Source organism: Misgurnus anguillicaudatus, unplaced genomic scaffold (assembly GCF_027580225.2).
Source record: "Misgurnus anguillicaudatus unplaced genomic scaffold, ASM2758022v2 HiC_scaffold_26, whole genome shotgun sequence".
NCBI lineage: Eukaryota > Metazoa > Chordata > Actinopteri > Cypriniformes > Cobitidae > Misgurnus > Misgurnus anguillicaudatus.
The window spans coordinates 5,520,001-5,575,000 of NW_027395276.1; the positions used below are offsets into that span (position 1 = coordinate 5,520,001).

General features: G+C 35.8%; 1 protein-coding gene and 5 long non-coding RNA genes across 9 annotated transcripts in view; 3 read left to right on the forward strand and 3 right to left on the reverse strand.

The window, feature by feature from the left end:
* The window catches only part of LOC129443275 (neurocan core protein), a 56,188-nt gene extending 51,396 nt beyond the window's left edge, over window positions 1-4,792 (reverse strand). Inside the window, exons 1-2 of the mRNA XM_073864357.1 lie at window positions 4,662-4,792; window positions 756-1,014 (exon numbers count right to left, since the gene is read on the reverse strand). The gene's annotated coding sequence lies outside the window, so the exon portion shown is untranslated. The remainder of the gene's footprint in view (window positions 1-755; window positions 1,015-4,661) is intronic.
* Window positions 4,793-17,061: 12,269 nt separating this feature from the next.
* On the forward strand, window positions 17,062-20,147 carry LOC129444496 (uncharacterized). The gene is made up of 3 exons (XR_012368220.1): window positions 17,062-17,698; window positions 18,657-18,764; window positions 19,197-20,147. It is a non-coding gene; the product is annotated as an uncharacterized lncRNA (long non-coding RNA).
* Window positions 19,197-21,173, reverse strand: LOC141362390 (uncharacterized). The gene is made up of 2 exons (XR_012368221.1): window positions 20,545-21,173; window positions 19,197-20,266 (listed from the first exon to the last, which is right to left on the reverse strand). It is a non-coding gene; the product is annotated as an uncharacterized lncRNA (long non-coding RNA).
* A 5,140-nt stretch (window positions 21,174-26,313) lies between these two features.
* On the forward strand, window positions 26,314-49,840 carry LOC129443277 (uncharacterized). 3 transcript variants are annotated; one of them, XR_012368215.1, is made up of 4 exons: window positions 26,314-27,209; window positions 32,017-32,086; window positions 41,242-41,485; window positions 41,671-42,294. It is a non-coding gene; the product is annotated as an uncharacterized lncRNA (long non-coding RNA). The 3 variants fall into 3 exon arrangements; XR_012368214.1 differs by lacking the exon at window positions 41,671-42,294 and adding an exon at window positions 49,706-49,840 and having other exon boundaries at window positions 26,319-27,209; XR_008644137.2 differs by lacking the exon at window positions 41,671-42,294 and adding an exon at window positions 49,701-49,838 and having other exon boundaries at window positions 26,322-27,209.
* On the forward strand, window positions 35,113-39,247 carry LOC129412701 (uncharacterized). 2 transcript variants are annotated; one of them, XR_008633807.2, is made up of 4 exons: window positions 35,113-35,476; window positions 36,208-36,240; window positions 36,367-36,512; window positions 38,177-39,247. It is a non-coding gene; the product is annotated as an uncharacterized lncRNA (long non-coding RNA). The 2 variants fall into 2 exon arrangements; XR_008633806.2 differs by having other exon boundaries at window positions 35,113-36,240; window positions 38,177-39,246.
* A 4,739-nt stretch (window positions 49,841-54,579) lies between the features above and the next one.
* The window catches only part of LOC141362383 (uncharacterized), a 1,056-nt gene continuing 635 nt past the window's right edge, over window positions 54,580-55,000 (reverse strand). The window contains exon 2 of the long non-coding RNA XR_012368216.1: window positions 54,580-55,000. This exon is cut by the window's right edge and continues 16 nt beyond it. This is a non-coding gene — a long non-coding RNA (uncharacterized lncRNA).

The following is a 55,000-nucleotide window of genomic DNA, read 5'->3' on the forward strand; positions in this document are numbered from 1 at the left end:
TCTCCTGGGTCACCCTGACCTCTTCACCCTTAAAACACTATTTCATCATCACCAGACCACTAGCCAATGAGATTACTCCTATGTATTTCACCCCAAACCAATTTAGTTCAATTTCTTTTGGGCCTTCAGCTTGTGTTTAAATGCAAATTGGAAAAATCCCAATTCACAAACTGTCCCAGAGGAAATAATGTTTGAGTATCCTGACAGATGTTTAGATGATTATGATGTCATATCACTGCGGTCAGTGTATTAGAGTCCACACGGCACGTGAAGAGGTGTTGAGATGAATAATAAATGTCTGGAGCTGATCAACTTCAGGAGATCTCGTGTCTGACTTACTCTCATCAGAGATCTCTACAAAAACACCTGAACAAAATCAGCATCTTTTCTTATTATCTTACTGAACAAAGAAAACATGATTACATTTTGAGCCTTTGAATTCTTGGTTAAGTGTAATTCAATGTGCTTCTCTGTATGTTTATTATAAAATAAAACACATAATATAGTGTTGGATAAAGTGGATATGATCAGAGATTTATAACAGAATCAAAGTCATTCATACATGCCGAAATGAAAACATGATCTCTAAATCCAGTTTTATGATGTAGGTGAGATTACAGACATCTAGACTACTAGGGGTTCATTCGGGTTTAGCCACAAAGGATTTAATGCAAATCATCACCAAACCCAAACAGATCATGCGATGATATATGTCAGATGAAACAGGTATCATGCGCTAGAAGATTTCCTCTTACCTTGAGTTCAGTTGTCAGATGAATGAATCATAAAGATCTGAAGAGATGACACTGCGATTCAATCTCAATCTCTACTGGAACTTCAGTCAGATCAGATCATTTAGCTCCACATTAAATCTGTATAATCTTCATGAACTCCCTCTGACCGTGAAGCAATGAAATCCAAGCTGCACAACGAGTTAAAGCCGTCACGAGCAGCACCGACGCGAGAGAGACGCTCAGATTGACGCGCAGCGGCGCCTCCGACCACTGAAGAGATCTGAGACAAAAGATACAGATGATGAGAGGAGCACCAGACCACCTCCCTCCCTCCCTCCCTTCAGAGAGAGAGAGAGAGACTGAGAGAGACTAAGAGAGAGAGAGAGAGAGAGAGAGAGAGAGAGAGAGAGAGAGAGACAGACTGAGAGAGAGAGAACACTGAACACTTGCATGTAAAGGGTCTTAAAGGGTTAAACCACAAAATGATTATATACAGAGCTTTTGCTGCATTAATGACAAACTCACAGAAATATCTGCTAGTTTAATAAATATCTGTCATATCTGTACAGTTTTACCCATGGACAAAAAAAGTATTAAAGGGGACATTTCACAAAACTTTAAGATTTTAAATAAATATTTGGTTCCACCTGACCCAAAGTACATATGGAAAGTTTTAGCTCAAAATACCCCACAGATAATTTATTATAACATGTTAAAATGTCTCGTTTTTTGGGTGTGTCCTTTAAAATGCAAATGAGCTGATCTTTGCACTAAATGGCAGTGCCGTGATTGGATAGCACAGATTAAGAGGTGGTATTATTATAATAAGACCCCCTTCTGACATCACAAGGGGAGCCAAAATTCAAGGAGCTATTTTTTCACATGTTTGCAGAGAATGGTTTACCAAAACTAAGGAGACATAATTATAGCACTTAAAGATGGAAAAATCAGATTTTTATGATATGTCCCCTTTAAGCACTGCAATCATTTATTGAGCAATATACCACAGGTCTTTTGAAAGCTTTATTCTGATTGGTTGAAAAAATGCTTTACTATTTTTCTAAAAACGCACACCTGATCTGTCAAATGTCTAAAATAACCACCAGAGCAATATCTGTGGTAACCGTGGAATAACAGGAATAATTGATTCCGGTCCTTTGATATATTTAAACATAATGCACCCCTGTGTTGTAACTTTGCGTCAAATAATTCAACAGCCTGTCATCAATTATTCCTTACATGATCACCCCACCAGACACACACACACACACACACACACACACACACACACACACACACACACACACACACACGTCAATGGAAACACAATACATAAACCAAATGAAGTATAAATGAAGGTAATAAATCTCTATATAAAGAACATCTGTTGTTGTTGTTGTTGTTGTTGTTGTTGTTGTTGTTGTGCTAAACACACTGTCAATGTTTAGGCTTCAGTCTGAGAAACTTATTTATATCTGAGTCTCTGTGCTGTAGAGAGAAATAATGCTGACTCAAGTACTGCAACCAATCAACTCTGAGACTGATATATAAACACAGAGAGAGACAGAGAAATAAGAAGAAATAAAATACCAAAATAAAACACATATTGACATCATGAGAGTACAGAGATAAATCTGTGATGATAGCACAGAAAAAAAGAAACGTCTGATATTCTCAAGTGAACTGAATCAAACATGAAAGATCACTGACTGCTATAACTGATGATGTTGAATTGAACAGACAGATATAAGAAGAGTGATTCTGACTCTTATCAACTAACAATAATATAATATAATCAATAATATAGCTTAGTGAAGCAGATATCACAGACTAAGAATATAAACATGATTAATAGAGTCTGTGCCATTTCTAAATTAAAGTACGACATAAGTAAGTAAAAAAATCACATGCAGTCTTTGAAGTGCTTAGTGTCTTTTAAAATGAATACTAGGAAATTTATCCAATTATCAAAATCAAATACAAAAAACAAGTTCATTATAAAGATGAAAACAGATTCTTTAGAGAAATAATTCAATATAATCTCACAATTTTGTAACATGAACACCATGGGCCCTATCATAGGCCCGGCGCAAGTGCTGTTGCTAGTTTCAGCCTGACGCAGTTATCATTATCACATTCAGCTTCACGTTGTTTAAATAGCAAAGACATTTTCAAAAACTATTCTTTGCAGTATAAAAGCTTTAGAAACCAAATGTTGCTTTACGTGTTTTTTCAGTTCCTGGGTTCTCTGAAGGACTGTCAATGCTTTTCTAAAGGATAAAAAAACGTTTCTGTAAAAGGCTGTAAAAGCTTTTTTGGAGCGGTTATTTTTAAGAAAGCGAAATTCTTCTTTCTCTGGGCAAACAGACAAACTCTTACAAAGGCCTTTGGTACTCAGTTTGCTAATTGGCACATCAGAGAGAAGACGGTAATAAAGCTCAGAGCTCAAGAGCTTCAGTCTGTAAGGCTTCTGACAGAAGACCCAACATTCTCACTGATACAGACAGACGGTTACCATGACAACAGTCCTCAACCGGACCTCACACCGGACCTCAGCATCTGTCAACTAGAATTAAGCAGCTGCATTAGAGAGAGAGAGAGAGAGATGACAGGTGCATGTGTGCATTATAACAAAACACCTGTGAGGATCTGAATCTTTTTAGAAGTTAAGCAAATAGCAAAGATCTTTGTCTCATACTGCATAATATATATATACATTATATACAACACTTCAATTAGATTTCTGTACTTCCGTTCTGAATGTTTTCTATTTCAAGGCAGCTTTACTTTTTTCTTTTTGTACAAGAAAATGATGGGGGAAAGTGTGGCATGTTGTCACAGTAGCATTACATGCCAACTTTAGTACTATCAGCAAATATTCAGTTAAACAACTACACAAACAATTCATTTTACAGCAATAATAGAAAAAGCAACCACAACATCATTGTTTTACCCGATAGAATAATGAGATGATTTACAAAAAAAGAATTATTACTATTAAATGTAAAGTGTAAATAGTAACTACAGGGTTGTTTAACTGATGCAGCAATGCAAGACAAACTTTTAACTTAATCCTATAAAAATAAACAAATAACGTGCTTTTATTGTAAAGCTAAAATACACGACAGAATAACCGTAACTCTTCATTCACTTCTAAACCATTTGTATTTTTAGAAGGGTTTGCAATAAAGTACTTTGTGTCAGATTTAACTTGAGCTATTTTAAACTGAATTCTTTTATTACGGCTCATGGAAGGAAAGATTTCTAATATCTGTGATTTAGTTTTGACTGATTTCTGTTTAACTAAACTAATGATGATGATGGTAATGAGCACACAGATGAAGAGAGGTCATGTGACATAGACCAGCTGTCGTTGAGGGGGCTCTCATTATTACACACACACACACACACACACACACACACACACACACACACACACACACACACACACACACACACACACACACACGCACACACACACACACACACACACACACACACACACACACACACACACACACAAAGAGAGAGAGACCCATCAGAACCCGCTCATGATCAGAATACTAAACAGTGCAACACTTCATGTGTTTAATTGAGCATGTGTGAGGTGTTTTCTTTACTCAGCTGGATGGATAACTGGACTTATCTTTTCCCAATTAACACACACACACACATACATACACACACACGCCCGTGCACACACACACACACACACACACACACACACACACACACACACACGCCCGTGCACGCACACACACACACACACACACACACACGCCCATGCACGCACACACACTAGCACTGTGAATGGTTGCCAGGATGTTGCTAGTCAGTTGTTGATGTGTTCTTGTTGGTTGTTAGGATGTTTCTAGGTATTTGTCAGGGTGATGTGGGTCAGTAAGTGTAACTAGGGAACATAAACACCTCTTCTTCTTTTATTTGGCACTCTGAGGCTATTGAGGGTTTTTTTCACCTCATCCTCTTTGTCCTCTCAAACAGACGTGTTTCCACGCTGAGCTTCACATTCAAAGACGTCAGATTTTCACCAGACCCATCACACTGCAAATGAGAGCCAAATTAAAATCTCATTAACATTTGCCATTTCTTTCAGCAGGAGCTCAACTTTATTATTTTTGCTGCAGACTTTCTTAGACACAGCAGTTCAACAGTCAGATGCATTAAACATTAATATATTAACATATTTTAATTTTCAGTAAATAAATGCAAATACAAACATGATTTTTATTAGGAACTTGGTAGAAATGTTGTCAGTAGATGACAGAATGAAACACAAATGATCATTTGACTTAAACACATAATAGTAAATCTAGAAAAACTGAAAGGGTCCACTGAAATGGGTGTATTTGATTGTTTATCTCACACTTTACCTTCTTAACATTCTAGAAGAGATCTCAATATGACAAAATACTACAAATGTCTGCAGTCAAACAATCTCAAACATTTCTCATTAAATTATTTTAAGACAATATCACTAACATAATTCAATTTGATTGTTTGTATTTCTCCTTAAAGATGTTAGAAATAACCCAATCTAATACTTAAATAAAACACAAACGTCTATGATGTCTCCTCAACTTTGAAAAAACACATTTTCTGGTTATTTGTCACAATTGAAGAGATTCATTTCTATATATGTATATTTTTTATTAACCCCTATTGTAATATTGTGTTTGTTTTCTTATTATTCTGTTCTTCTGCCATCGCGTCTATGGCAGCTCATAGAAGTCTACTCAGGAAAATGATGAAAGATAGACTGTCTGAAATGTCAAACCCTCTAGCGCCACCAAAATGTCACTTACGTGATTGCTTCTGATGCGTTAGTCAAAGAAAATATTTTTTCTTCTGAATCATTGGCTCATGCCGATTGAATGAATAAATAAATGACCCCATGAATTCCTTTTCTGTCATAAAAAATTTCACCATTTTGAATAAAAAAAAAAAACTTTTTCTAATTCCTGCTGGGGCTTTGGTCCGGTTTGCGTGAAAATCAGTATGTAGCATCTAGACACCCAGAGATTGATTCGTCAATCCTTTTTCGTATACCATGTCAACGAATTTTACATAGAGCATGAAAAAACAGATTTAAGGCTGTATCTTCAACAAACTTGCGCATATTTACACAACACCCTGCTGAAAAAACTAGCATATACCAGCAAGACCAGCATATGTTGTGTTTTGGTGCTGGTTTGCTAGTGACCACCAGCTAAACCAGCACCAAACCAGCACTAGCACCAGCATCCCATGCTGCTCATTCCAGCAAGACCAGCATATGTTGTGTTTTGGTGCTGGTATGCTGGTGAAAAAATAGCATCAAACCAGCATGGGAATTATGCTGGTTTGATGCTGTTTTTTCAGCAGGGCACTTGGTACTTGTGATGGCAGTCAGGGACTGACGGTGCATTGACAGTTTTGTAGCGCCACCTAGTGGTCAGACAAATGTTTTACATGCCTATAACTTCGGCTGCGTATTTTTATGGGACTTGTTTTCTTTGAGTCTTGAATTGTTGCAGAGTCCAACGATACCAAACATGCCAGGTTTTACCTAACGCTTAGTTCAGTGCAACAAAATAGCCCTCAAAACCACCATAGAAAAAACAACACAATCGCTTCTGAATAAACAACTCTATTGGTGTTAAGCAAGCCTTATGGTCATACAACTGTTTCTTCTCTAAACTAAAGGGTAAAGTCATGAAACTAGCTAGATGTAACACAGTCATGACCTAAGGTTGCATGCACGATTTTGTCTTAGCACCACCTAGTGGTCTTGAGATAGGAAAATGGTTATTTTTGCTTTCAAATACTGTAAACATACATCATGAGTCATCATGGATTATTCCTTTCATGGCTTGGAGTATAATCATCGGTGTATGCCAATTTACTCCCAGGCAAACAACGCGAATAACCTAGCAACAGTTTTGCAAGAGCTATATCTCTGCATCAGAACATTGAATGGACATGAGGACATGGAGACATTACTCAATAAACTTGTTGTGTCCCAAGATTTGCCACAGCAAACACCACTCACATTTTTCCTTCAGAGACCTACAGTACTGTAGTGTTCCATGATTCTCAATAAGAGATGAACAGATGCAGTGGACAAGAACATTTTTATTGATAATGTTTGCATTTATTCGTCTGAAATCATGAGGTTTTCCCTTACGAAAATTAACCATGTTTTTACTACAGTTAACACAAAAAACATGGTTACTGTAGTTAAACCATGGTAACCACAAAATAGCCATGGTTTTTAAAAAAAAAACATAGTTAAACCATGGTTAGTGTAGTAAAACCATGATTTTGCCGATAGTAATCAATACACCAAAAAACATGGTTACTACACTTTTACCACAATAAAACAATGATACATTTTCGTAAGGGCTCCTATAGGTTTTTTTAAACTGCTCATTCAAACTCAACTTTACTTCCTTGTTTGGCTTTACACCGGTGTATTAAAGATTGCAGCTATATTTAAGTTTGCATTTGTCAAATGTGTGTTACTTTGCTCTTAAACATTGTTTGCCAGACTATAGTGTAGATTCATATAGGTCTCATTTGCATTTGAAAAACATTCATCTTCAATCCTGTTCAGTTATGAACAAACATGTCCAGACGTTCGCCATCCAAGTGTTTGCATCAGTTCAGACTGAACACAAATCAGACATAAAAGTCACATCTGAATGAATTAAACTAAAGTCACTCTGAAAAAACATTTCACAACAAAAGATATTAACAATTTATCATCTAAAAAGCTTTTATAAAATTATAAAAACAAGTCTTATAATAGATCAGACAAATAAAGATTCAAGCGTATCTACACTATTAACTTTTTCTCACACGGTCACTTAAAATGACAAGACCAAACACAGACACCACACATACATCACAGACAGACAGACAACATTTCTAGAGCCTTTAAAATCTCTTAATGTCAAACCTGTAGAGATAAACTTCAGTAAATCCAGACCTCCAGTGTCTCCATGAGCTGGAAAGAAACTTTTACAATAATAACAAAATATGAAATCAAGTCTCATCACCTTCAAACAAATCATACTTGAGATCTTCCTCTGAAGTTCAAACACAGGTTAGTTAACTAACCTATATCAACATTTTATCATTTCATTACTCAGTTTTGAAATGATGACACGATTGTAATGATTGAATGAAAACTCAGATTTCTGATTAAAGCAGATATATCAAAAACTAAACCAATGCATCAATTCAAACAATTTATAAACTGAAAACAAACACTCATTTACACTCATAAAGTACTCAGTTATAATTTTTATCAATTTAATTTGTAAACATTCATCGTGTACTGACATACTTCACAAACTCACGCGACACATGTGTGTCCATCAGTTGAGTAACAGCGACACCTACAGGTTCACAGCAGCTGTTCACGTCACACATAATACTGACAAAACATCCTTTACAGTCCGAGCTTCCAAACCTCTCAATGTTCACTTATCTGCGTAGTTTAGCTCTTAACCCTGATAAAACACATCTGTACAAGTTAAGCAAGGTCTTCAGGAAAAGATGTGTTTGATTTGACCCATCACATTACCGCGAGAGTGACTGGAGCGCAAACTCCTCCGTATGCATTAAAATCGCTCTCGCGGTACTTTGATGTCATCTTATGAAAGGTCATGGTGTTGAAACCTTTATGAATAAAATATTAAGAAATTGACCAAATTGTTTTCTTAAGAGAAATTAATATTTTAATGAAGTTTCTTAAAGTTGTGAAAAAGGTAAAAAAAAAAGTACATATATTGTAAAATATCGTCGCTGCCTGATGAAACTCACGTATGTCCAAAACGGTTACTTTTCAGAAAGTGAAAAAAACACCGTATATCAAAAGCAGTTGAATGTAGCGTTGTCATACTTGGTACGGCATATTTACATGTAACGTTAACCATTCTTGCCAGTGTCATGATATAATCCACATTTGACCAAAATTGAGTTTAAATGTACATGCGTGCATATTTTACAGTAACTTTGATCGATACGCGTTCTTCCGATCATTAATTAGAATGGCCAAGTCGCGTTTCGTATTGACAGATGAATACGCTCAGTTTATTAAATAGCATACGTCTTGGTTAAATACGCTTACTTTATTTAATATTAATTATAAGTGTATTAAATGTCTCTTGCAAACCATTAAGGGACAATGAATCAATACACTGACATGGTAATGCAACACAACAGGGGCGTCAGTTTGTGTTGAAAAGTGGTGGGGACAAAAGATCTTATAAAAACATTACTGCAGGACAGGAAAAATATTGAATAACGCGCATCAAAAATGGGCATAGCGTAGGCTAGTCAACAACAAGAAAATACTCAGCATAAATGTATAAACCCTCTGTCATGTGATGGTGTAACACTGTTCCTTTAATGGAGAGTGACGGCAGCACGGAAGGGGTGTGTCCAGGGGAAACTTGAGTTGTCTATACAGAGAGAGATTGTGGAGTTGTTGTGGCGTGTTGTTAATAAACGAATGTTCATCTGAAGAAATCGCATATTAGTGGTCATTTTACATGGTGTCAGAAGTGACGGAATATGGCGAAGTTTAATCCACCATCGAGTTTTTCCTTCGACAAGCCGACGGAATGGATGGATTGGAGACAAAGATTTCAGCGCTTCCGAACAGCTACAAAGCTGGACAAAGAGGACGGAGAAGTGCAAGTGAGTTGTCTCATTTACGCCATGGGGAGCGAAGCAGAGAACATTTATAAATCGTTTGTGTTCGCGGAGGAGAGACAGAAAAATGACTTCGCGATCGTCTTGGAAAAGTTTAATGAGTACTTCTTTCCGAGGAGAAACGTCATACACGAACGAGCATGCTTTCACCAGCGCGTGCAACAACCCGGGGAAAGAGCAGAAGCGTTCATCAGAGCGCTATATGAGCTGTCCGAGCATTGTGAGTTCGGCGCTATGAGAGACGAAACAATTCGCGACCGCATCGTGGTCGGCATCTTGGATAAAGATCTCTCTCGGAAGCTGCAATTGATTACCGATCTCACGCTAGCACAAACAATCCAGACTGTTCGTCAATCGGAGGAGGTGGCCACACAAGTTAGCATGCAAGGTGAGACGGTGAGCATGGTCAGAGCAGTTGCCAGCACAAGTAAAAAACCTGTGAGGGGACAGCGCAAACATAAGGACAAAATTCGAGGCGACAGTCATGGAAAATGTGGACAGTGTGGAAATGCTGTGCATGCAGGCAATGAGCGCTGCCCCGCAAAGAAAGGTAAATGCCACAAATGCCACAAAATCGGACACTGGACTAGAGTATGCCACAGTAACAGGTCAGTCAGAGAGGTCACTGAATGTTTTGACCAACCCTCATACTTTCTGGGTTCAGTTTACAATGTAAACAAACTAGAAGAGCAGTGGATGGTGCAGCTGCTGATAGGGGAGACCCCTGTAAAATTTAAAATAGATACGGGTGCTGATGTAAATATTGTAGCGGAGGACACTTTCAGCACATTAGTCCCAACAAAAGCACTAGAGCCAGTCAATGTTACGCTGAATAGCCCAGGGGGAAAGCTAGCCTGCATAGGTCAGTTTCAAGCCACCGCAGTGTACAAAGGACGGTCGTACCCATTTTCTGCTTATGTGGTCCGTGGATACAATGTCAATAACCTGCTAAGCCGGACGCTATCAGCTGACATGAACCTTGTACGGAGAGTGGAGGAGGCAAACAGAGTGGCTTCCGAGCACTACGATGCATTTGGTGAGCATGGCACACTCAAGACCGACCCTGTCAAAATTCAGTTAAAAGACTCTGCATCACCATTTGCAGTACATGCTGCGAGACGTGTTCCAATACCAATGCTGGAAATGGTGAAAGAGGAGCTGCAGAGGATGGAGAAGAATGGCGTCATAGAGCGGGTGACACAACCAACGGAATGGTGTGCGCCAATGGTTCCTGTTCTGAAGAAAAATGGCAAAGCCCGCATTTGTGTGGATCTTAAAAGATTAAATGAAGCGTTAAAACGAGAACATTTTGTGCTACCTACAGCAGATGAGATTATTGCTAAACTGAGCGGCGCCAAAGTTTTCTCCTCCTTAGACGCAGCCAGCGGATTTTGGCAGATCCCTCTCCATCCAGATAGCTGCAGACTTACCACTTTTATCACGCCATTTGGTAGATATTGTTTCAGGAAGCTTCCTTTTGGGATTTCTAGCGCCCCAGAGATCTTCCAGAGGAAAATGCAGGAGACGCTCCAAGGGCTGGAGGGGGTAGAAGTCTTCATGGATGACATACTGGTCTACGGGTCTTCCCTGGAACAACACGACTCCCGCTTGGAACAAGTGCTGCAGAGAGTGGAGTCTACAGGGTTAAAACTGAATCCTGAGAAGTGCACATACAGACAAAGCCAACTTCGGTTCCTGGGACACATTATTAATGAGACGGGGGTACAGCCAGATCCAGAAAAGGTGGATGCTATCAGGCAGCTGCCACCACCCAAAAATGTGCAGGAACTGAAGAGGGTGCTTGGCATGGTAAATTACTTGGGAAGGTTCATTCCCAACCTCTCAACTGTCTGCCAGCCGCTGTATGAATTACTCAGACAGAAAAGTTTGTGGATGTGGACACACACGCAGCAGACAGCTTTTGAAAACATCAAAGAGCTGCTCATGAAGGCACCAGTTCTTGCATTTTATGATATCACTAAGACCACTGCCATCTCAGCTGATGCGAGCAGTTATGGACTTGGAGGGGTGCTCATGCAGCTTCACAATGAAGGATGGAAGCCGGTAGCATACTGCTCCAGATGTCTCACTGATGCAGAAACTCGATATGCTCAAATCGAGAAAGAATGTCTGGCTGGCGTGTGGGCGTGTGAGAAGTTTGAGAAATATCTGTGCGGCCTGGATGAGTTTAAGCTGATGACAGACCATAAGCCACTGGTTCCTCTCATTAACAATAGGAGCCTTGACAATGTTCCAGTACAATGCCAGAGACTTTTGATGCGTCTGATGCGATTTAAGCCCAAAGCAGAATATGTACCAGGCAAGACGCTTGTCGTTGCAGATACACTGTCGAGGAGCCCACAAACTGCTCACACTAAGGAAACAGAAACACATGCTGAGGTGGAGCGTTATGTGAACGTGGTAATACAGGGTATACCTGCGACGTCCCATAAAATCGACTGTATCAGAAATGCTACAACAGAGGATGGTGAGTTGCAAGCCGTAATCAAGCTGATCAGAGCTGGATGGCCACTACACAAGAGCCAAGTCCCAGTAGCAGCCAGAGAATACACAGTCGCAAAAGCGGAGCTCTCAGAGCATGATGGTTTAGTGATCAAAGGTAAGAGAATCGTTGTGCCAAAGGCGATGAGATCTGAGATTTTGGAGAAGATTCACGAAGGTCACCAGGGCCTTACAAAGTCTAGAGAGAGAGCACAGGAGTCAGTGTGGTGGCCAGGAATTTCAGCGGATATAAAGAATGCTGTGCTGTCATGTCAGATATGCCGTGAGCTGAGGAACGCACAGCAGAAGGAGCCCCTGATCTCCACACCACTCCCGGACAGACCCTGGAAAAAGATTGCAGCTGATCTTTGTGAACATCGTGGACAGAATTATCTAATTGTGTCTGATTACTATTCCAGATTTCTAGAGATACTACACTTACCTTCCACAACGACATCTCAGGTCACACAAAAGTTGAAGGCCGTCTTTGCCAGATTCGGGATTCCAAATGAGGTGGTGAGTGACAACGGTCCTCAGTTTTCCAGTGCTGAGTTCCAGGAACTGGCCAAGCAACTGGATTTCAAACACTGTACATCAAGCCCTCACCACCCCCAAGGTAATGGTCACATCGAAAGGGCTGTGCAAATAGCAAAACGAATCCTGAAGCAGACAGATCCTCTGGTAGCTCTCATGTGCTACCGATCAACCCCATGTGCCACTACAGGAGTCAGCCCGGCGGAACTTCTTATGGGTAGGAAGATCAGAACAACGCTTCCAACCCTAGAGAGAAATCTTCAACCTAGGTGGCCAAACAGGAAGTCTGTCATGTTAAAAGACAAAATGGAGAAAGACAGACAAGCTTTCTACTATAATCGTCGTAATGGAGCTAAAAATCTGTCTCTGCTGAGACCGGGTGACACTGTTCTTACTAAGCTGGACCATGAGAAGGTCTGGGCTTCGCCAGCAGTGATTAAGCAGGAAAGTGTAACACCCCGTTCCTATGTCATTGAGACAGAACAAGGTGCAGTACTGAGACGTAACCGACGTCATTTGCAAGCTGTACCAACACCAACCCTGATAACAAAACAGACTGTGGACGCAAATCCACCACAATCACAAGGGCATGTTGACCTTCAGCCTACTCCTACAGAGGCGACGGTGTCAGTACCAGCCCAAACATGCGGGAAACCATTGCCTGACCCAAAGTCTGGACTGATGCTAACTAGGTTTGGACGAGTCAGTAAGCCTGTTGTCAGGCTTGATCTGTGAGGACTTTGAATGCCTTATGCTCAGTTACTGGTTGCGCTACCTGGTTAAAGGGTGCACTTTTCTGATACTAAACCTGTTTGTTCTGTTCTTTGGACTGATGGGTGTTTCAGTACGTGACTTCTGGGTTTTGGGTTATGTTTATGTGCGATTTATATATATCTATATATATTTCTATATATATGCTGTTTTGTTTTGCAGGGCATTTTGCTGTCGCAGGGTTACTGTGGACTGACGTCTATATGTTTGTTTACCTTTATGTGGCTAAATACATAAAAAAAAAAAGGGGGGGGAGATGTCATGTGATGGTGTAACACTGTTCCTTTAATGGAGAGTGACGGCAGCACGGAAGGGGTGTGTCCAGGGGAAACTTGAGTTGTCTATACAGAGAGAGATTGTGGAGTTGTTGTGGCGTGTTGTTAATAAACGAATGTTCATCTGAAGAAATCGCATATTAGTGGTCATTTTACACCCTCAACAATGTCGAATGCACACATCACACATGTAACAGTCCCTGCAACACCAGCTCAACCGAACAGTGCCAAAGCACCATACCGTAGAAAACAGCAGCGCGTTTAATAAATGATTACAATGAATTTCATTACATATGTACAAGAAAACACACCATAAGCATACAACACAACATATGTGACACTAGACCACAAAACCAGTCTTAAACATCGCTTGATTTTTCAGAACATTTTAACCAAATGCTTTCAAAAAGTGGTGGGGAAATCCCCAGCGTAAATAACACCAATGCTAGACAGATACTTTGTTTGCACAGTCCTACCGTAATTAAGTAACTCCTAGATGTTAGTCTGGCGTCCGGGGGAAACCTTTACCTCGAAGGAAAGTCATTGTCATGTTTATTCGGCTATTCAGTGCATAGGTTCGATGAACCTTTACGAGACCGGCGAGATGCTTCACAGGCGGAAGATATGCGGCGTGATTGACAGCTTTGACACCAAACGGGTACGTGAAAATCAGATGACATGATTTCACAAGTTTTCATTGGCTATTTAGGTATGTGACGCATACGCACAACCGGCGCAACGTCATAGGCTGCGTCCGAAAACTCTAAATTGCTGCCTTCTGAGGCAGCTTTCCAAGGCAGCAAGGCATCAAGGCATGTCCGAATTCAATGTTTGGTTTACTTCCTGTCTCCTGAGATACCTATGCGCGGACGTACATTAAGAATGTGATTGGTCGAGTCCGGTCGAGTTCGAAAAAATAAAATGGCCGCCAAGGACGCGACTGGACCACCAATTTAGTGTAAATAAAGGTATATTTTCACTTTTTACACCTTTCAATTGCATTTCTAGCGAGAAACTAGTATTGTAGTTTTCAAATATGTGATTAGTTATCACAAAGGCGCTCTCTGTTTAAATTTCAAACACGCTGCCTTAGAAGTGTGTCCGAAAGTCTTTCTCTGAGCTACCTTCATGCCTCCGAAGTCATTTCCTCATGAGGCAGCGAGGCAACGAGTCACTGCCTTGAGTTTTCGGACGCAGCAATAGAATGTCTCTGAAGAGGTTCACGCCCACTTTTGGGGGAAATCACACTAGACGTTCCATTGGCTTCCATTCAAAATAGCGGAACAAAGCAACCTTCGTACACAGCCGGCAGGCGTAAATAACTTATGAAATCACTCAGATTAAACATGTTGAGTAATTATCTGTCCACCCTGCCTGCCATAGAGCGCGAAAGATACATTAACATATTTAATTTGGTCAATATAAAAACATGTCCCTTTCATTCTCCCAGCATCAAATTTGTGTAACAACGCTCCCTATTGGCCAGAGGTGTCTTACCCGGACATTTACTCGTACCTCGTCGAGTCAACAGGGAAGCAATGATTTTACTTGGTAGCCTATTTGAAAATTATTTCGTATTTATTTATTATGTCTTTATATTTAGAGTAATGAGTGCACTTTTCCGTCCAGCCATACAACTAACTGGCTTAGCGATATTTCCAGCAATCACTGGATGGCGTTGTTACACAAAATTTGACGCTGTGAGAATGAAAGGGACATGTTTTTATATTGACCAAATTAAATGTGTTAATGTATCTTTCGCGCTCTATGGCAGGCAGGATGGACAGATAAATACTCGACATGTTTAATCTGGGTGATTTCATAAGTTATTTACGCCTGCCGGCTGTGTAAAAACGTTGCTTTGTTCCGCTATTTTGAATGGAAGCCAATGGAAGCGCTGCTTTTCTATCACCCAAAAAGGGGCGGTGACGAAATTTACAGTCAAGTTCCCGGATGTGCCGGTAGTCCGTATACTGTATATGGAAATGAACCTGGACATTCAATCTGTCGAAAAATCTCAAAATCGGCAAAATGAACATACGTGAGTTTCATCGGACAGCGACGATATGTTCTAGAGTCTGTATTTGCATCTTGTGAATGTCTTCTGTTTTATTTTTTTTATTTTTTTTAGTTGTTCTTCAATTTTTGGAGTTTCTGTCTTTGATGCCTGTTTGTTTCCTGTAACGATGTTTATATGTTCTCTAATAATAAACAAAGAAATAAAAATGAGCCAAAACAGACCAGAAGAAACCTACAGAAGGATGAGTTTGACTACAGCTAAACTCTGTAGAAAAATAGACCTCGAGGGCCAAAGTTAAAGATTTCACATTTACAGTATAGAAGATTTTTCGGCTGTAAAAAACTAACACGTGTGTAATTCAAACAGTTTAAATACTCAGAACACTGATGATGTATTTGATTGTGAATATAGATGAATATTATTAAAGCATTGATTATTGTAGCGCTGGGAGATCAATTCACTGTTACACCACATGAGGGCGCAAGAGACTCACAACATGAGAGCAAAGAAACCATCACAACCTACCTGATGTTGTCATTTCCCTTATATGGTTTGGGCTAGAGATCGGGTTTTTGGGGTTATTCTACTACAGAAATGCTGTTCCAGGGTCAACAAACTATATTGACCTAGGAACCGCTCTAAACCACTACTGCATCATTCATTTTAATATTTAATTGTTTCAATGTTTGTAATTAGAGACTGAATGCTGTGAAAGTTGACACAAGAATCCACTACACCATCAGCTGCCTTAATCATTCTTATCCAGATAAAGGAAATGTGGGATTCAGGGGTGGTCTGTCTGGACACCCCCTCCCCAAAAAGGGACCCAATGTCGGCTGTCTAAAGCATATTTATACACACACAAGTGCACACACACCCTCACAGACACCCATCTGCCCAATGATACACACACATACATACACTGAAGAGAGAGAGAGACTTGATCTGTCAGTCTATCAACAGGCTTGACCTCTGACCCTGTGGATCAATAAGGTTAACTGACCTGTGATGTTCTTCAGTGGGTCATTTGTCCTGAAGTAATTGTAGTAATTTTACACCAATGTCCTTTATTCTGACTGACTGAAGTGTGTAAACAACATCTCAAGTAAACATGACACACTTTCATTGTTTAAATCCCACAAATATACCCTCACAACATTCACAACATTCACAACATTCATGACTTTAAATCAGAAGGGAATTTGCTAAAAGTCATTTTGAATGAATGAATGAATGAGTTTTATTAGTAGATTTATTATGATGTCACATAATGTAAAGCATGCACACTGTAAAAAATCAACTTGGTTTTATAAGTCAATTCAATCTAGTCTTTTAAGTTTTGACTTGATAAGTTGACATAACTTATAAAAACTATTTGAAATTGTAAACTTAATTTAAGTTAAAGTAACATAAAAAAATATATGTTGATTTGACAACTTTGTATTTCTCCTTTCTCATGAGACTTTAAAGATGTGCTTGTTTTCCAGTTTGTGTCTCCTGAAATTCTATGGAATTACATTTGTGTCAAATTAAACGCACGCAACTTTTGCAAAAACAAACAAAAATATACATTGATAAAAGAAAAAAACTATCTGAAAATAAAAACAATCAACTAACTAGCAAAAAAATTAACATCATCTTTAAATATACTGCATTCTTTGTTTATAGTTTTCTAAGTTTCACTTTCACTAAATATAGTTTTGAATGTGCTGCAAATGTTTTCGTTTTCACTTTCCAATTTTTTGTTTGCGCTTCGCAAATTTACGTTCTCCATTTTGACACAAACCTCTCGTGAGGGGCGGGCTTAACAGCGGTTCGCTCTTATTGGCTTGTGAGATTTTGATTGACAGCTCATTGAACCGGAACCCCGGAACAGAAGGTGGCGGTAGTGCACCAATAAGCTGGATCCCAACCACTGTTAAAAATAACAAGAAGAAGACGATCGGACGCTGTTTATCAGCGGAGCTGCAAGTAGTCTAAACAAACGGTAATAAGAGTATATTAAAGAACATTATTGATAATACACGGATATTTTACACGTCAGCAGAGGAATTACAATAGTTCAAGATGAGTAATCGAGAGGCTCACGGTCCGGAGCACCAACACCATCCTCCTCGGCCGGACAATCGAGGCAGCCTGAGGTAAGTTTGTAATAACTATCAAAATAAATAGAATAATCCCACTGCAAGATTTATTCATGTGTGAAGGCTGCAACAGTTGTGTTAAACTGTATATGAATGGTATTGCATTTCTCAAAGCAGAGCAAAGATCGTTATGTAACAGACCCATTTGTTCCATAGTCTACTTTGGCACATTTAGGCTTACAATGGATATGTGAAACGCAAAGATAATGATCTTTCTTTAATTGTGGTTAGGCAAACAATTCTATCTTTATTATTGTCCATAAAAAACAAATGTAAGATTTTAGCCTAATTCCGCTTTTTATTTTATATTACTTATCAGGACCAAAGAGTGTAATTTCTCCAGGTAGGCACTGAACCAGTTCATGTTGTTCTCTGTATATAAAATACCAATTTAAAGGGGCTTTGGTAAATTTTTAGGTTTTTTTAGTTTATGTTTTTATTAGATTTGAAATGTAACGAGTTCAGCATAGAATTCATGTTAGCTATTTCTACAAGAACAAGTGTGAGAACATATTTTGCAGCGAATGTTTAGTTTAAATCAATTTTAATTCAAATCAATTAATCTTTAATGCACGTTTACAAGAGCACTGCAAGGTTAAAATGAAGCCTTGAAAGGGGTAGTAATGTTTGCTGTTACTGGTGGGACAGAAAGCTCTCTTTGAAAAGATAACATTTTAAAGATCTTTACTTGTGTTCAGAAGATGAACCAAAGTCTTAAGGGTTTGGAACGACATGATGGTGAGTAAATGACGACAGAATTGTCTTATTTAGGCGTATTAGCAGCACTCTAAAAATGCATATCTGCACCACATCTGGTGGTATTCAGCCTACCTGCCCTTAATGTAGGAATGCCACTAATTTGGTTTCCATAATACTTCACATGATGATTTACTATGGACAGACATTGCTTTTTTATAAGCTACGATTTGACCATACTTTTCTCTTTTTTTTTTAGAATTGAGCCTCTATGGTGTGATGTTTGGTCAGCTGTCTCTTGTACTATGAAGAACTGCAATGGAAGAAGAGACAGTGCTTGATTCGGCAGGTGAACTGCACATATTTTGTAAGACCAGATTTCATTTTAGAATATTTATCAAGAATTAACGTTTCATTTTTCATCTTTTATTTTTATTCATAATTCTAGCCAGGTAGATGGCATGACATTAAACTCTTAATAAACAACAACAACAAAAAAACACTGTAATAATACATCCTTCCCCCAAACTATTTTGCAAAGTCATTACTCATTATCATAGTAAGTAGCGTGCTGTCCCCTTCCCCTTAAAGCAAATGTGGTCTCAAGACTCATCCAATGCCATGTGTAAATAGGGCTTATGTTACATGAGATTGGAATGACATTAACTAAATATCAGGATTTTTATTCTTGACATTCATGTACTTGCATATAGTTATTTTGGCATTATGTAATTATGTGTCCTTAGAAATGTATCAAACTAAATTTGGTTAGCATTATAACACATTGTTTCTTTTTCAGATGGTGGAGCAACTTTTTTAAGAGGAAATTGTTGACAATGTCACAGAGGATGATGGTGTGGTCGTGGTGCCAGAGATCTATTGTCCTTTGTCAGACCAAAAGCCTTTGATATCACCATTGAATGTCTAGGAGTTATACCAACAGACACTTGATGTCATCCAAAGACTGTGCTCCATTTAAATTGTAAAAGTCATTTTCAGGTTTACAAGATACAAAAGCTGGTTCACAGATGTACCTTTCCTTTAAAACTATTTCCCACCTGTAATCACAATGGAGACACATCTCTGACTGCTGGGCTTCCCCTCTTATTGTGTCCGGATTCATATGCATCTGCAGGGTTATTCATGGCAACACTTTATAGCGTTGTGCTGGTAATTTATCTTTATATATCATGCCTTCTCACTACATCTGTCAGCCTGTGCTTTACATATCTGAGAGTCAACGCAGCTGAACATGAAGGACAAATGCAATGCAAGACGTTATGCATGTTATATATCGGCATATGGATGATTAGATTAGAAACTTTTGTGTGTTTAAACATCACATGACATAGAAAATTGACTGTCCTCCATTTTCCTCCTTAGATTTAATTTGTACTTTAGACGTCAATGGGTACACTCTCATGTGTGCTTACCATCATTTATCAAAATATCTTCTCAGCAGAATAAAGAAACTTAAATAGGTTTACAACAACATGAGACTGAGTAAATAATAACAGAATTTTCATTTTTGTGTGAACTATCCCTTTAAGACTCTGTAAACCATTCAGATGCATGTAAAATCATTAACAACTGTTAAACAGCATCTATAAATGATAAAAAAGACATTACTATTGGGAGAAACATTTTGTCTAGACATTTGAGTTCATTTCAACTGACACTCTGTAAAAGTAAGCATTATGTTGCACTGCTGTTTCCATTCTTTCTTTAAATTCATTTGCTTGGCCTTCGATGCATGCATGTGTGATCAAAGTTATTATCAGTTATTTTGAAGGCGTTTTTCGACAGAAGCAGGTGCCTGTCAACCACTGCATGGGACAGAAAGTGCTGCCTCGTCCTGAGTTTCGCCGTCTAGGGCAGTAAAATAAACAATAAGCATTTAATGACATCACTACATGTAGCACAATAGTCATTCAACACTAATACTTTAAAATGTATAACTTGTTTGTAACTAATTGTTGCTTTAGAAAACCGCAAATTTACAGACAAGGTTAACATAAGAACCCTGAAATTTTGAAGCTGGTCACCCTGTGCACGGCTAACAGCAAAAACCTCCTCAGCAGCACATCAATAAAACTTGCAGTGGGATTATTCTATTTATTTTGATAGTTATTAAAAACTTAACTTACCTCAGGTAAGGTTGCCTCGATTGTCCGGCCGAGGAGGATGGTGTTGTTGCTCCAGACCGTGAGCCTCCCGATTACTCATCTTGAACTATTGTTATTCCTCTGCTGACGTGTAAAATATCCGTGTTTTATCATTAAATAAATATACTCTTATTACCGTTTGTTTAGACTACTTGCAGCTCCGCTGATAAACAGCGTCCGATCGTCTTCTTCTTGTTATTTTTAACAGCGGTTGGGATCCAGCTTATTGGTGCACTACTGCCACCTTCTGTTCCGGGGTTCCGGTTCAATGAGCTGTCAATCAAAATCTCACAAGCCAATAAGAGCGAACCGCTGTTAAGCCCGCCCCTCACGAGAGGTTTGTGTCAAAATGGAGAACGTAAATTTGCGAAGCGCAAACGAAAACTTGGAAAGTGAAAACGAAAACATTTGCAGCACATTCAAAACTATATTTAGTGAAAGTGAAACTTAGAAAACTATAAACAAAGAATGCAGTATATTTAAAGATGATGTTAATGTTTTTGCTAGTTAGTTGATTGTTTTTATTTTCAGATAGTTTTTTTCTTTTATCAATGTATATTTTTGTTTGTTTTTGCAAAAGTTGCGTGCGTTTAATTTGACACAAATGTAATTCCATAAAATTCCTTCAAGGTTTTTTTTTAGATTTGATCTGAATGTTGTCTAGTAGAAGGATTTGAGATGTTATACGTCATGTGATATTTCTTTCAGTCATACTTATGTTGAAGGATTATTTCAGAGCAGTTCATCCTATAGGCTTTTCTGCAGTTAAGTATTGAATAATTATAAATTATAATCTCATTTACAGAATAAAATCATATCAAAATATAAAACAAGGCACTTGAGTGAATTGTTTAAGGCATCTTGACAGTAAATAAGGCTTTTACACAAATCAATGCTGTATTTTCCTCACTGAGCCCATGAAGAGTTAACAGAGAGATCCTTCTCACAACGTTCCCATAGTTTTCTCAGTAAATTAAACATATATTCAGAGTTAGGTCAGAGGTCATCCAGTCAGACACCATTCAGCTGTAGGACAATGTTAAGAGATGTTGTGTGAAGATGCCAATTACGGCCTGTGGAGACGAGTCGGAGAGCTCCCGCGTGATCCGTGTTCCCACGATCATCATGACTTACACTACAACCCAACAATATTATATATCTAACTATAACTAATCATTATTTGACTGACAGTAAAAAAATCATATAAACAATCACAACATGAGATCTCAATAAACTATAAATGACAAAAAATTATTATTACGCTATCCACGTATTACTCCTCTAATTTTATGAATAAAGTTTGTGAGAAACAAATGAAAACTTCATTAAAGTTTCCTGAGCTTCAAAAGCTCTTCTGAACCTCTGAGCTAATATAAAAGATCTTCAGGGATGGACCATGATGGATGTTCTTTATAAACTGATAAGGACAGGGTCATTTTTAGGACTCACTCACACCAGAGACTTTGAAATATTGAGAATATTTGGTCCACCACAGAATAGATTCATGATATTAGAAATCAAATCTAGTTTTAAAGATCAATTTTTATGCTCGGGTCAATGAGGACATGTCCTTTCATACGACAAACATTTTTTGTAAATCTGATTTGATATCATGTGCATTGTGAAAGTGTTTGATTATATCTTGATCAGATCTTCTTTTCACTGTCAAAAAAATAGTCAAAATATGAACCGCATGCTGTCACTGGGGCTGTACACCTAAAGAGTTCATATATCTCAAAGATACAGATTTGTATCAAATGTATCTGTATCAAAATGCTACATATTAGGACCTCTTTATTTAACAGTGTACAAAACCTTCACGCACCTCTATAGTTAACAATTAGTTAAATAAAGACAAATGTATGAAAATAATGACCGTTCATATCCTTCAGTTTCATGTTGAAATAAAGTATCAGTATTGCACTGATTTAAATTAAAGATTTTATTTGACTATTTTTATTTAGTACTGATAATCTAATAAAAACCACAATGACAATAATGAGAAAGACAAAAACAGCAAAAGACAAAACACCTCTTTAGATTATGGGATTAAGGGGCGGTTTCCCGGACAGGGATTAGACTAGTCCTAGACTTAAACATTTTTAAGAGCTCTCCAAACTGAAAAAAACTTTCACTTACAGATCTTAAAATACATCAGGGCCCTTTGTTTTACTTCAAGATGCACACAGGTAATGTTTTTAGTAAGGCATGTTGTTTAAAACTAGTTATATTTCCTAATTAAACTAAGGCCTAGTACTGGATTAAGCTAATCCTGGTCCGGGAAACCGCCCCGTAATGTTTTAAAAGTGTTAAAAGTAAAAAAGTTAAAATTAAACATGTTTTTTTATCAAATGTGAGAGTGTTAATCACTAAAGGCTGAATGTGCGCGCACGTGTGCGTGTGCGTGTGTGTGTGTGTGTGTGTGTGTGTGTGTGTGTGTGTGTGTGTGTGTGTGTGTGTGTGTGTGTGTGTGTGTGTGTTAAACAGATCAGACTCTAAACTTGAACTTGACCGCTGGAGTCGTCTGGGAACGCAGACATGAATTTGGCCTCAGTTATTCTAATGCATGAGTCAATGTCAGCCCTCATTAACATATTCACCCCCCCCCCCATCCAAACCTTCAATTAATAGAGAAGAGCTGTGAGAAACTCTGAGAGAGAGAGAAGAGAAACTGAAGACAAATCACAGCTGCCTCAATCCACAACCCACATAACCTGTAAGTTACATTTCAAACATCAAGCTTCAGTTTAAATGCTGTTTATTTAGATGAATATAACGCTGTTATAATCTATTATTGTGATGTAATGAAGTGAAATACTGCTTTAGAGAATGAGATTAAAACCTGTTAAAGTCTTTACTGGATATCAGACTGATGCTTGTATGAAGTATGAATGAATTAAGATTTATAAAAGTGCAGAAATATATGAAATAGAGAAGATGAATGAGATTATTGGTTTACTGTAGGAGAAACTCGGATGAGAAACAAGACTTCTTCATTTTCATGTCTAGAGGAGAAACTATAAGTTGATTTCTCATTTGTGATTTGATGTTTATTTTGTGCTGTACACTTTAAAAATGGCTGGATTATTTTTGACCCATAATGGGTAAATATTGGACAGAACACAATGACCCAATGCTGGGTTATTATACCCCATGGTTGCATAACAACAACCCAACATTGGGTCATTTTTAACCCAGCACGTGTTCTGTCCAATATTTACCCATTATGGGTTAAAAATAATCCAGCCTTTTTTAGAGTGTATTAATCTAAGATTGTGGTTATTTTTGAAGCTTTCCCCTTATGTGACAGCGACGACATGAGAATCATTTCAAATGTTCTCAATGTCGTTGCAATGGTTAATTTTATAAATGTTTGCATACAGTAAGAGTCATTTATCTGTAAAACTATAATCAGATGAGAGATGTACAGTAAGTTTTTTAATGTAATAATTTTACAGAAAGAGATTGAAATGATTTTGTTTGTCTTTACGTTACTGTATGACTTCTCTCATTAGATACTGTGGACTTTATTATAATGCATATTGCTGTAAAGCTTCACATTTTGTATCTTACCACTGTCAGGTTTTTACAGATATGAACAGAAATGAGATTTTAATGTTAATCAAATGATGACAAACAAACAGAGCCGAGAAACATGTGTTAGATTGAGACGGGTGGCTTTCTAATGAATGGTGTTGTGTTATAATATCTATCGACATTGCATGCTAATTCTTGACACAAACTACTGCCCAGGTGTGGGTAACAGGTGTAAATGTGTATGTAAGTGAACACAGAGAGATAAATGTGTGTGTTGTTTATTATTAAGAATCTGTTTTAATTGAAGAGCATTCAGCTTGTGTCTTAGTTGCCTTTTAATATCAGTGAGATGAATGTGTATGTATGAGGGGAAGAATATACTGAAACAGAATTTCTCAGTTACATGATCAACATGTTAATATAAATTAAAATACATTTCACATCATATTAATAGTGTTAGTGTTAGGTAGTGCAGATACTGTAAAAAAAACACACTTATAAGAGCACTAAAATCTGTTTTTATTACAGTGTAAATAAATATTCTGATTTCTGATACTGTGAATGTGCTGGACAAAATAAAGTTAATATTTAAATGCAACAGTAAAGCTGGAAACATTTAGCATTCCCTTTCAAATGACAAATATTAAACACAATACTATATTAAATAAAGACTGTATATATTGTGCTATATACACCAGAGGAAAATCTTAACAACAATTCATTAAAATGGTACAAATGTACACAATTCAGAATACTTGTTGGTTTTATTTCACATAACTGCTGTAAAATTCAGAACAATATTCTAAAAAAAAAAACTCAAACATTCTCTCCGCGTATAACAATTAAACAACATGCTGAGGTAAATTCTGTAACCATATTAATAATAGCCTATTTAAAACAGTATTTTTACTGGTGTATTTAAATCATAAAAAAATTATTAATCAAAATATCTCAATGGTTTATTAAAAAGTGTGTCTGTAGAATTTAAGCATTTAACTCTTTAATAACTTAACAAACAGCAAATCTTACCATTTATTAAAAACAAATTACCTGTTCTTGCGCGTGCACACACACACACACACACACACACACACACACGCACGCACGCAAGCGCGTAAAGAAAAAAGAATCACGAGTCAAGGTCACGTAATTATTTGTTAATCATTTTAGTTTTATAATTCTAAATCGTGTTTGAATTCATATGTTAAATAACATGTGTGCTTATTTTTTTCTTTTGTCAATTTGGGATGTTCAATGAACTATTTTAATACATAATACATTTAATGATACAAAGAAGACTAGAAAGTTATTCATACTTTTAATCTCAATGTACAAATACATTTTTTCCAAACATTTTCCAGTCCTTTTAGCAGCCTATATTTTGTTTTTAAAATATGCTTATTCACAAACCTCAGAAAAGGATGGTGCCCTTTTATTTTTTTAGTTTGTACGTCTTAATGTTGATCCAATAAACAATAGAGCAGAATACATAATATATGTTTAGCTTTAGGCTAAATATTAAACCTGATTTTTAAACAATTTTAAGATAAATGTATTTTTTTACGAACTTCAATTCTTAATACTGAAAGGAAATATTTCATTACATTTCAGCTTAAACGTATAATATAATTATTGTGATATTTGGGTGCAGTGCGATTAGACAAGGGGTCATAAAACAAACATGTAGAGTATATAATATAATATAATATAATATAATATAATATAATATAATATAATATAATATAATATAATATAATAATACTAAAAGAAACTTCAGTGCATGGTGCTGCAAACCAAAAAACACAAATATTTACACTGTAAAAATGCAGCATTTTTGTCTAATCAACATATATTTTATGTTATTTTAACATAACAAATTAAGTTAAATGCAACTTGTTTTTCTTAGTTAGCCTATATCAAGACATGCAAAACCAAGTTATCTTCACTTCATGCTGCATTTTGTTTTTTACAGTAGTCCAATTCGCAGATAAATCAAATAGAGGGTCTGTGGTTATGAAATCTAAATCAGATTATCACCGTTACAACGGCAAACACACTGCTATTTTATATACTTGCAAAAAAAAGTAAAATACTGAAAAGAAATGGGAATTTTAAACAAATCTGGATTTAATTTTGTGATATGATCTTTCATCTGTTTTATTCGATTGATTGACATCTCAAATAATAAAGCAAAAACACAATGATGTGTCATGGACCTTTCGCGTCTCACGATCAAGTAACGCACGCGCACACAGCACCGGTTTAAATGTGCCGCGCGCACCGTAAATTTCACGCGCCACACAGACAACCGCCAACTGCGCTCGCGCACGTGTTCATTCAATTTGGCGAGTGATGCATTTGCTGAAGACGCGCGTGTCTACCTGCTCGTGTATCATTACTCACCTGTGACACTTTCATATAACTGAACATAAGAACTCTCTAGAAATAGAAACCGCGATTAGACAGTATAATTCGAGGATTTATATCGTGTAGCTTATCGAGTTATTGCGATAAAAATGTACAAAACATGAAATTGCTGAAATATCTTGAGATTTATAGTTATATTATCTGATACGACGCTTTTGGTAACGTAGTAAAATGATTTTATAAAACAAATATTGAGGTGAATGCAGTTTGACATAACGCACACAGTCTATTTTTGCTGCATGTTCTTTATGCTAGAAATAGATTTGTGCCCCCGCATCTCTCTCTCTCTCTCTCTCTCTCTCTCTCTCTCTCTCTCTCTCTCTCTCTCTCTCTCTCTCTCTCTCTCTCTCTCTCTCTCTCTCTCTCTGCCCCTCCCATCGCGTTCTCTTTTTCATTCTGTAGCGTTCAGTCCATCTTTCTTTCAGCTCTCGCGGTCGGCGCTTGTTTGCCGACGAACAAAACCGATAAAGGGCAAATGAATGAAAGAGACGAGCGCGGTTCACGCGGCGCTCAGAGAAACGCAAACGCGTCACAATGGAGGGACTATGATGAGCGTTTAGATTTCTGTACACGTCTGAAGGATGAACAGATCTTACAGAGTAATCAGACAGCATCAGACTCACACAACATCTTCTCAACTTTCGTCAATCACTTTTATTTCAGGCTGAGGATTTGAGGATACGGTGAGCATTTATTGGTTACACTTTACTTTTTATATACAGTGTAATATAGTCTAATATCTCCATAAAACGCTTTAAATCAGTTGACTGAAATACTGTAAATACATTAAAATAACTTATTCATATTTACAAAATTAAATGCACTGTTTTTACAGCAGTTTAATGTCTTGTTAAGTGTGAAAACTGCATTGCAATCATTTTATGCATTGAAAGGTGTATTATAAGAAAACTTTATAACGCAAGTATTAGTCATTTATTTGTTTAATTGTGAATACTGGACAGCACACTCAACTCTTTAACTTTACGATCTCTTTGTACAGTGAAATTAACGTTTGACTGGTGCATTTCTTTTCATTTGAGCTATTTGCAGTTTTACCTCGTAAAATTTACACATCGTTCACTGTTAGACATGTGCAATTATTATTACAATTATTGCAACAATTATTATTATTAGTCGTGGATTTTTAGGAAAAAAATCTTGGGCTCATTTATGTTTATGTAATAACATGTCTACTATTCATAACTTAATCGAAGTGCAGGCTAACTACACATTTATTAAATACAATTTATTAATTGTGTAGTCATGAGAGATGGAGAATATGAATTTATCTAGTTATAAAAAATCTGAAGTAGTTACAGAACTGTGTCAAGACTATAGGCCATATGGTTTACCGTAGGCCTATATATTTCTGTCAGACTGTACTTTAGACAGCACTGTGTGTGTGTGTGTGTGTGTGTGTGTGTGTGTGTGTGTGTGTGTGTGTGTGTGTGTGTGTGTGTGTGTGTGTGTGTGTGTGTGTGTGTGTGTGTGTGTGTGTGTGTGTGTGTTCGGGTCCTGGGAAAATGTCGCCAGACTCTCGTGCACGCGGCCCCTGGCTGCTCTCAGACAATATTGTCATGTTAATGAGAAGCAGCTCGTTGTTGAACTTGATGTTGACTTCTTTCTTTAGACTTCATTTTTCTCGGTCACTTGTTTGTAATTTTTTTCACACGGTTATTCGGTGAGAATATTTTCGAGGGGGAACAAAAGACTTTAGGCCAGATGAATAATGAGTTTTGTTTCCTTACTATTGCAAGAAAAGAGGAGATACATTTTAGTTAGATTTTTTTAAAAGGCATCTTTTTAAAAAAATAGGTTTTAATATTTACTTTATTTATTTCTGTTCTGTTTAGGAATTGAACGTTCGTCACACTTTAATATTGTTCGTAATATTTATTTGAATTAGTTTAAAATAAATAATGATTCAAAACAGCTGAAATGCTTTACTAATAATAAAAACAGACATTTATTTGACATTCTTTTCTTTGATTAGTGTTTTAGAAGCAGGCAGGTTTGAATGACTCATAATTGATTCTGATTGTATGATTGTAATAAAGCTTTATAGCAGCAGGTGTCACTGAGGCCTTCAGACTAATCTGCATACTGTATATTCAGAGACAATACTGCACACAGACATACATTCGGCAAAGTCTCTACAGTTTCTTTTTAGTCATTTTGTTTATTTGTTTATTTTTTGTTATTTTTGTACATTTTATTTGCTGTTTCAAGGTGGTGTGATACCTCCAGGTCACTATGCAGTATTTTTATTAAAGCCCGTTTTTTTAGCTTTAATTATTTTTAGTTTTTTTTTAATATGCACATTTTAACAAATAACTGTATTGTTATTTGTAATTTTACATGGAAAGACAGAAACGTGAAAAACAAGGTCTTACACAATTAACCTAGTGTGTGAAAAATACTTTCACAACTAAACCGTTCCTGGTTCAGGGAAAATATGTTTTATATTAATCTGAGGCAATGTTTAAAAGACTATTTGTGTAAGCATTTATCGAATCATAGTAGCCCAAATGTATGAAATCTACACGAAACAAAAACAAATAAAGGGACATCTGCTAAATAATACTCGAAATTGATTTTATTAAGTTATTTGTAAAATCGACACAGATCTCACAGACAAAAATATGGCCGTTAGTCGAAGACATTAAAACCTGTTAATTTATCAATAGCTAAAAATAACTCTAAAAATAACAGAGATAGCACATTGGAGTGTCGGTGTTAAAAGAAAAACATTTAAATTTGATAATATATGGAATGTAATATGTAATAAATCGAAATGCATAAAGAAAAAAAACTATTAAAGTAAACTTTTAGATTTAGATTAGAATAACATATAGCTTGTTATAGTGCCACAGTAAAACATATTTAATATTTATTTTTTATTTTTTAGCTACCAATATGTTACATATTTACATCCGATTGCTTTTTAAGACACTAACTGGCTTTTACACAAGCAAATTGTGTAAGTTGTTACATCAGTGTCTAAAGTATCTAATGTTCATTTTAAAATGTTTAAAACATGTAAAACTGCTCAAGTCAATGAGTGTGTTCCACATTAATGATAAATATATTCTCTTCAATATCAAATGATCCATCCAGTGAGGATATAAATAGATCAAAAGATAAAGGGAACTAAAAAATATTACAAGCACAGAGTAATGTTAGGTATTTTTAACAAAGAGCTTTAGAAAGCACGTGTTTAATAAAATAATATTAGCTGTGTGCGTGCGTGCGTGCGCGCGCGTGTGATGTCATGTATAGCAGTGGATGGTAGACTCCACCATATATCTGGACTGTTCCATTATGAATATAAACTCGTTTAGGTGTGATGATGTGTCACGTCATCCTTTTATGTCGTGATCTAAAATATTTAAAACTTGGATATAAACTTAAAATGAAAGGTCTCTTAACACGAGCCAAGGATTACAATACAATACATACAAAATTACATTTTAAAGCAAGATGTGAATGAATGAAGACAATTTGAGTCTGCGTAAAATAAGAAATGAACGAGGTTAAGGCAAAATAAACTGTTGGGTGATCTGTAGCCAATCATGTGTGAGGTGTGTTTGTGAATCATGTGCAAGCTGCCAATGTAAAATTATTTTTAAAGCACATTTATTCTAGATATGTTGTTTCATGGAAATATAATGTATTTGTGTGTGTGTGTGTGTGTGTGTGTGTGTGTGTGTGTGTGTGTGTGTGTGTGTGTGTGTGTGTGTGTGTGTGTGTGTGTGAGAGAGAGAGAGAGAGAGAGAGAGAGGCGGGGTCACATAAACTGGGCTGGTCCATTCATTTGGACACTTGCTGTCTTTCAATGCTGGTGTGAGTCAGTAAGTGTTATAAGGTGAAGCTTTAAAGCCCTATTTTAAATACAAGTTGGATTTCTATAAAACACGCGGAAAATATTAAAAATGAAGATTTGAATGCCAGAAATTGAGGTAACTTTCCAAGCTGAAATTTAGTAGAAACTCATTAAGTGAATATGGCACTATAACTACAATTCTATTATATTCTTTAATATGAATGAAATATAGATGATGTTTTCTTTATTCACTAAATGATATAAGATCTGAAATATCTGTTAGAATCTGACTTATCTACCTGTGTATGAGAAGGTTTTATTAAATAACCAATTAAACGATAGTTCTGTAGTTTATCAAAAGCTAGTTCTTGTTTATGAGTCAGTATTGTGGAAATAAACATTCGTGTATGAGCACATCACAGATGATGATAATACTGCAGCCATGTGACCGTAAACACGCGCATCAGCTCGAGCGCCGCGGCCCCTTTAAGACGCACGGGTTAGTTTTTCTCTTTGGTTATCTAGCTGTATGAGTTTATGAAATATCATAAAGCTAGAGAACCGAAAGTAGAAACTGATCCCACTGACACGAGCTGTACAGGAGTGCGGGGCACGTGGCGCTAAAGAGAAGAAACGATCGAGCGCGTCACGAGCGATAGAATAGAATAGATAGATTCACAATCGCGCAATTCATGCTATGCATACACATTCACTCGCTTCTGAGTCGTTTCTTTTAGAGATACAGTGTGTGATTGTATTTATTTTTGGTGGATGGCTGATACTGTCAAGGCCTTTAACACTGATGCTCGTGCCTTTTGTACTGTTTGTTCTGGATACGCGCGGTGTCTGTATGTTTTGTGCGCGCCGGGAACGCGTTTAACGGAGAGCATCATTGTGTCTCGGTGTCATGTGGGTTTGAGAGCAAACATCACTGTTTATCTATCAGGAGAATTGTAACATACAGTATTGCTATAATAAAACATATGCTGAAAGCGATCTTTACATGGAAACGTGTTGGAAACACTAGGGACTATTTGTGTTATGAGTATTATTGTTACTAATGTTTGTTGTATATGAAATATGTGCCCTGTTTATGTCTTTGAATGCAGCACATTTAATTTACTGTTAGATAGTTGTTACTTTGAGGACTGACAGTATATCTGACACTTAAAGAATTATTTACTGTCATTGATGGAATCATAATAAAAGGTTTTGTACTTTGAAAAGCAGTTCATTTAGATGTTAAGACAACAGGGATTACTTTAACAACTGTTGATGTGTTTCATGAATGAACTTCATTTATCTGTCACAAATGACATGTATACAGCAGATGTTATATACAGTATGACACTGAAGGGTTGCATTTAATCCCATCAGCTCAATGTTTCCAGTCATGCAGAAAACACTTTAGATATAAAATGTTTTGTGCCCAAAACTGAATGTTTAAAAATGTGCAAAATTGTAATTCACATATTTACTGTCAGTCTGATATTTTGTGTGATTTGTAAGTGTATTTTACAAGCTTATTTATTATTATTAATAAGTCTTAAATAACACAAATCCCTTTAAAATGATCAGAATCATTATCAGCGGATGATCCTCGTGAACTACGTTTGTTGAAATGAAAAAAGTTTAATTCTAATTTTTCTCCATGTGGTTTATTTCAGCAGATCAAAATGAAAAGCAGTCCATGAGAACAGAAATGAAGAAAACTAAACTCTGTCACTATCTGTACAGGTAAACCCATCTATGATTTATCCTACAGTCACTGAATGTCTTTCAGAAAGAGGATGGTGTCATGCTGTTATCATATATTTCAACCTGGTTCATGAAGTTTGCACACCTCATGAATTTCTCGCTTGCATTGACCTAATGTGATAAAAACATGTTTCTATACCTTTAACTTCTGAAGCCTACACAGACTTTATACACAATGCACACAGATGCATATATATTAACAGATAATGCATGATTTATTTAGGAGGAACTGATCTAATAAACTTTTATTGACCTTTAGAACAGAAAAATAAGCTCAGGTCAGATAGCAATAGTCAAGTTTAATCTGTGTGAAAGTCAGTTGGTTAGTTCTGTGTTGATTTACATCGGTGATTTAGACCGACTGTTAATCTATACATTTATCAGTATGTGTGTTCCCTCAAACCATAATTCTGGTCTTGTTACAAAATGCAAATAAACAAATGCTCTCTAACTACACAAAGAAAGTGTTCTCAACATAATCCTTAACACTAGATGACTTCAATATTATCCCTTATCATTATGCAGTTTGAGGTGAACTTCAGTAAATTAAAGGTCTGAACTGTACAGACTGAGACCCTCTTTCTGACCACATTTGTCTCATTTCAGTTTGTGTTGTTTTAGCATTAAAGAACAAAAAATATGTTATACACGCAGACTCACACCACAGAAACAAACCAGAAGTTACAGAGATAAAAAGTGTTTTGCTTATAAAAAAATATTTTTTCATTTGAGGTCCAGATAAATCCTCTGTTACGTTTCTATGCAAACTAGAACCTGAATAATGATGTGTATGTATGATGGGGAGCAGGACTGCATCATGCTGAATAAAGAGAGAGAGAGAGTTTAGAGTCGGGGGGCTGAGAGTAGGGAGGGGGGTCTGGGAGTCCGGGTCTCTGCTGGTGGTGTGCAGCTGTGAAATGAATGAGTAAGTTTTTCCCACGGCCGGTCAGACACTGAACAGCCCGCGAGGGTCACAGCACATCACTAATATATACAGAAGAAAGAATATTGAAGTTGTGCAAATTAATGAGCTGTCTGAGGGGAGAGAGAGACAAATTAAACTGTGTATAAAAAAAGTTATGTCCTTGAATATAATACACTTTAATGATGACAAATCAGAATAAACTTGCCTTAATTTTTTACCAAATATTTCCTTCAAATGTATAACATAGCATAATATATATTTAAATAACACAAATCCCTTTAAAATGACCAGAATCATTATCAGCGGATGGTCCTCGTGATGTAAGAAAACACACACACACACAAAACAGAACACATAGCAACTTAGCTGGAATGTCGGACTGAAATACATTCAATAAGATCTGTGACCTATGTTTAAATAATAGGGGGCCAGCTCTGTGTGTGTGTGTGTGTGTGTGTGTGTGTGTGTGTGTGCGTGTGTGAGTGCGTGTGTGTGTGTGTGCGTGTGAATGTGCGTGTGTGTGTGTGTGTGTGTGTGTGTGTGTGTGTGTGTGTGTGTGTGTGTGTGTGTGTGTGCGTGTGAATGTGCGTGTGTGTGTGTGTGTGTGTGTGTGTGTGTGTGTGTGTGTGTGTGTGCGTGCGTGCGTGCGTGCGTGCGTGCGTGCGTGCGTGCGTGCGTGCGTGCGTGCGTGCGTGCGTGTGTGTGTGTGTGTGAGTGCGTGCGTGCGTGCGTGTGTGTGTGTCAAAGACGATAGATTCACATTGAACCTTGAATTTGAGTCTGAGACGCTTTTGAATGTAGGAATGTTCAGAATATCATGAATGTCTCTTTTAGAAAATGTTTTATCATGCAGATCTAAAAATGACATCATTCTACAATTCTAGAAAAAAAAATTGCACAAACCATAAAAATCTTGTTTAAACACTCACTTCATCACTATCCTGACTCTTACAGGCATTAGCTCATGATCTGTGTATGTATGCAATAAATATTAAAACAGATGAAAGAAAATCCTAAAATTCTTCTTTTAGCAAGTACTACAGCTGGAAAAATATGTTTGATAAATTTCTATTTAAGTTTGACATGTTTGAGCCTTAGATATCATTGAGACGTGTTTGTGAGAGATTGTTGATCATTTGAGGTAATGAAATGAAAGCTTTTAAAATGTTGATCTTACTTTGAGTTTATTGTGCTGAAACTCTGTGTCATGTCATGTTTCTTTGCTGTGTTGTTGATTCAGGTTTATATTTAGTAATGATCAGATCATCAGTGTTTGGTCTCCTCTGAAGTATCCACAGGGCGCTCGGTTCTGCTCAATTAACTCACCGCTGCCTTATTTACTCTTCTTTATCTTTCTGAAATTCACAAACACAAGCTCATTCTTTCAGTAAATACCAGTCAGTGTGTTTCTCTTTCTTTCTTTCTTTCTTTCTTTCTTCTCTAATTCAGATGGTAATGAAGAAGGTTGTTCTTCTGTAATTAGTTCAAGTCGATGATCTGTGTCTGTATTGTGATGTGATGTACTGAAGAGCTCTTTAAAACTCACCCTGAGTGTCAGACGACTCTTAAAGTCCTCACAGTGACAGGTGTGTGTGCGCTTCTTTCATTACTGTCTTAGACAAACACAGCTTCAGATGCTTTTCAGACAGATTATCATGAACCAGCAGTAATCCTATCTGATACATGTATGACTGCTGAATTAATAGGCCAGAATTAACAGGTATTATTGATGATTTATGATGCATTTGAACTTAACATGAAATACTGTAATGTAAGAATCAATAGATTTAAGAAAAACCCTGAATGAGTAGAGATGTTCAGCAGGATGAACTTGACCTTTAGCCTCTATACTCTTTTAAATAAAGGTGCTGAGAAATATTCTCCAAATGTTTAAATCAAAGGATCTTTAGAGATCTGTGTCTTAGTTGTTTATAGTCCTTCTTCACGTTCACAGTATGGTTTCAGTAAAGATCATTTTTGGATTGTATGTCCTGGTCAAAAGTTCTTATCAGAGTACATGATGTTTTACACTGAATTAAACTCATTGAAGATGCTGATCTGTTGTGTTATTCTGTGTGCACCTGCACTGAAAAAAATGGACTTAGTGGGTCTTTGAATTTAAATAAAATAAACATGTATATGCAACACAAAATATTTATATTCCTTGTGTAAACATAATTTAATTGATTAGGATTAAAATGTTTTGTTTGAATGTAAAATGAACACATTATTCTCACATTGATTAAAATTGATTGAATTGAATACTTAAAGCAATAAAATTGGGTTTGCACACAAAAAGGCACCTCCTGAGCAGCAGGGGCAGTATAGCTCAATGAGAAGGACATCAACTGCCATAAAAGAAGAATAAAGATCGTTTGTTTTGGGCGCCAAAACGCAGTCAGTCAGTCAGAAGAACTCTCTCAGACGGATACCACGTTATTAAAGTAAGTTCTATTATTTATTTATGTTCGCTTCATACGTGATATATCTTCACTAGATAGACTATTTTTGTTTACAATATGTAGCCATTGCAATGACTTGTAGTAAATATTAGTTTGGAGGAGGTTGGTGGAGTAAGTTAACAGTCAGTCAAGCTCATAAAGAAAAACACAGCGTTTTAAAAATGTCAGCTGTTTAACGTTATTTCACGTTTGGTAGTTTTATCCGAGTTGAAAACTGTCAGCTTTGAGTTGACTTTTGAGGCACTTTTTACTCAGCTGTTCTATGGAAACGGTTCAGGACAAATAAAACGCTAACCAAAAGTTATTCTGTCCAGAGTAACGTTATCCATGTAAGTAATTTACCAGATGATATCAATTGACTAAATTAATAATGACATTGCGTATGAAACAAACGTCTGCTTAATCAGATTATCAGACCCGCGTCAGTTATTCATGACTTCGCTACGCCACGAGCAACACTTGATTCTATTAGAAAAAGCTTTTTAAATGTCTCGCGTGACGTCTGGTATATTAACTGAAAAAAAATCGCTTTGAAGTGCCACACCTTAAAGCTGACGTTTTCAGAAGAGAACCTTGTTGTTTTAAGATCTCATTTTGTCCAACATTGCGTCCTATGACAGATATAATACTTATTTCATTATTGTTCTGTGTATGTGTGACCTTCATCATTTGAGGTTATGTTTGATTTCACCTCTGAATATTTCCTCTTATAGGTCCATCATCCTTTCATGCGCTACACAGCATTGGTAAGTCATTTCTTTCACTTTTGTACTGCTGTTAGGAGCTAAATCTTATTTTTGTAACTAATATACAATTATTATTATTTTACTCGCAGTACTCAAATATACAATGGTTGGTTAATTTGTTTTCAGATAAATGCTGAATTTAAAAGAATCACTACTGTCTTATGTTCCTGTGTCACCTGGACCTCCAATCCAAAAACCTGACGAAACACTTCTATCAGAAAGGAGGACAGCTAGCAAAAAGACTTCAAACAATTAATGATCAAATGACAGAAGTAAGTAATATAGATTCATAGACATAAAAATGTGTAAACATTGTTGGAAGTACAGAAAATGTAGTATGTTTTAGTTACATCTTTTGGCACAAGGGTCATTAAAACACCTGGGAAGATTTAAAGGGGTAGTTCACCCAAAAATAAAAATTCTCATCACTTACTCCCTATCATGTTGTTACAAACCTTTATAAATGTCTTTGTTCTGTTGAACACTAAGGAAGATATTTTGAGGAATGTTTGTAACCAAACCAATCATAAGCCCCATTCACTTCCATAGTGGGGAAATATAATACTATTGAAGTGAATGGGGCTCATGAACAGTTTGGTTGCAAACATTTCTCAAAATAAATATCTTCCTTCATGTTTATCAGAACAAAGACATTTATACAGGTCTGTAACAACATGAGAGTGAGAAAATGAGAGAATTCACTTTTGATGTGATTGTCAGGTGTGGTAGCACACACTCGAAACGTGGCCTCTTTATTTAACTCATTCCAGTGTAGTGAACACTAGGGATGCTCCGATCAGGATTTTTGCAGCCGATACGATCACCGATTTGTAATCTTTGTGATCGGCCAATACCGATTCTGATTTTTTTAAAGCTGATATGCAAGCTCTTTGATGACTGTAACTGTTACATTTTTTTCTAGATAAAATAATACCACGGATGTTGCCTTTGTTATATTACTTGCAGTAATTAGGTATATTATTGTTTTAATAGTGACTCAAATAAATAAGCACAACAAATATTTATTCTGCATAGAGAAATTTAATATGGCTTTAAAAAGGCTTATGTCTCCTAAAAGTACTGAAAATAAAACACTTCAGACTTTACTGTATTAATTAAATATACACGCATTCGTATGAAGTATAAAAGTTCTTTAGTCAAGAGCAGAGAGTGATTTTATTGAGAGATAAATTAGGTTACTGCAGCTTTAAGACCTGAGAGAGAGATCGCTCTGTTCACGTGCACAGATGACAGGCTGCTGTGTGTGTGGGCGGCGGCTGAACGCAGACAAGCAGCTGTGAGGAAAATAAAAGTTTAAAAGCTCAAAACTTTAAAACGCATGCAAATAAGAGACTTTTGGCATGAGGATGCAATTGTCCGTGATATATATGTGTTGTATACGCTGTTTGATGGGGATGTGAAGACGCCTCGCGCTGTTGACCGGAGCACGTCCTCATAGAAAATACGCATATCTCTGTAAAGGCAAAGAGAGACATACAAATCTGCACGCCGCACATGAGCAAAAGGTTGTAAAAATGCTCGTGCTACGTAAAAAAAATTCTTTAATTGCAGCCACATTCAGGATCCTTTTGATGACAAAAGTAAACAGAAAGATCGGTTTATGAGATCGGCAGATTTAGCAAGCACCGATCGAGTCATTTAATGCCATTATCGGCCGATCGATCGGAGCATCCCTTGTGAACACACACACACACACACACACACACACACACACAAACCAAGAGCAGTGGACAGTGCAGCTGCCTTGCTTTGTAACCCATGTATTTGTTACCAATTGTAACATGCTGTGGCAATGCACATGGGTCTGTATACTTACATTTATATTTGTTTGCATTGTACTAATTTCCAATGACACTTTTATTGTAACAGTAACCTTTTTTCTGTTTCTTTAACTACATTTGTTTGTTTTGTACAGGGCATGGATGAAGTCAGCATCAGTGAGGTCATTTGAAGACACCAATGTTGGGATTTGTGCTCTCAAACAACATGCTTCTTGTGATGAAGAAGAGGATCTTTGTATAGTCCTGGAAGCCATGAAGGTGTTGCAACATCGTGTTTGAGCTGATGTATGCCTTAAACCTGATCTCCGCTTTATTTTTGAGGAAATCCAAACTGCATTGAGAGTAACTTTAACGAACAGTTTCTTTCAGTGAAAGGATCAGAAAGACTGTGCTGCTCATTTTTGAATTTTTTATCTGTTTTAAGTGTTTTCTCTTATTAATACATTAACAGTTTGCTGCTCAGAGTCGATTTTGGAAATGGTTGTTGTATTTTGTTTTTGTTGAATCTTTGATTTAACAGTTTATAAATGCTGTAGCTCTGACTTTCTGAAGGAGTGATATTTTCCAGTTTGTAAATCCATTTTATAAATAATAGTACTTACTGTTTTGCATGTCTCTTTGGAATGCAGTGTTTGTGTTTTAGCACTTCTAAATCTACTGTGATAGTAACTATTTTAAACATTTGGGTCAGTTTCACAGATGGGGCTTTTCCTAGTCCCAGACTTTTGCAATGCCATATATCAGTGCCATTGTTTTGTCTAAAGATGTACTCCAGTGTTGTTTTTGTAAGGTAGGTTTGTTTGTAAACTTTATTTTTGTAAAAATATCCTAATATAACTAGGGCCTAGTCATGGATTAATCTACAACCTGTTTGGGAAATTACCCCTTTATGTATGTACTGCATGTGCTGATTGTTGTAATAGTTATTGACAGTTATTGAATTAATGTGTAGTGATTTAAATGAATTGATGATCTGAAAGCAGTGGTTTGCCTCAATATCACTAAACATTTGTACAAAACTCTTTGCTTTTTATGCCAATGCAAATGTATTTTGTATTTAAAAGAAATAAATAACATTTGGATAATTATGGATGATTATTCTGGTGCCAGAGACATAATGAAATTGCTTTAGAGTTACATAATCCCATAATATAAGCATTAAAAAAGCATGTTGGAATTAGAGATGAAAATCTAGTCCCCTTACATAATAAAATTACTTAAACATTACAAAATAAATGTGTTAGAGTAAAGAGAAATAGCACTTTGAGTCAACATATTTCTATTAGACTACTTAAAATAATTAAAATGTTTTGGTCTGACACATAAAAATTAATTTGAGAAAATTATTTTGGTTTTAAACAATCAGATCATGTGGGACCGATGTACACATTAAAATTACGTAAATTGAAAGGATTTTTTTTTTCAGTGTGTGTTCATCTGACTCATCTACCTCAGCAAGAACTGACTCACAATATCACATTCAGCATCTTTCTCCAAATCTCCTTTGTTTCTTTTTATATGATAAAGAAGACTACGTCACTATGCACTCTTAAGAAAATGCAGCATTAAGATAGAACAACTTGGTTTTGTAAGTCAATTCAACTATTTTAAGTTTATTTTAGGAGTATGGGGTGAAAACACATGTGAACTGTCCAATAAATATAATTCTGGCTTTTTTTGGTCTAATCTCAGTCTTGTTTTAAAGAAGAAAATTATCACTGAAAATATTAAACAGAAAAGCAGTTATAGCTAAAAATGATGCAATAACTAAAAATTAATTTGTAAAAATGTAAATGTTTCACGACATAAATGCTAAAAACATAAAGCCATGATTAGATCAAATTTACATCCAAAATATTGAAGTAAACTCAGGGGTTCCGTATACAGAACGGGTTATAGTTAAGGGGCTACAACAGTTGACATAACTTGAAAGTTGAAATTGTTTAACTTAATTTGTTAAGTACAAGTAACATCAAAATATATGTTGATTTAACAAAAATGCTGCATTTTTTACAGTGTGGGATGTAGATGAAAAGATTTTTTAAAGAAATAAGCAGAAAAATAAATACACATTTATTATTTTTTAGAAAACATTAGTGAGTTTCCTTTTCATTGTATGTAACAATATAAAATATGAAATGTGACCCATTTGTAAAGCGCTTTGGGTGGGCATAGGTCTATTAAAAGCGCTATATAAATGTAGTCCATTTACATTTTTTTTACCATAAGTTGCATGGGTATATTTTGTAGAAATAGCCAAAAATACATTGTATGGGTCAAAATGATACATTTTCTATGCCACAAATCATTAGATCATGTTATATTTCATTCATTTCAGTAAATATATCCAAAAATGTATTTATGCAACTTTATAGCCAATTTTCTCAATATTTAGATTTTTTGCATCCGCAAATTCCAGATTTTCAAAGAGTTGTATCTCAGCCCAATATTGTAATGAACCATAAAAGAAGTATAAATCTTCATTTCAAAACAATTATGACTGGTTTTGTGATCCAGGGTCACAAATGTATTTTTAAAATGGTTGTCATTTCTTTAATTGGACAAAACTGTTTTCGTGTCATTCACTGCAACAGTCAAGTGATTTTTCACAACCCACCACCACCACACATCTCACTGAGTGACCCACAGTTTAAAACCCCATGTGTTCAGTTGTGTTTCACTTAATCACACACATTACATTCATTTCACAAACTCTTCACACAGACAAGCAGACATTTAAAACTCTTTGCTCCAGAAACATCTCTCTTCTCTCTGTATTAATCTCATTTTAACCTCTTCATATCTTCTGAATTATGAGACCACACCAAGAAATTACTTCTCAAAGCTTTTAAATATCGTATTAATCTACTCTAATCTGTCAATCTATAGATTCTAAAAACATGCTAGTTATTTTCAGCCCATGACAGGAACAAAAATTAAATAAACCAAGAATATGTTTATATTTGACCCAAGTAGTGTACACAGTATAAGACATCAACAATTCAACATATCTTCTTCAGTTGACTGGACTCACTCTCTGAACATACAATACATCATCTCTTACATAAAACACATTTATACACGTTAAAGCACAAACAAGTGCAACGCACGCGCACACACACACACACACACTTTAGAAAATGAAGTTATTTACATAAAGCACTTCCATCCATCTGAAACTTCTTGTGTTCATCTGCAGGCAGACGTGAAGGATTATCTGGAGAGATGTACAGAACAGATGATGGCGAGCGAGGACACTCCAGCTGTATTCTGCACTTCTGTGGCTCAGTTCACAGTAATATAAAGATGAGCTGCTGCTGTGGATCTTCAGGACACCGATCGGGTCAACAGCACATCAGAACAGACAGAGAGAAATCAATCCAGAGAGACTGATGTAGGGTCAGTCTGTTCATTCACTGCACTAAACGCTGCATCACATCACGGTGAGTTCCCTTCATGTGTATGTAAGCGTGTAAATCCTGTAGCACTGAATAAAATAGCTAAATTAAACACATTTTTAAAAGGAGACTTTTGCTTGAATCTCCTGCATCAACAATGTCAACAACTGCACTAGAATTTGCCATTAAGTCAAAAGTCATTATTATTATTTCATCTTCAAACCTCACAGATGATGAGAAATCAACCTACAGGACCGAGACATTAAACTAGACACAACAAACAAAGATGTAAAACAATGCCAGACTTTTCTGAAAGCATCCGTGTCTCTGCTACAGAGAAATCTTGCCTTTTGGTCATGTTTTTGTACTGTTGATAGATGGGCTGTATTTGTCTGCTTGTTTTGTTTTTAAATGAAAAGCTGTCTGTGGGCATTAATGCAAGCGTTCACCCGTCTGTTAACATTAAGAGCATCTGTTTGGCACAAGAGCAAAGAAAATGGCCGCCCCTTGCCGTTTCCCTCCAAAAGATGGCGGTGACTTTCGCCGTTTGCCATCTGTGCTGCCGTTCACAAATTCTAATTGCATTTCCTTCATTAAGATGTATTGCAGTTAATAACGTGTGTGAACACAGATTTCAAACATGCCAATCACTCAACCGGATCACAGTGAGAAAAGTGGTATTGCGTTCATGCAATGATGCTGTACTTACTGATAAACGGGACATGAGATCCCTCAAAATCACTGTAAAAATCTAATCGTGACATAATATACATAACACAGAGTCTCATATAGCATCATTACTTCTTACTTAGTGTGTGCTCAAACACATGTGTGTGTTACGACTAAGCATCAAGTATATAGTGAAAACAACCCTTTTAAAAAAATCTTTCCATGGTCTGGTTTATAGACAATTGTAATATAGTGAATACTTTACTGTAAGTACTGCAAGTATCTGTAAGTTTTCAATATTACTGTACTCTGTAAAACCTAACAGTCAACTTAACTCAACCATTTAAGGAAACCGGTTGCCTTAAACCATTTAAGTTTTAAAACACCTACATTTAAGTACTCTGAACTTGAGTCATGTGCAATTATGCATTTATATTATAAAGTAGTGTGAACTTAAATATAAGTGCATAACTGCATATGATTCAATTTGTTTAAGTTCACAGTACTCAAATGTATGTGTTTTAAAACTTAAATGGTTTAATGCAACCGGTTTCCTTAAATGGTTTGAGTTGAGTTAACTTTTAGGTTTTACAGTGTAAGCAGCACTTGTATTTTGTAAAACGTCAGCAATTTAACTGCAAATTTTTGCAAGTTGCATCGTCTCTGGTGTCCTGTTCTTCATCATACTCTTCATCTGCCTCTCAGACTCTTTACAATCCACACAATAAGTTAAAAGTCCCATTAGAGAAAAGTGTGTAGAATTTTGAGTTGTTGTGTTTGCTTGATGAGAACTGTGTTGTAGTTGTGTTCAAGTTTTGCCTGTCTCTGTGTCACATTTATAAAACAAGTGCACTGCAGTGTAAAATCTGTGTTTTCGTGAGAAGTTTGTGTTTAAAGTTTTGCAAAAAAGAGTTCATGATTTGACAAATGGATTTAGGCGGCTATAATTTGGTTTAGAGATTGAGGTTTAGTGTTTTAGCAATTCAGAAAAACTGTAGAGTCATTGCTTTGAAATGAATGATCTCTGACTGAAGAGAATCTCTTTTTCTCATTAGCTCTCCATTTCATCTCATTGTTGTTCAGGAGATATCTCAGCATGACTGAAACTTTCTCTTCATGTCAGACTAGTAAAAGAAATCAAACTTCAAGTAAAAACTTGAAATAAATTGGGTCTGAGACACTAAATGAGTTTCTAATTCTGTCACTACACTATTATATTTATAAAGAGAAGCTGTCAGAGATGTAGGACTCTGTGTGTGCGTTTATTCTCTTGTGGGAAAAGAAAGACTTTGATGTCCTCCTGTAGCTTTGAAAAATTAAGATCAAATTTAATACAAACATTCACATTTTATCCGTCATGTCATAAGACTAAAAACAAACTTCACCATCACCATTCCTGTTCTTCAATCAACTGAATTCTGCATTATTATTTCAATACAATCACAACTACAACTCTCACACACACCACATAATCATCATCATTAGATTTCTTTTGAAATGAATGTGTATTTAAGAAGCCTTTACATGTAACATTTACATAAGCCTACAATATACAACAAAAATAAACAAAGAAATGTCTCTACATTAAACATTCAGGTTTTTTTAGGTTTTGTGCAGGTATGATATTAAAATGATTGTGATCTATGTGATGTGTGGTTGCTCAGGTGTTCAGATGGCTTTTATCATACTGTTACCTGGTTGCTATGGTGGTTGCTAGGCTGGCTTAACTCAAGAATCTCTATAATGATCTGATCTGAGGCATTGTTAATGACTGGTATGACTATAAGTAATGGTGACACTACTAGTTAATTTTTTAAAAAATTGATGAGTTTTATCATCATTTATTAAACAGTTAGTTTCACTCCTTGATTCTGATTGGTCAGTAGCTGTGGTTTATTTCTGATCAAACACATCTACAGACCGTTTCAGCAGTAACAACATAAACAAGCGGCTGTCGCGTTTCGCACGTAACTTCCGGTAAACTCCGCTAAGAATAAATAGCAACAAAGTTGCCCCCTTGTAAAAGAATTTTGGTCTGATTTATCAAAGTTTCTGGGTTCAAAATCCAACCTGATCATAGATTTAAATATGTGTGATATACTCTGTTATTTTTCTCATTGTAAGCAAAATATAGAATATATAGGAAATGTGTGTATTTTAATGGCAAAATATTATATTCATAAATTTTACCCAACAGTTCCCAAATTAAAAATTTCTTTGTGATCTTAATTACCTAATTATAACACTAACAAAAATTAATAATCAAAAAAGTGTCAAATTTGTGAATTTGTATAATGATTTGATGAATTTTACATAAGTCGCTTATTACCTATGTATTTTATGTTATTTTTATTTATGTATTTATTTTACGTTTTTGTTTTTTATTTGTTTTCAATGATTGCCTTTCTATTCTTCTTTGTACTTATTGTATCTATGTCATCCAAGATTGTTTGATACTGTATCAGTATTTTTGTGTTCTTCTACTTGCAGTAAAAAACAACTACAAATAAATAAATAAATAGCAACAAAGTTCTTTAAATGTAGTTTATTTATATAACAAGCAAAAAAACAACACATCGATTACATAGGGAACCAAGATATTTGTGATTTTTGACGAGGCATTTGTTCAAGAGATCAGTTTAGCAACTAGTCAGACCATTAAAAAAAAACGAAACCGGAAGTAAAGTTCGACTCCAGACGTGTATCTCGTGCGTCTGATGAAACTGTATAAGCGGTGTATTCACTGATCTCTTAGCAATGTAAACTTACGTCAAACATTCGGTTACTGGTCACAGTCGATCAGGGATTATTTTATCCAGCTGAAGAAAGACTTGATTTTGGGGGGAGGGAAGTCTGTACTTGAACATGAGAGGTTTGGGGTTCATGTCTGGGGTAGATTTTGGGGTGGGCTGGGGGTTGAATCTGTCTGGGTTTAAATGAAACCCATTAAAAATAGTTCACATATGTCTGCTGGTTGATGGGTTGGGGGTTTGGTTTGGATTGTCTGTGTCTGTGAGGTTCATTTGCATATTGGGCTACGACTGCACATATGTCTGAAGAGAAACACATATACTGCTAACTGATGATGAAAATCTGTTTGAAAACCATTCACACACACACACGTGCACAACTAAACAGCCATGATGATGTCACTGATGGCAGAGCAGCCAATCAGATCAGAGCAGAAACAGGAAGTCAGAAGAGAGAGGCGGACTTTACTTTTTATGTGCTGAGATGGACTAAAAAACACACAGAGATTCAAAATGAGATTATTTCTCCAGCAGGTCATTGGTTGAGTCGTAAGAGATTATAAGTAAGGATGAAGCTGACAACGAGACACATCAGAACTCATACTGTGTGATTATTATGAATTTGGTGACAATGACAACAGAATTGTAGTTCACTTCTTGTATTTTATGACGTAATCATTTGAAACAAGGATTAATATATTGATATCAGAAGATGTCATTTTATGTAATTGAATATCAGTTTCTGTGCACCCCTAATTAAAAGAGTCTATCAATGTAAAGTCACTTCTGACAGACGAAGCTAAAAGAAAACCAGCACATGGCCTCTTGTCTATGAATGTCCCTCATGCTTTCCTTAAATGAAGAAACTGGATTTCAGTCCTGGATTAATAGCCAACAGTACGACGTGTCATCCATTGGAGCAGTTCTTGTGATTATTAATGTAGTCGACATTCACAATATGAGTCTAGACGCTGGAAACTTAAATATTAAGCTGGATGCAAAGCGTGGGAACGGTGAAGAGACGGCGCGGCCCACTGATGCACTAAAGCTCTTGAATGCCACAGCGGCAGGTGAAGAAAAACCCTAAAGGTCAAGGTCAAAACTGAGCCCTCGTCTGTGTGACTGACCTCAGGCCTGTCTGTCTGAAAATAAATGCAAATGAGCTCTGTGTTTGCTCAAGTTCACACGGCTTTTATAAGACAGACGACAGGCGAATTCACTTCACCTCCCCCAGTATTTATACTGAAGACGTCTCATCTCATGTAGACACCCATACTGTGATACTGACACACATCGACTGACTTCACACAGACGTTACAGGAAAACATTTACACCTTACATTATGCTAAAAATTATCCACATCATTATATATATATTCAAATATATCATTTTAATTTTTAGGTGTTTTGATGACTAACTTTAGTATCTTAGTAAATCAGAGAATAGTCGGGATCTGTTTTGAAGCTCTAAAGACGAGACGTGATGTGAGATTATTGAAAACTCAAGAGAAACGTCTGAGGAGCAGGAAACTCAAGAATGAATATACAATAAAGAGTAAATGAATGAATATACAATAAAGATTAAATGTGCTGAATTATTAGACTCAACACATCATATCTCATTATATCTCAGTTTTGTGCAAAACACTTTCAGTCTCTTCTTTTGCCCGGCTGTTGGTTTGTAGTTCTTTAAAGCCAGATTTGTAGTTCTTTAAAGCCAGATTTGTAGTTCTTTATTAAATCTTGCTAAAACTTTAAAGGCTTGTAAAAGTGATGTTCAGTATAGAGTTCTGCAGTCTCATTGTTGCATTATTTTTAAAAACAGAAGACCAGGACACCTGGACCACCTGCTTTTACTGTCAGGCAAATGAATCACACAGCTTTGGGTTTGAATTATAGAGAAACCATTTGATAAATGAGTTTATGTTCAGAATGAAATACAGTTTTGTGAAGTAGTATTAGGATGAATATTTAACATTATATTTATATATTAAAGATTTAGCTTTACTGTTGTCTCAGTGTGAGTGTGGGTCATCATTTATAAATACCTGCATTAACTTTATATTATCTGTCATACCTGCAGCTGTCATAGTTAAAGTCCTGTCCAAGAAATCCACCTGCCGCTCCAGAACACTCTTGATCCCATAACCACCTCAAGATACTCTCTAGAAATGCATTAAAAAAATAAATGATTTACTGTAAACCCATAAAAACACTCAAGTTAAGGCAGAAGGAACAACATAGAGGAAAATCTTATCTGTCATACATATACACCTGCTTTATATTTGGCCTCCTGGCTTCTAACTTTATACCTAAAAAAGATCTTGAAAAATATAAAGAGTTTATAAAAACAGTCTTGAGAGACAGAAGTTCTGGGTTTGAAGGTTCTGTCAGAGCTGAACGTCTCAAAGGTGCTGACACATCAGCAGAAACACTTTGACCCGCTTCACATGAAAGACTCTGGTGTAAAAAACACTCATACAGACTTTTGCTTGTTTAAAATTCAATACGAGGGCTAAAAACTAATATATTTTTTCTGATCAAGTATCCACAGTTCATTATAAATGTTTGTCTTGTATTCAAAATGTAATCTCAATAAAATGTGACGATTATTTGAAAGTACCCAGACAAGTTGAATTTATTTAAAACATTTGAGAAAAGTTGTTGCCCTAAAAAATGAAGTAATGTGAACTAAAACTAAAGTACATTTAAAATTCCAATTAAAATTTCTAGTAATTAAGCAATATCATTAAACTTAAGTTGAAGTTGATTTATAATTTATAATTCTATTACTTTTAGTTATATTGATGACTGACTATTAGACTTTATTCTCCGCAACACACACACAAACTGTGTTTTTGACACGAAGTCTGGAGAGAAATACAATAAAATGTGCTGAAGTAAACACTGAACACCTAAACAATGACTTCACAAAGTGATCATTTACAATAAAACAACATTAATAATATTAGAATTTAAACCTCTTAGGTGTGGTTTCCCGGACAGGGATTAGACTAGTCCTAGACTAAAATAAAATAATGTCCAAACTGAAAACAACTTGCACTCACATATCTTAAAATACATCAGTGCCCTTTATTTTGACTCAAAATGCACACAAGTAATGTTTTTAATAAGGCATGTTTGTCAAAACTAGTTATATTTCTTAATTAAACTAAGGTCTAGTCCTGGCTTAAAATAATCCCTGTCCGGGAAACCACCTCATGACATTTTATTAGAAAATATTTAATTATCAGTTTTTATCAGTTTTTACTCTGTGATAAAGAATAAATAATCACAATATTCAGGCACAAAGGATTATGGGTCTTAAAACATGTACTGATCACTTTAAGTTCATTTCACTTGAATGTTTTAGTTTAATTAATATTTTATGATTTTTTTAAAGTATGTGTACAAAACATATTAAGTGATGTTTATGTCATTGTTTAAGTAAAGATGATATCTGAGTTAACGGTGCACTTTTATCATTTACATACTGAATAATCTCAATATTTATGTTTGTGAATGAACAGCTTAATGTAGAAATATTCTAGATTTTCCTCCGTGTTTTTTCTATAGTGTTGATGTAATAAAGGATGTTGGGGGTTTTATCAGACAGACAGGCAGTGACCTCTGACCTGTAGCCGTCACAGTGATGTGGTTCTGGGCGGTTGCTCTCTTAACACGAGTCTCATTCACAGTTCAGTCACGGATTCTTAATACAACTCAGTCCAGGTTTGATCCAATGACGTGCATTTGTAATGAGGACCAACGTCTTTGTTGACTAGACATAATATCCAGTCGAGGAGGGAATACACGCGAGAACAAGCTCCTTTCTGTTCAATCTGTCGCTTTCGTACGGTTTTCCTTTAAGAGTTAAACTTCTGCTCTCCACTTCAGCAGTCAGCTAAGAGAAGAAAAACTAAAATAGTTGCCCTCGTTTTTGCTTGGTGTCAGCTTTTTTCTGTTTTATGATAATGTCATCATAAACCAGACCTCCCATTGCACACAATGAAACCTCTTTAACTTTGTCTTAAAGTGCTTTATGAATGTGTAGATGAAGTAATAAACTGACAGAAATCTCTTAGCCCAAAAACATACAAATGCACACCAAACACATTCATATATGCCATGTAGTCCTGTTGGATATGTGCTCTGATATTTGATCAGATTTGAAGTTGAAGCTCATCAAGATCCACAATAGTCTAGCTGAAAGAGACGAAACAGAAGATGACTCAGAATACAACATGACAACATAAGGTTGTGTAGATGGAAGAATCTTTTTTGACAGTGCATCCCTTCGTGGTCCCCCAAAGAAAATTTACGACATAAAACATTCCAAATCTTAAAACTTGAACTAAACAAAACATATTAAATTATACAATGTAGTGCTGTTGGTTAGTAGCCTTATTGTTTCTGAGGTTTAATTACGCAGAATTGATAATAAATTCATTTTTTTCCCCAAAATGTCATTAAACTGGAGCCCCCCTGGCACCATCTCACGGCCCCAGTTTCAGAACCATTATAGACTATATAACAGCAGAGAGGAAAACATATAATGCCTCACTCGTGTCTCCTAGAAAGCAATGACATGAAATGGAGAGTAATAATCTGACATATCTCCTCTTGAGTTTCAGAAGATATCTAACACTTTATCTGTCATTTAAAGTCAAACGGTAACCTAACCTAAAACATGCTTTCATAATTCATCCACAGACACACAAAGAGTCTGGTGACCTCAAAGTTTTGTATCAGAGATTAGCAGGATTTTCTTGTAACATGATTTTATAGAGAAGTATGAAAGTTATTATTGACTGACATGAAGTTTTTTGTTTTTTCCTGCAGTTCAGATGTGACAGACAAACTCACATTGATCAGAGTCCTGAAGACTGACAACAGCATCACATCTTCTTCAGCGGTGATGGAAACAAACCCAACATGAGTTTTACAGTGAACATGTCATTCTTAATTCTTCTGAATGTATTTATGCCTTTTATTTATAAACACCATCAGCTCTCACACAGATGAATTTATCATCTAAAGATGCACCTGCTGTTATTTTATTAGTATTGGACTCCACAGCATAACATCAGCTGAATGTTTTGAACATTATTTCTCACACAATTATTTATTCAAGTGTTTAGTATGAATAAAACGATCTGTAAATAATTACTTCAAACCTCTAAAGGTGAAAATGCATTTAATGACCCTCATGTGATTCTTGTCTTTTATCATCTTTGTGTACATGAGTTACATTAAATTAATAAAGCATATATAAGATCTGATTTTATGTGCTATGTGTACAGTATGTTGCTATAGTTTGACGTCATGCGTCGCTGCACAGATCGGTCAGTGTGTGTATGACATCATCAGTGGGTAGTGTGTCAGTGTGTGTATGACATCATCAGTGGGCAGTGTGTCAGTGTGTGTATGACATCATCAGTGGGCAGTGTGTCAGTGTGTGTATGACATCATCAAGTAAACTATACAGCGACAGAAAGTCGTGAATAAAGTTCCTCCTCTTTTCTGTAGTCTGCGTGATTCTGCACTCCTTGGAATGTGTGTAAGAAAATATTGTATCAGACAGAGTCGTTTCTCTGAGCCGATTCTTTTGATCTGATTAAAAGATTAGACACTGGGAGAGAATACTGAGTAAATAACGTTATAATTATAATTGCACAATACAATATAAGCTATTTCATTTTTAAAGTTTTTCCTGTTCAAAAATCTATCATTTTGGAAATTATTATATTTTCCTAAAAATCGCATTGTCGTCATATAATACACACACACATTTATAACACATTAATATTTCAAAATGTCGTCCTAAAATAACTGATTAAATGCATTTCATACTTACCGTTTTTGATTGGTAAAGAGAAAGAATAAAAATGAAATCTCTTCTGTATAGGAAATATTTTGTTTGCTATAATAATTCTCATTAAATATGGTTTTAGATTATAATAGCTCATTTGTAAACAGATTTAAATATTTTAAACCAATCTTAGAATGTCTGTTTAAGAATTAATATGAAAACATGACTTACTATTTAAATGATTTTCAAATGTAGTAGCATTTCTATTCAAATGTTTGTTGCGTTGGCCCTTTAAATAATAAAATAAAAAACATTTACCTTCAGCTTGGACACGTGCCTGTGACATCCTCCAATCAGCTGCATGATTCATTGCTGTGATATCACTTCCTGTGAGATGCAGTGAGCCAATAAACATCATGCTATATGTAGAGAGAGAGAGAGAGAGAGAGAGAGAGAGAGAGAGAGAGAGAATCAAGTGTGCAGTTGATGGTGCTGTGTTATTTAGATGCTATTTGAATACATGTAGATACATCGACACAGTTTTTGTGCATCTCAGTGGTTTTTGTTCATTTGACTTCCAGAATCAGAATTTAAGTTGAATAGGAAAAAGTATTTCTGAAAAGCATTAAAATCAAAACACATCTGTTTGACATGATAAACAATAACTAAATAATTTATCACATTTTATAGGCTATTACAAAAACATTCCTCAGATTCTGGAATAAAAAACTTCTGTGTAAAGAATTGAATACTATAAACCCAAACTGAGATACATTCAGCTACACAGTGACAGAAAATCAGGTTGATGTAGGAACAATATTCAATAAAGTATATTCATACATGACAGCGCTACTGTGTGTAAAACAAACCACATTTCAAAGGTAAAAATGTTCTGTAGCTTTACTGCAGACAGGACTTTAAGTTTTGTATATAAATCATATTATTAAATAAAATATTCACTGTTACGTTGTTATAAAACATTTTTCGAAGCGTGAATATATAGCGCCATCTAGAGGACATATCGTTTATAAACGGCTTTTAATTCACATTATTTGAATATTTTACTGAGCTTGTTTAAATCTAGCAATAAAAAATAAAACTGAGCAAAACTTTATTACAACATTATAAGTTTAATGTACATTCATCATTTGGCACAACATTTACAAAAACATTGTACATTTGTTTTTTGATGTTCTGAACAAAAAGATTGAAGTACTTTAGATCTGTTTAAAACTCATTAATCAAAACATTACTGTGAGATCCACAAACATCATATCCTCCATTTATCCTAATCATGTATTAAATCACAAATAAATGCAACTTTCAGAAAAAAATCTATCAAATTTGAACTCATGTTATCTTTAAATGAATAAATATAGATTTCTGGTGTACATTAGGTTTCAATTAAACTTCTTGTGCCATCAGATCTTTAATTTCAAAATGAAAAAGTTCAATATTTTTATACTAGGTTAGTTAATATTTCAAATGAATTTAAGGCCAAGTATTGGATTAAAGTCATTGTGCGTTAGTATTGTGTGATTGTCTGGTTAGTACAAGATCAGGATTTTAAAAACATTTATGAAATAATTAAGAGATGATATTCTTCACATATGAATAATGAATACTGTGGCCCCAGAAATGATCATTACAGTCACTAGTAAATCTCTCTGAACGTAATGTCATTGCATTAGATTTCATCTTGTTTCTAGGCAATAATAAAGGCTGTAATTCATTCCTCTTGATCACATCATATAAAATATCTAAATGACCAGGTTAAATCTGTAATACTGTCTCTAAAGTTTGACCTTTAAAATGTCTGTAAATAAAACATCAATTAAAGTAAGCGTTCACTCAAAGATAAACACCGTCATCATTCACAAATAAGAATGACAAACATCACTGCTCTGTTTGCTGTGAGTCAAGACAAGATGAATATGAGGCAAAAGTACAATAACATTTTGTTTGAACTCATTCATGCTTTACCAACAAACAACAACAACAACCTTTCATCCTGATGTACACATGTGTGTTAAACTGCTGATACTACACAATCACTGCTTATCATGTGTGAAGAGATTGAATACATCAGATAGAAGAATTAAAATACACATCCATTGAGTTGATAAAAAAAATCAGATGAAAAATCAAATGCAACACTTTTGTCTCATATTCACCTTTTAATGTTTAGATATTTCTTGACTCCACATCAAACAGAGAGGGTATCTTCAGAGATAGCTTTGATGAAGGAAGACATTCAGTACTGGTTTAAAATGAGCTGAAAGTGACAGAATTGACACATTTGGCTGATCTATTCCTTTAAGACCAAACCTGACCCAAATATTTGATACCACCCACTCTTTCCCTTTGAAGTCTTCATAACAGTAATATATCATCAGAAGATGAAGTCGGTTTGTTCATATGTATAGTTTCCTTAGGCACTTAAGGATTATAAACACAAATCACAGGCAGCATATAGACCACGTGACTGATACATACATACATTACATACAGTACATATGCACAATCATCACCATCATCTGTAGAGTTCAGTTCATACACCTGGATGATCAAATTCAGGTATTTTTGATCGAGTTTGAAATGTAATCTCTGGAGAAAGATCATTCTTAATGGTGTTGACCTCTCATAAACACATTAGCTGTCATAGCAGAATAATGAGTTTAAGAGCTGCAAAACAATCACGATTAATGATTTGCAGAAGAGTGTACATCATATATATGTGTGTGTACTGTGCATAATAATTATATATTTAGGAAATATTTTACATGTGTATATACATTTATATATTTATATACAATTTATATTATATATAAATATTTAAATATTTTCCTTAAAAGTATACATGCATGTATTTATATATGAAGAGTTTGTTGCAAAACGAGATAAATTCGTTTTAACATTTTTGTCAAAACATGTTTATTATTATGTTATCATGTTATTATTTTGTTTTATGGTGCTACTTAGCTGTATTTTTTAAGTTATGAATGTTTAAATCAAAACAAACCAACTGCAGTTGCATTAAAATTAATTGGAATGCACAATCAAAAAACAAGGTTTCTGTACAATTAAAAAAACGGTGGTTATCTCGTTTTGCAACGAAACTCTTCATATACACATCATTATTATACACACTACACCACACATACATGATGTAAAGTAAAACTTTAATTCTGCAAACGATTAGTCACGATTAATTGTTTTGCAAGTCCTAATCACCTTAACTACACCCTAAATCTAACTCGCACACAAACCTGCTGACATCAGGTTTAAAGCAAAACATGAGCTAGACAAATTACAACAAACACACACAGCTTCACAAGGGATGAGAAACACACAAACACTCAATACATATGAACAATGTACTATCTCTGTCATAGGGCACATGATGTTCCTTTGGTTTAGTCACTAAGTAGTTAAAGTGTCAATCTCAATCTTGTGAGTCACTGTGACACTGCTTGCCTGAAGACAATTAAGATTTCTGACACTGTGACATTATTATCATGACAATAAACACAAATCTCCAGCACATGTTCATCTTTACAGTCATGACTATAATGACAGAATGCAAAAACAAATCTTAAAGGGACAGTTCACCCAAAAATAAAAGTCCTGTCATCATTTACTCATCCTCATTCTGTTACAAACCTGTAGAAATGTCTTTTTTTTCTGTTGAACACAAAAGCAGATATTTTGATCATTTATGGCAAGCAAACAGTTGTTGGTACCTATTGACCCTCCATAGTATTGTTTTCAATGGGTAAAGTCTACTGTGTGCTTACCATCACTTATCAAAATATCCTCTTTAGTGCTCAACAGAATAAAAACCTCATACAGATCTTAAAACAACACGAGGAGTAAATAATGACACAATTTTTTTTTGTGTGTGTGAAATATCCCTTAACAGTTGTCAAAGTAGGATTTATTCTTCACCTAGAATATTGAAGTATTAATATTGTAAGCAAACATGCACACGCACACACACACACATGTTGTAAAGTTCAGTTTTAGTTTTTCTGAAGGCCCCTGATGTTCCACAGATGGAATCATCTTCACGCAGAGGGAAAATACTGAAGTGATTCAGTCACATGTGTCCACAGAGACATTCACTACTGTTAATATTGCACTTACAGGACTAAAGGTTTGTGGTCGCCAGAACACTGACATTCAGTGCATCTCTACACAAACACAAACACACAACTGCAGGAGAAAATCCACATCTATACACCACACGTCACACAGTTTCTCTTCTGTTCATTGGCAGCATACGCTCAGATTAAAAAAGAAACAATAAAAGGTTTTCTCTCTGTTTCTG